The 70,522-nt window shown below is 45.2% G+C and overlaps 3 protein-coding genes and 2 long non-coding RNA genes across 12 annotated transcripts; 2 read left to right on the top strand and 3 right to left on the bottom strand.

Moving 5' to 3' along the window:
• Window positions 1–10,908: 10,908 nt before the first annotated feature.
• Window positions 10,909–14,533, bottom strand: LOC103698950 (pentatricopeptide repeat-containing protein At5g55740, chloroplastic). Its single transcript, XM_017840999.3, has one exon. It carries the CDS (start codon window positions 14,531–14,533, stop codon window positions 11,948–11,950), a length of 2,586 nt encoding a protein of 861 aa, XP_017696488.2. The 3' UTR covers window positions 10,909–11,947.
• Window positions 14,534–25,077: 10,544 nt separating this feature from the next.
• On the top strand, window positions 25,078–48,293 carry LOC120103958. Its single transcript, XR_005509380.1, has 4 exons — window positions 25,078–25,418; window positions 25,534–25,685; window positions 40,639–47,380; window positions 47,569–48,293. It is a non-coding gene; the product is annotated as an uncharacterized LOC120103958 (long non-coding RNA).
• Window positions 40,590–51,239, bottom strand: LOC103696113 (pleiotropic drug resistance protein TUR2-like). Of its 2 annotated transcripts, XM_008777645.4 has the most exons (24): window positions 50,408–51,238; window positions 50,196–50,316; window positions 49,983–50,071; window positions 49,796–49,880; window positions 49,540–49,699; window positions 49,361–49,437; window positions 48,482–48,532; window positions 47,942–48,032; window positions 47,534–47,835; window positions 47,153–47,434; window positions 46,759–47,075; window positions 46,491–46,651; window positions 46,250–46,353; window positions 46,009–46,171; window positions 45,787–45,906; window positions 45,572–45,711; window positions 45,119–45,451; window positions 42,515–42,805; window positions 42,272–42,355; window positions 42,043–42,176; window positions 41,740–41,967; window positions 41,452–41,623; window positions 41,024–41,278; window positions 40,590–40,955 (listed from the first exon to the last, which is right to left on the bottom strand). In XM_008777645.4, exons 1-24 carry the CDS (start codon window positions 50,728–50,730, stop codon window positions 40,695–40,697), a joined length of 4,344 nt encoding a protein of 1,447 aa, XP_008775867.2. In that variant the 5' UTR covers window positions 50,731–51,238; the 3' UTR covers window positions 40,590–40,694. The 2 variants fall into 2 exon arrangements, with proteins under 2 accessions (XP_008775867.2, XP_008775866.2); XM_008777644.4 differs by having other exon boundaries at window positions 45,572–45,906; window positions 50,408–51,239.
• LOC113461168 lies at window positions 49,586–50,296 on the top strand. The gene is made up of 4 exons (XR_005509381.1): window positions 49,586–49,678; window positions 49,761–49,937; window positions 50,029–50,096; window positions 50,210–50,296. It is a non-coding gene; the product is annotated as an uncharacterized LOC113461168 (long non-coding RNA).
• An 8,550-nt stretch (window positions 51,240–59,789) lies between the features above and the next one.
• LOC103696114 (ABC transporter G family member 36-like) lies at window positions 59,790–69,831 on the bottom strand. 7 transcript variants are annotated; one of them, XM_039121104.1, is made up of 24 exons: window positions 69,471–69,831; window positions 69,268–69,388; window positions 69,083–69,171; window positions 68,911–68,995; window positions 68,623–68,782; window positions 68,432–68,508; window positions 68,284–68,337; window positions 68,117–68,207; window positions 67,706–68,007; window positions 67,311–67,592; window positions 66,909–67,225; window positions 66,619–66,779; window positions 66,381–66,484; window positions 66,139–66,295; window positions 65,926–66,028; window positions 65,699–65,822; window positions 65,262–65,594; window positions 64,883–65,173; window positions 64,702–64,785; window positions 64,485–64,618; window positions 64,178–64,405; window positions 63,908–64,079; window positions 63,537–63,791; window positions 59,790–60,066 (listed from the first exon to the last, which is right to left on the bottom strand). In XM_039121104.1, the coding sequence occupies exons 1-24, from the start codon at window positions 69,794–69,796 to the stop codon at window positions 59,809–59,811; spliced, it is 4,308 nt and encodes a 1,435-aa protein (XP_038977032.1). In that variant the 5' UTR covers window positions 69,797–69,831; the 3' UTR covers window positions 59,790–59,808. The 7 variants fall into 7 exon arrangements, with proteins under 7 accessions (XP_038977032.1, XP_026656577.2, XP_038977031.1 ...); XM_026800776.2 differs by lacking the exon at window positions 59,790–60,066 and adding an exon at window positions 63,075–63,454 and having other exon boundaries at window positions 65,699–65,850; window positions 65,930–66,028; XM_039121103.1 differs by lacking the exon at window positions 59,790–60,066 and adding an exon at window positions 63,075–63,454 and having other exon boundaries at window positions 65,699–65,810.
• Between the last annotated feature and the right edge of the window lie 691 nt (window positions 69,832–70,522).

Below are 70,522 nucleotides of genomic sequence, written 5' to 3' on the forward strand. Positions count from 1 at the left end.
GGTGGGCGCTGAGGCACACAACTTGTCAAGGGCGATATACCTGAAGACCCTAGATGCCCCGAGCATCGGCGAGGCTGAAGCGGTAATGGCAATTGATCCGGAACCATCTTGGATGGACCCGCTTGTAGCTTACCTCGCCGAAGGGATCCTCCCCGAAGATGAAGATCAAGCTCGGCGACTTGTTATGAAGTCCGCCCACTACGTACTCTACGAAGGGAGGCTGTATCGGACCTCGTTCACCGCCCCCCTCTTAAGGTGCCTCCGCCCTTCGGAAGCGGCTTACGCCCTCAGCGAAGTCCACGAAGGCATCTGCGGATCGCACCTGGGGGCTAGGTCCCTGGCACATAAGATCATGAGGCAAGGCTACTATTGGCCGACCTTATTGGAAGACTCAAAGGATCACGTACGGAAATGCGACGCCTGCCAGCGCCACGCCAACATCCAGAGAGTCCCCTCTGTTCCCTTGGCGCCAATCACCGCCCCCTGGCCCTTTGCACAGTGGGGAATGGATATCCTCGGACCATTCCCCATCGCTTCGGCCCAGCGGAAATTTTTGATTGTCGCCATCGACTACTTCACCAAGTGGGTGGAGGCAGAGCCACTGGCCACCATCACGGAGGCGCAAGTCCGGAAGTTCGTAAAGAAGAACATCATCGTCCGATTTGGGGTACCTCGGGTCCTCATCTCGGATAACGGTCGACAGTTTGATAACAAGCATTTCCGAGACTTCTGCGAGGAGTTCGGGATCGAACATCGGTTCACGTCCGTGTCGCATCCCCAAACCAACGGCGAGGCCGAGGTCACAAATCGGACAATCCTCCAAGGTATCAAAGCGCGGATCGGACGGACGGGGCAAGCTTGGGTCGAGGAACTCGAGAATGTCCTTTGGGCGTATCGGACCACGCATCGGACTCCTACCGGGGAGACGCCTTTCAGCCTAACCTATGGCACGGAAGCCGTTGTCCCCGTAGAGCTCGGACTTCCCTCACCTCGGGTAGCCGCACACCGACCCGAGGCCAACTCGGAGCAACTCCGAGGGAACCTGGATCTCTTGGAAGAAGCAAGGGAAATGGCGCAGGTTCGGATGGCAATGTATCAGCGGAGGGTGGCCCGATATTACAACTCCAAAGTCCGACCGAAGCTTTTCAGAATTGGAGATCTGGTGCTGAGGCGAGCTAAGGCATCTCAACCTACGGAAGGAGGGAAGCTAGCGCCGAATTGGGAAGGCCCGTATAAAGTTCGTTGGGTAAACCGACCTGGCTCCTACCAGTTGGAAGCCCTAGACGGCCGAGAAATCCCAAGGGGCTGGAATTCCGCTAACCTGCGGATGTATTACCAGTAGAACAACAAGGCCAGAAAGACAATTTGAAAAGGTGCAACACTTTTCATTTCAATAATTTCTGGTTACAATGGCGTGCTCGTGTGATTACAAGGAATTCCCAGAGGGGAATTAGGGAGTAAAGAAAGCAAAGAAGAGGTGGAGAATCTGTGGAGCTGAGGACCGAGGATCCCAAACCCTCAACCCAAAGCAGCTGCAATCCCACCGGAAGTGGGTGCTTCTAACCGGAGGCGCCATCCAGCACCTCACCAAAAAGACGAGGAGCCGCCGCAGAAGAAGCTCCCGCTGCCCCCAGGGGAACGCCGCCTCCAAAGGATATTCCCATCCTCCCCAGTGGTAGGAAAGAGAAGGAATACGAGGGGGAAGAGCATATGGAGGCGCGGTCCCGGACTGAGCGTCTGGTGCAGAGCTCAATCGGGAGGCTGAACTTCAAGGAGGGGAGATGTGATCCCGGATGAAACGCCTAGAGCGGAGCTCCGCCGGGAAGACCCTCCTTGTTGATCCCAGATGAAACGGCTAGTTGGCTGAAGTCGCAAGGGGAGCGTCTCCCCTTTCCTTCAACGGGAGTCTCTCAGTCATATGCCAAGGAGGAGGTCCGCGATCCATGGCAACCTGAACAGCTCCGGCTTGGCAAACTCCATCGTACCTGCACCTGTATTTATAGCCAAACTGCGGCCCCCTGGTCGTTCCGATGCGGGTGGCTCCAATAAATGCAGGCGCATTGAAACCGGAGCCGTTTCGACTCCCGAGGCGTATCTCCCCGCGATTTCCTAAGCGTCATTCTCCTTAAACCGCATTCTTTGTGCAGGACAATCCGGGTGTCATGTACCCCTAGGTCCACATATCTCCGCTCGCGCCCAGGCCGTATCCTCCTCGAAGAACCCGCGTATCGCGGCCGCTCAACTAACACTCCTCGCAAGCAGCAGCTGGTGATCCGATTTCCCAGGTAACGCATTAATTAGCGTTTAATGCCCTTCTCGTGTTCCCCCAGGCAACGCTTAGAGAAAAGGAGAAACATGATCGCGGCTGGCCACGGAGAAACCCCGTCGGGCAGCGAGCGACAAGCGCACGACCAGCGAGCGGAATTTCCCGAGGCACGGCCCTCGGATGCCTGGCTAGCCCGATGATCATCCCGGGAGCAGACTAGCCTGAAGCCCCGACCGGTCGCCTCGGCTTGCGCCAGCCTTGGCCGACCAACGAGCGGAATTTCCTGAGGCTTGACAACCCTCGGATGCCAGGCTAACCCGACGATCATCCCGGGAGCAGACTAGCCTGAAGCCCCGACCGGTCGCCTCGGCTTGCGCCAGCCTTGGCCGACCAACGAGCGGAATTTCCTGAGGATTGACAACCCTCGGATGCCAGGCTAACCCGATGGTCATCCCGGGAGCAGACTAGCCTGAAGCCCCGACCGGTCGCCTCGGCTTGCGCCAGCCTTGGCCGACCAACGAGCGGAATGCCCCGAGGCACGGCCCTCGGATGCCTGGCTAGCCCGATGATCATCCCGGGAGCAGACTAGCCGGAAGCCCCGACCGGTCGCCTCGGCTTGCGCCAGCCTTGGCCGACCAACGAGTGGAATTTCCTGAGGATTGACAACCCTCGGATGCCAGGCTAACCCGATGGTCATCCCGGGAGCAGACTAGCCTGAAGCCCCGACCGGTCGCCTCGGCTTGCACCAGCCTTGGCCGACCAACGAGCGGAATGCCCCGAGGCTCGGCCCTCGGATGCCAGGCTAACCCGATGATCATCCCGGGAGCAGACTAGCCTGAAGCCCCGACCGGTCGCCTCGGCTTGCGCCAGCCTTGGCCGACCAACGAGCGGAATTTTCTGAGGCTTGACGGCCCTCGGATGCCTGGCTAGCCCGATGATCATCCCGGGAGCAGACTAGCCGGAAGCCCCAACCGGTCGCCTCGGCTTGCGCCAGCCTTGGCCGACCAACGAGTGGAAGGTCCCGAGGCTCGGCCCTCGGATGCCAGGCTAACCCGATGACCATCCCGGGAGCAGACTAGCCTGAAGCCCCGACCAGTTGCCTCGGCATGCGCCAGCCTTGGTCGACCAACGAGTGGAATTTCCTGAGGCCTAACCCTCGGATGCCTGGCTTAGCGCCGGAAGAATTTCCTGAGGCCTAACCCTCGGATGCCTGGCTTAGCGCCGGAAGAATTTCCTGAGGCCTAACCCTCGGATGCCTGGCTTAGCGCCGGAAGAATTTCCTGAGGCCTAACCCTCGGATGCCTGGCTTAGCGCCGGGAGAGTTTCCTGAGGCCTAACCCTCGGATGCCTGGCTTAGCGCCGGAAGAATTTCCCGAGGCCTAACCCTCGGATGTCTGGCTTAGTGCCGGAAGAATTTCCCGAGGCCTAACCCTCGGATGCCTGGCTTAGCGCCGGAAGAGTTTCCTGAGGCCTAACCCTCGGATGCCTGGCTTAGCGCCGGAAGAATTTCCCGAGGCCTAACCCTCGGATGCCTGGCTTAGCGCCGGAAGAGTTTCCTGAGGCCTAACCCTCGGATGCCTGGCTTAGCGCCGGAAGAATTTCCCGAGGCCTAACCCTCGGATGCCTGGCTTAGCGCCGGAAGAATTTCCTGAGGCCCAACCCTCGGATGCCTGGCTTAGCGCCGGAAGAGTTTCCTGAGGCCTAACCCTCGGATGCCTGGCCTAGCGCCGGAAGAATTTCGGGAGCCAGGAGTCAGCAAGACGCTACCGAGAGTTAAAAGAAAAAGAAGGACGAAGGCGAGATGAAGAAACATTCAACTTGCATTAATTTTCATTGTTTCAAGGCCGAGGCCCATACAATTTGGCAAAACCCCGGTATACAAAAAAAGAGAAGACAATGAAAGGTACAAGAGGTCAGCTTGGAGGGACTCCCGGGTCGGGAACGTCGGGCTCGTCCGCAGGAGGTAGGGAAGCAGCAGGAGAACCAGCAGGCAATGGCGCCGGAGAGGAGTCGAGAAGGGAAATCTCACTCAGGTCAACTTCGGGGTACTTAGCCGACACCCTTGCCAGGCCCTCCTCGAAGCCTAAGATAAAGGCTTCGGCCCCCGCGTCCGACGCGTCACGGACAAACTCGTCGGACTGACGATAGGTCTGTACTGCCTCCGACATATCATGAGCGAACTCGGCGGACTGGCGATAAGCCTCTACCGCCTGACGCCCGATTTCCGCACTCCTCTCGGCCAGTGCCGCCTCTGCCCGCTCCATAATCTGGGCTTTCGCCTCCAAGACCTTCGCCACAATCCAGCCTTCCGCCTCGGTGGAGACCCTCAGCAGCTCAGCCCGAGCCTCCTTGTGCTTCGCTTCGGCAGCAATGCGAGCAGCCTCAGCCTCCGTCAGGCGCGAATGAAGCTCCTGATCGCTCGCACGGGACTCCTCCAAGGCCGACTCCAATTCGCCCAGCTTAGCTTCAAGAGACCGAATTCGGTCGCGGGCGTTGTCGGCTGACCGCTGGGCCTTCTCCCACCTCTCCCGGTAGTCGGCAGCCTTCCGGGACTGCTTCTCGGCCCGCTCATCCGCCTTCTTGACCTCGCCCTCGAGACCCGAGGCAAGCTCCTGAGCCTCCAACAGCTGCCTCTCGAGGGCAGCAAAGCCGAGTGCCCGCTCTTCGGCCTCCCGGAGCCTCGCCTCGAAGTCCCCGGTTGTCCTGCCTGCCACAGCCTGGCCTCCCTTTTCCACTGCTTTCAGCCGGTCCTCGGCCTTCGCCAGAAGCCCCGCCTGTTCCTTGTAGCACTCCTCCAGACGGATCATGTACTGGGCGAGCTAAGAAATAGGAAAAATAAGGGAGTCAGGCGGAGAACAACAGAGCCAATAAATGGTAAAAAGCAGCCAGAAGAACACTCACCGACATAAGACAGACACAGCTGGCAGCCCCAACGTCAGAGACCTCCAACTCCCGGACCCGCCGACGGTCCTTCTCCAGCAGCACTGTTTCGATGAGATTTCGGGCGCCATCGGTAGTGAAGGCAGACCCCGATTTCTCCCCAGAGCCGGACGGTGGTTCTGCAGCCTTACCCCTATCCATCGCCTGGGGAAGAGTCCGGCCGATCGCGCTCGGGGCGGGGGTCACCCCAGGAATTGATAGGGTCTCGCTCGGTCGGGGCCTCGGCGCGTCCCTCCTCGAGTCGTCAGGAGCCGACCGAGTCGGAGGCCGGGTCGGGGACCGATCACGTCCGACCCGTCCGTCTCGGGCAGGCTCGGATGATACCTCCGGAGTAGCGGCAATCTTACCGCCGGAGGGCTGATACAGCGTCAGCTGCCGGTCCGTGCCCACGACGTCTCCCTGATCGGTGGGCCCGGACTCGTCGGTCGGCGTCGGAGGCACCTCCTTACGGGACCTCTTCGCCGGTGGGGCCCCGCTCGGAAGAGCTCGTTTCCTCCTCTGGGCTGCTTCCAGCAGGGACGCCCTACCAACAGCCTTTGTCTTCACCGACCGCATGACGTCGTCGATCTCTGCAAAAAGGACGGGATAGTCGGAGACGGGGAAATCAAAGGAAAGAACGGGACGAAAGAAGGGAAAAAGTCAAGAAAGAATCGGTGGCGGACTCACGGTCGGTGGGAACCGAGCTCAGACCGACATTCACCAAAGTATCCTCGGAAATAAGGCGGGCCACCGGGGGGAGCTGGCCCTCGGCAACCAACCCCTTCAAGGCGGCCAAGCCATCGGACTCCTCCCTTGACAGTCTCGATAGGCCGATCGGAGACTTCATCGGGGTCTCCCAGGTCGCCCTGATTTCCCAAGAGGGATCTGCATCAACAAAAAAGAAGCGCTTCTTCCATTTGTGAATGGAGGTAGGAGCCTCCTTGACAAGGCCGCATCCTCGCCGCGCTGCGAAGCACCACCACCCTTTGTCCTGGGGGTGGCCGCTCAGGCTGTAGAACTCCCAAAAAACATTCAGGGTGGCGGGGATCTCGTGCATACGGCAGAGAACCTGGAAGACCGTCAGGGCCCGCCACGAGTTCGGCACCAGTTGCGTCGGTGCCACTCTTAAACCCCGTAGCACCTGCATGACCAAGTCCGAAGGGGGAAAGCGGAACCCGGCCTGGAGAATGCCCTCATTGATGGCGATCTTCCCTGGAGGAGGATGGGACATCCTCTCCTCAGGCCCCGGGAGCGTGGCGTTGCAGGCCTCGGGAAGGTGGTACCGAGCCACGAGTCTGTCTAAGTCTGTGGCGACCAGCTCCGACTTAATTTGGTCTGCCCTCACTTCGCCCATTCCTAATGGCCAATAAACCTACGGTCAGGACGGGGACAGGAAGGGGGGAAAGACCGGAGCGACTGGAGTACACTAGTATAAGAGGGGAAAGTATGGAGAGCCCTAAGCTGAAGAATGGGGAAAACTCACCGGAAAAGAGGTAAGAGCGGCTCCGAGAGCGCCAAAGGAGAAACGAGCGAACAGTCCGACGGCAGCAACAGCAGCGCAAAGGGGAAACTTGAAAATATCTGTAAAGAAGAAGACGGACGGGGAAAGGCCCCCGATTAAATAGGCGGAAAGGCAAGTGACGCCTCAATGACGCCAGAGGACGCCTGGCTGCCGAAGGGTCGCTCGCGCCCCAAAGGCGAATCGACACCATTAAGGAAGGATGTCCGCCGAAATCCTCAGACTGCCGGGTCAGCAATAACCGCCATACGCCATAAAAAGAGCGGGGAGCTCGAAGCGCGCGCGCCTCTCCGAGGAACGGCGGCAATCCCGAAACATCACTCCCTTCACCTGTTCCCCTTCTGGTTCCAGGCTCGGAAGTGGGGGGCTACTGTTACGGGGGAAATAAGCCGCCATGCCCCACGTGACCGGCACGCGCGCCCAGGAAGACTACGGCTGCCCTTTGATCCAGCGCTCCGACCCCAAGTCGGATATCCTCGGCTCCGCAGCCCGACCCCGAGTCGGCTGCCCTTTGATCCAGCAATCCGACCCCGAGTCGGATATCCTCGGCTCCGCAGCCTGACCCCGAGTCGGCTGCCCTTTGATCCAGCAATCCGACCCCGAGTCGGATACCCTCGGCTCCGCAGCCCGACCCCGAGCCAGCTGCCCCTTGATCCAGCGCTCCGACCCCGAGTCGGAGATCTCTTGATAACGACAGGCTATTCCCCAGAGGCACGCCGCGGCCTCCTGCTCCACTACTCCCTGCAACGGCCGTATCCGATGCTGCTCCACGATCTCCTGCATCAGCCGTACAAAGCGGAGCCCCACTATGCCCTGGCGTGGCCGTACCCGGTGCTGCTCCACGACGCCCTGTAACGGCCATGTCAGTGGCCACACCATCGTGCCCCACGATAACGAACCCCCCTGAGAGACCCCCCAGCCAGGTATATATGCGGCTGGGGGGAGAAAGGGGGGAGGTGAGCAATATCTCCCAGAGCACTCTCTTACTTGCGATTATCACCTCTCCTCCTCCTCCAATCTCCTCTGACTTGACCGTCGGAGGGCCATCACCACCCTGGTGGTGGTGCAAGGCTTGTTTGCAGGTTTCTTGGCGGAAGGTGGAGCGCAGCCAACGCCAACCAAGACAACTCAGACGGAACCCCGTTCACACCGCAGTGCCAATCGTTCACGGTTTGGACCACCAGCAACACTTTCTATTTGGATGAGCAAATGTATTGTGCAATTTCAAGCAGCTGCCGAAGGAAGACATTTACCTCATAGAATTGTGGTCTATACTGTTGGGAATTTTGCATCTTTATCATACCTCCGGGTCGAGGAAAATTTGGATTGAAACTAACTCCAAAATTTTGAAAGACTGGATCTCTAAGCTGGTTGATCCCCTGTGGCGTGTCATGATTATTATTTCTAATAACATCTGGATATTGGATAGGCTGTGTTGGTTGTACAGGATTTGGAACGAGCCCAAAAATAAATATTAAGCTTATAATTTGAATTGTAAATTAAATACAGGTTTATACTTTCTGCCACCAAACATTGTTTGTTGCCAATGCATTCCAATATACTCTGCGACCAAACTATTGGTAGGGGAAGATAGACATTCAGGGACCATTTTTTTGGTAGCGAAAGACAAACCTTCCACGACCAACTATTTGGTCGGCATTGAAATTAGCGACAACAGATTTGGTCGCTGATAATTTTCTTCGGCAACCAAACGTTGGTCATTATTGGTGTACCTTAGGTGACCACACAATATTGGTTGCCAAAACCTTTCAGTGACTAGGGTTCGGCGACGAAGGGTATGCTAGTCGCAAAAAGATTTCGGCGACCAAATATGGTTATTCGGCGACGAGAATCTTAGTCGCTGAATATGTATTTTCTTGTAGTGCATGCACCATTAATTAGCAACAGCAATCATGGTTGATGGCTTGAGCTAGGATGGCAATTTAACTCCCTCCTTCCAGTGACATGCGCTCATGGTGTGATTGCACCTAAAAAAACATGCTAAACTTGTTCCTAGGGACTAGTTTCTGTACAAAGGGGTGCAGATCATCTAAGGCCTCAATAGCATACTTCATACAGTGGAAATTACATGCTAGCTAGAAATGTTGACTGGTTAACTAAACTTGATCAACCATCAATCCGTAGCCCTCAATTTCAATCTCAGGTGAGCAAGTATGCTATTAAGATCCAATAATTTATGCTTCTTTTTTTTTTGATTTTTTTTGCACGAATATCCTCCTAAATATTAGAGTTTGCATGAATATCCTCCTAAAATTGATATTTGCATGTATACCCTCCTAAAATACTTGTTTTGCTATTCCATCCTTTTTTATTCTTGTTTTTGCATGAATATCCCCCTGCTATCTAACGTCATTAAAAAATTAACAGTTTTAAATTAAAATGACTAAAATATCTTTGATAGGTAGACATACAAATAGAAATATTTATAAGGGTATACAAGCAAATAGCAACTTTACAAAGATATTTATACAATTTTACACATTTAGAAGGATATATATGCAAAAAAAATCATGAAAAGAATTTAGATTCATTAATTAATGTGATAGGATCCTTATCCCAGGGGAAGAGAAAGGAAGGAGACCACAGGGGAAGAGAAAGGAAGAGGAGAAAGAAAGGTACAAAAGCCGGAGACCTTATCCCAGCAATCACATAAACCACAAAAACAACCATTTAATGCTGCTTTGTGTTTATTGTTTTGATTGCCGAAGGACCTGAGACACAAATGGTATTTAATTATTCTTGCCTCAGCCGTTCCAGAATAATAAGGCAGATAAATTTGTGGCATGATTGCAAATATTTAAGCTGCATATAAGCCGGATAAGGGCATGTTTTACAAACCAAGACTGTGTTTCAAATCCTCACACAGTATATAGGCTTTAGCAGAGCATATTTTGGTCTCCAGATGAACTGAATCAATTTGAGTTAAATTGAGTAGATAGTGTTTAACAATAACAGTAAAGCTTTCTTTTGTTTTTTTTCCCTCAACAAGCCTCACCTTACGTGAAACTCAATCTTCTGACGCGATCGCCCGCAGGATCTAGAATTGATGTGTGACAATTGAAATGTATCCGACAAGAGAAAATGAACAAATAGAAGCAACTAGTTTGTACTTCTTTTCATTAAATAGACCTGCGTTCAAGTATGGTAGGGAGATTGGTGGTCCTCTTGCCGCTTAATACCACCGGCCGAGGACGGCTCGTCGCTTGCCGTCGTCCGCTCCATGACTGCTTTCAGTGCTTCTTAGATGGAGGCGATGGACTGCTGCTGCTGCTTCTGATGGTCGGCATCATCTTCACCGGTGATGACGAGGACGTTCTCGACACGGCCGCCTAGGGTGGTGATCTCGGCCTTAAGTGTGAGAAGCCCGAGAGCCTTCAGCGCCTTGATGAGGTCTGGAAGGAGGACCGAGCGGTCATCGCAGCACAGCGAGGCCTTCACTATGAACCTTCACGCTTCCATATGGGAGTGGGATTTGTGGGTGGGTGGACAAAGAAGCTACGGCCGAGTGCTTCTCTTTTTATCTGGCAGGAGTGCGCGTGTTTGTCTTTCTTCGTATCACTCCTCTCCAGCAAAAGCTCTTTCAAAGCAAGCTTTTTGCTGGACTAGTCCTCCCCTGCATCCTTTTCTCAAGTCAATAGGGCGGCTCCTCTCCAATCTTTGTCCCTCTTCGCGAAGGCGGGGGATCGCGATTGTGATCCCAATAGCAGAGGAGAAAACGAAAATAATGACGAAATTTAAAAATTTTATTTTATTTTTAATTAATATAAACATATTTTTTTTAACGGTGTTAAGACAATCATTATATTAAAGATATTTGTACAATAACAGTGTTTTACGAGAATATAGATATATATAGAAATTTTAAGAGAATATTCATGCAAATTTGAATAATTCGAAAGATATTTATGCTTTTTTTTCCATCAGTATAGTAGTTTGTTAGGTTTATGTTGCATTGCTGCAGCATGCTGGTCTAAGCTTTGGTCTGCCAAGCTTTCTGTGCATCTCGAAGTTGATAGTTGACTTTACAAGATCATTGATTTAATTTGCAATGGAATTTATACAAGCTTGATTGAAAAAGTGAAGTCAGATTAGGGACTCTGATTAGGGCATCATACATTTGTTAGCGAACGTGGTAGGGAAGGTTATGAATGCAATCCAAGCAGCTGGAACCACCTGCCCTGAGTACATAAAGGAGGTGAGTTTATTATTTTTTAAGTGACCTCTATACAAATCACAATTGTATGATTTTGAGTTCCAGAAGTTGTATGGCTATAAAACTATATCGTAGAAGTATAACATGACCTGGATGCTAAGGTAGAACTTATCTATGTTTCCGTGCACTGACAGAGGAAACAAAATGGGCATAAACACCTTTGCTTAAAAATATAAAAAAAAAGAATCTGTATGTCATTGCAGGCTTAAATTTTGATAAACTTCAACACAATTGCATGTGTATAAGAGGTATTATCAGCCTCCTGAACTTCAACTGTAGAGGAAAACTTGATATACATACATATATGAGCATATGATGTGGACCTTGTTATGGTGTAATGAAGCTTAAAAACACCACTACCTGCCATGTTTAGTGCACTCAGGATATCAAACTGACATGCTGGTTCTTGAGTGAGTTCTAATGTCTATCTTGCAAACTAGCAACCACAACCAAATCTGCTTGATTCTTAGTCACATCATTCCTGTTTATAATCAATGGAGAGCCCCTAGTGTGGAAGCAATTAGCTGCAAAAGACACTGTCACTGGATTTATTCTTCAAACCCATGACAAGGATTATGCTTTTGTGGTAGATAGGGTTCTCTAGCTTCACCAAGAACTTCAACATCACTGTGTTTTCCTTGAGATGCTAACTTTTTCAGTGTAATTTCGTGCCAGCCAATGGATTCAAAGTCTTCATCATCTTCATCATCATCCTCCTCCTCCTCTTATTCTTCTTTTGGAAAAAGGATTCAGTGTCTTTTCATAACCATCAAAATTAATTCTTTTGTCCCTGTTAGGATCCACATTAAGAATCTGCGTTTCTTTAAGAGCTACTTTCAAACCCTCAAACACTGTTTATCCTTTATACCAACTAGTCCAGAAGATCCAGATTCATTTAGGTATAAGTTCTCAAAATTCTCTCCAGATAATTCTAGTCCAAAATTTTCAACTTTGATTTTACTCTAGGGTCCATCACTATCATGAACTTATTCAGCAACTAGTTTCTGTTCTAAGAGCACAGGGTCCTTGCTGCATCGAACTGCCTGTCGTGAGCAATCGTTGGTGCACAAGTACAACCAATATTTTTCATTTCCCTGTGCAAGCACAGCAAGGTGTCAAATATATTGTCCATCTGAGGGTGTGATCTATCTCCTGCTAGAAATGAATGCATTTTACTTCCAATTTGAATCCAGCTGCATCCAGGATTTCTTTTCAGCCCAGTATCTCTCATTATTGTCCTAACTTTTGATGCCTCCTGCCACCTTGCAGAAGCTCCATAAATGTTGGAAAGTGTTAGATAGTTTACCAAGTTTTCTGGTTCCAACTTGAATAGGCACCTAGAGAGATATTCACCAAGCTCTATCTCATGATGCTCCTTGCACACGGCAAGTAAAGATCCTAATACATGGGCATCAGGTATAACAGGCATCGCAGCTACAACCCTTAGTGCTTCTTTGAAACTACCAAATCTCGAGAAGAGAGTAACCAAACAGCCATAGTGCTCATTTTGGGGAGTTATATGGTATACAGAAACCATCTCAGTGAAGACCTTCAAACCTTCATCAAGAAGTCCTGCATGGCTACATGCTGACAAAAGCCCAGTAAAGGTAATCTCATCTGGCTCTATTCCCACCTGATGCATCTTCTTATAGAGTGTGAGAGCTTCTTTGGCTTGACCATGCAACGCATACCCAGATATCATTGCATTGTAAGGTGGCAGCTCCTTAGTTGAAACCATTTGGAATACATTCTTTGCAAGATTCAAGCTTCCACATTTAGCATACATGTCTATGAGAGATGTTGCAACATGAACAGATGATAAGAGTCCTCGTCTCATGACATGTCCATGCATAACCCTTGCATAATATAATGACACCAGGTTAGTACAGGCCAAGAGTGCTCCTACAGCACTCATAGGACTGGGTCTGAGGCCTATTGCTTGCATTTGCTCATATAGTTTAATTGCTTCATAACCATATCCATTTTGAGCTAACCCATGAACTAGCATAGTCCATGTGATTAGGTTTGGATGCACCCCACTGAATTGCATCTGCGAGAACATACCTTTGGCCTCACCGACCTGTCCATTCCTTAGAAAACCCAAAATAACTGAATTCCATGAGACCACGTTTGGAGGCACACTCTCCAGCTGCATCTGATAGAAAATTTTCAAGGCCTCCCCACTCAGGCCGTACTGTGCATATGCAGAAATCAATGCGTTCCATAATATCAAATCTCGTGACTTCGTAGCATTAAATACTCGCTGTGCATATTCTATCCTCCCACAACTTGAATACAAATCTATAAGGGCACTTGCAATCACTACATCTGATTCAAAATTATTTCTAATGCAATAACCATGCCCAACCTTGCCGAGTTCTAGCTTCCAGGAATGAGCACACGCTGATAAGATAGATGCCAGAGTCACAGAATCAAATTTAAATTTCTTCTTCCTCATCAGACAACAAATGCAAAGAGCTTTTTCAATCTGTCCGTCTTGCACATAACCTGATATCAGCAAGTTCCACGTCACGACATCCATATCAGCCATGCGGCCAAAGATGACCTCTGCCTCCTCTAGCAGTCCTAGCTTGCAGTAAAAGTTCATGATAGAGCTTCCCAGAATGTTATCAAGCTCTAATCCACACAAGACTGCGATTGCATGACCTTGTCTGCCTTCATCAAGAGCTTGTAAATTTGCTGATGCAGAGAGGAAGCTTGCAATGCTGACCCGAGTTGGCTGAATTCCTTGATTTCTCATATCATAAAATAGTTCCACGGCCTCCTCATCTAGGCCATTATAAACGTAACCTACAAGCATCGAGTTCCAAGTAATCACATTTCTCTCGGGCATATACTCAAAAACCTTCCTTGCGTCCTCCGGAACCCCGCATTTCCCGTAAAAATCTACGAGACTGCTCAGAATATAGACACAACCAGCAAAACCCATCTTCAAGACATAGCCATGAATCCCCTTTCCAAACCCAACCCATCGAAGGGCGGAGCATGCTTTCAGAGAATTCGGGATAACAAAATTGTCCGGAAAAGCGCCGGCTTCCAGCATCTCACTGAATCCCATTAGAGCTTTCTCATTGAAACCAAGTCTACAGCGCAGCCCAATCATGGCCGCCCAAGAGAAAACATTGGGCAACGACTGCCGGAGAAACAACTCCTCGGCTATCACCGAGCAACCGCATTGCGCATAAAAAATCAACAGCTTGGTCTCTATATACTCGTTTTTATAGAATAAAGAGCCGTTTTTGAGGATCCGAGCATGGATTTGCTGACCTTGGGAAAGGTCCCGCTTGTCGACGCATCCCTGAAGCAATTCCCCATAGATTTCGGGTCCGATGGGGAGGTCATCGGACTCCAATCGTACGAGGAGGATGAAGGCATCGCGAAGCAACCCTTGTTTACATAGGGAGGAGATTTTCTGGAGATACGATTTGGTCGAGAATCGAGAGCTTTTGAGCTTCTTTGGGTATTTGGAGAGATGAGGAGACTCAGAAAATGGGAAATTTTGGAGGGTTTTGATGGGTCTTTTCGGGGAGGAGGGAGGGTTCGGGATGGTGGGGAGAGGAGGAAGAGAAGCCATGGAAACAGGAGGGAAAGGATAGGGTCGTTTTGTTAGGTACCGAAGCAAGGAAGGGTATTTTGGTCTTTTAGTAAGTTCAGTGTTCCTTTTAATACAACTGCCGCTCATGCTACTCTAATGCTAGTACAACCAACAGAATTAAGAGAAGGACAACGATAAAGTGGCGGAGGAGCAACTCCTTGATGTGTTCAAAAGATCTCTCCGCAGTGTTGGGCAGCAAAAGAGGCGATCCAGTTAACGATTCTATTTGACTTTATGTACACATGTACAGTCTGAAAGGCGCTGCAATTCCACACCATCCAGATGTCATTGCCAGAAAAGAATAGGATTAGCTAGAAGAGGATAAGTTTAGTGGTTTTAGCGTTAGAATTAGCCTAAAGAGGATAGGATGACCCATGCCAATCATTATTTTAATGTCAAAAATACCCCTACTCTTTTTTAAAAAGATATTTCCCTGACCTCCTTTACAGTCTTTGGTAATAGATGCTGCATTGCGCTAATTCAAAATTACGCGAACTCAAAGGAAATATCATTTGCCTGTTTTGATAGAACAGCAGAAGAAGATTAATAAGTCAACTGAAAAAATAAAAATCTGTGGCACCCGTTTTATATCTTGTTCTTGTACATGTTAATCTACAGGGGCAAATTGGAATAGCAGCTTGGAAGTAGGAGTTTCTGCATCGTTGTCATGACGTTTCTCATGCTTCTTTGGAAGTTGAACACTTTAATGGAGAAGGCAAAGACTAGGTGCAAAAAGCACAGAAAATCCAGCTACCGCAATAGCAACCACTCCCAAGAAATCATGCCTAAACTTCCAAAATATATAGTTCTTTATAAAGTATTGCATGGTATCACCATTGTCGAGTAGTCGCCTAAATGTGAGGTCCATACAACATCCATGCAACTGGATATGCTCAAGAATATCATCTCCAGACTCCACCACACACGATTAGCATCTCAATTTGATGAAACTGCTTAACCCGATACATTTGTCCAAGCAAAACTGAGTGGTCGAGTAATGAGGTGGCCTGCAAAGATGTTCCATATTGCATAGAATGCAATAGAGACTATGGTAGCAATGTCACTGTTGGGTGTCATACCACAGCCATCATTCCCTAGAATGTGAAGTCATAAATGTGAAGAACATGAAAAACAAGTATCAAAAGAATTTCTCTGCTGCACATTCAAAAGACTTAAAATGCAGACAATTAGCCCATACGTAACAGGCTGTAGGAGAATGTGTGGGATCTCAATCAGAACCTGCATGTAGAGAGACCAAGTGAGATGGAAGAGCAACTCTCCGCATGAGGACCAAGCTTTTGATAGAAACATCTTTGAAGCATAATTTAGTTGGACAGAGCACATTGTGCTTACCTGAGCAATTGCATATGGTAGAACAGAGTACATTCCAGCAGACTTCTCTGTATAAAAGACTGTTGTTTCAGCATCTACAATTGGCTGCAAGCTATGGTCATTCTGTATTCGAATCAAGAGAGCTGCATCATCCATGGAACCTAAGGACTTGGACGGATCCTGTTATGTGCTCCTAAAATTGCTGCAACCAAGATGCATTCTGTCATTTGGTGCAGCCAGTAACACTAATGGACACCAACAGCCATGCTTACATGGAAGAGGTCTTGATAGAAATAGCGGTGACTCCGACACCAAGTAAATTTTCATGTAAGCCATGGTTACATGTAAATTTCAGAATCCATGTTCCGCTGTTCAGTTGACAGACCACTGACACCCGGCAATGCACCAAGTGCACCTCTCAGTGAGCTCAGCTCTTCAAGTTGCATCACTTTCTCAATGAACATCTGCAATGATGATCTTTAACAAGTTAGCTGAAAACCAAACACAGAGAATCTGCTCAAAAAAAAAAAGAAGAAGAAGGGTCGAATTTACCAACCTTTCTTGTGTCAGCAGGATATAGCCTCCGGTCTTCCTTCCTGCCAAAACTTCCATTAGAGCTGTCTTACCAGCTCCACTGAGACCCACCAATGCTAATAAGAACTCCTGGTCTGAAAGCTCCACTGACATCCTTCAGCAGCACTAACCGATCCTCTTTCTTACATTTCCTGGAGGCAAAGGTTTTATAAGCCATTTCTTAATTTTGTGATTAGATATTTATGGAGCACCGAGAACCAAGCATGAGGACTCCGAATGCACCGTGGCATGTTCATGGAATATTTGTTGTTATCAAATGGAATTGAAAGGGGAGCAAATGGAAGCACTACCCATTCTTTCTCTCTGTGGCAGAATTTTGTGCAGATCTCCTACCTTCATCAGCCCTCCCTGCCTAAATATTCAAAATCTATTAGATGTCACGAATTAATCTTGTATAAAGAAGAGAGCAGAAAGCAATTATTCGAGACGGGATTTCAGGTTCAGGCTGAGCAGAATCAGTCCCTGCAGCTAGTAATTGAGCACTCTCTCCTCTTCTCTTAGCATGTATCTCCCTCAAGGCCTCCTCGGATACAACTGTCTGACTTCAGCCAAGTGCTGCAGTTAGTACCGCAGTATCTAATTCAAATTGCTTATAGCCACAGGAGAAGCTAATGCACATCAGTATGTTTTGACACTAACACTATAAAGCCAATCAAGAAACAGAATGGAAAGGATGTGAGACAGGAAGAGATCCAACCAGTGCTCCCACACCAATCAAATACCAGTTTGCATCAACAAAGATCCCACAAGCTTTCAGGATTTGAACTCCCATGGTGTCATTGCTCAACTTTGGATCAACAACTTGTACCAGATGGAACATGTGATGTAAGACAGCTCAAGAAGGAAACTATTGCCTCTTTGCCAACTAGGCCCAAAAATTCATTCTTTGTACATCAAGGGAGAGGATCAGTAAACCCAGATCAACCATTCTTGATATTCTCTGTGGAGAAAGAAAATGATCACAAGTAGGTTTACGACAGGAGATTGTCATTGAGCTGATGGATATGATTGGCCTGGACACCAACAAATACTTCTTGTTACATGAAAGAATGACTGATCTTCTTTCGTGACAACAATCATTGGATCGTATCTCGTACAGATCTCAAAATACTTCTAACAGCAGTTGATGTCAAGGTGAGTCATTCTTTTGCGCGAAAGGTACAACCCGCACCCATCTGCAAGGCCGACCCAAGCCTTAGGCGACCTAGGCAGTCGCCCAAGGCCCAGGCTCAAAGAAAGACCCCACCCGATAGTGACTCCTATCTCCTAGCTGCAGTGGTCCGTAAAGGTTGAGGCGCAGAGCCAATGGCTACCTCGACAAGACGATTGAGCCACTGAGGGTGAGTCGCCGCGATGCCGTCCCAATCCTATCGCAGCATTGCTCATCGTCCCTTTCTTTAAAATTCTCATCGTCCTCCACTCCTCAATCCTCATCGTTCTCTTGACTCCTGACCTCCTCTTCTGCAGATCTGCTTCAGTCTTCACCGACCGCTCGCCGGCGCGGTCGTCTCCTCCACCTCCCCGGCATCCCCCGGCCGCAGCACCTCCCGTGCCCACCTTGATCTCCTGCAACCTCCTCGCCTCCCTCCCGTCCCCTGAGTCCCTGACTCTCGTCTTCTTCACGTCAGCCCGCTGCACTTGTAAGTCTCTCTCAGTCTCTCTAGATGGACAAGAAAGATGTTTGAGGAAATGCCTATGAAAAAATGGAAAGCAAAATACCAAAATAATTCCTTTTATCTTCCATTCTCAAATCCACTCAATAGTCTCAGACTCTCAGATGGGCTTGCAAACTTGAGATCTTCCATGGGGGGACTCAGGGGAGTAGCTAGGATCACAAAATTTCTCCCTGATTTTATGTTTAAACTTTAAAGGTGTTGGATTTGAGTGCTTATAAATCTTGGGAAGAGGACCAAAAGGTTTGCCTCTTCCATCTGTATACTACCACTGTATCTCAGTATCTGTAGTTGTAAGTCTCTCTCTGATAAGGATCAAATTCAAAATCCTCTAGATTTGGATTCAATTAAGGTATTCTCGGTCAAGGCACGATCTCCTCCATGAGGATCAAATTCAAAATTCAAAATCTTCCAGATTTGGATTTAGATTTGGTTTCAGTTAAGGCATCCTCGATCAAGGCATGATCTCCTCCATGAGGATCCAATTCAAAATTCAAAATTCAAAATCCTCCAGATTTGGATTCAGTTAAAGCATCCTCAGTCAAGGCACAATCTCCTCCCTATTACCCATGATTGTAGGATGTCAAACCAAATCATATTTTTCCATGATTATAGAAATTCTGGTATACATTCCTTGTAAACAATAGTTTTTCCATTTTCAAATGTAATCAACAGATGTACATTCAGACTATATAAAGCCGAGTCTCTCTACTAAGTTGGTATGAGAATTTTGCAATATCTTCTTTCTCTTTTATGGTATTAGAGCTTTTCGTGACCACTGTCAAATTTTTTTTTTCAATAGCCTCCGAAACAACTGTAGCCTTCACCACTCCAACCTCCACTATCCGTGTTAATATCCAAAGCTTGGTGACAGACAAACTCACCAAGGACAATTATCTCTTGTGGAAAGCACAAGTCATCCCCTATTTGCGAGGCCAACGCCTTTATGGCTATGTTGATGGCACCATCTCTTGTCCTCCTATGTATGTGCCCAACCCCATTGCAGCATCGTCTTCCACTGCACCAACCGAGGTTCTTAATCCAAACTATTGCACTTGGTTTGAACAAGATCAGGTTGTTCTGAGTACTTTAGTATCATCATTGTCCGAAAGCATCCTCGCTCACATGGTGGGCATAACCACCGCACGCGATGTCTGGACAGCCTTGGAACGAATGTTCTCCTCTCATTCCAAGGCTCGCGTGCTACAGATTCGGGCCCAATTTTCCACCATCAAAAAGGGAAGTCTCTCCATATCTGATTATTTTCAAAAGGTAAAATCTCTCTCCAATACCTTGGTTGCTATTGGACAACCTTTGCAAGACCATGAAATCACCTCTTATCTCCTTGGAGGTCTGGATTCTACCTATGATGCTCTTGTAACCTCTATCACCACACGCACTGATGCAATGCCCTTAGAAGACCTGTTTGGCCATTTACTTCACTTCAAACTGAGGCTTGAACAACACAACTCTATCTTTGACACTATTGTTGGCTCAGTTAATGTGGCCACATGCCATGATAATTCCTATTCTCGTGGAGGTAGACAGGTTTCACAACCGCGCTCATTTTCAAACAACCGTCCTCAACACAACAACAATCGTGGTAGAGGTCGCGGTGGTGGTGGCCGCGGCGGAGGAGGCTCTTCCTTATCCATCTCTTGTCCTGTTTGTTAAGTGTGTGGAAAGGTTGGACACACGGCAATCAAGTGCTACTATTGTTTTGACCATGCCTATCAAGGTGTTGCACCCAACATGTCTGCCTACTTCATGGCCCAACAACTATCTACTGACGCAAATTGGTATCCTGACACCGAATCTACCAATCACCTTACCAATGATCTCCAAAATTTAAGCACTCATTCCGAGCCTTATGCAGGGGCGGATCAAATTCAAGTGGGAGATGGGACAGGTTTGACTATTGCAAAAATTGGTTCTTCTACACTCAGCTCTCCTTCACACTCTTTTCAACTGTCAAATTTATTATATGTTCCTTAGATTCAAAAGAACCTGATTTCTATAAGCCAATTTACACATGAGAATAATGTCTTCATAGAGTTTCACTCTTCTTATTTTTTGGTAAAGGACGAAGCCATAGGGAACATACTGCTGCGCGGTAAGACTAAGGATGGCTTGTACTCGTTTCCCTCCTATGTGTCTCCTTCCAGTTCTTCTCACACCTTTCTCTGTCAACGTGTTCCCCTTGAAACATGGCACTACCGCATGGGACACCCATCCTATCAAATTGTGCAGCATGTCATCTCCAAGTTTTCTCTTGCCGTTTCCTCAAATAAAATTTCTGGTGTTTGCTCAGCATGCCAACAAGGAAAAAATCATCGTCTTCCCTTCTGCGAGTCTCGGTCAGAGTCTTCTTCTCCTCTTGAGTTAATTTTCTCAGATGTTTGGGGTCCATCCCCTATTATGTCTTCTCATAGAAATAAATATTATGTGTCATTTGTGGATCATTTAGCAAGTTTGTTTGGCTCTATCCTATTCCCAGATAATCTAATGTCTTGACTATCTTTCGTTTTTTTCAAAAAATGGTTGAACGATTGTTTGATTGCAAAATAAAATCAGTTCAAATAGATTGGGGTGGTGAATATCGCTCTCTCCACAAATTCTTCATAGATATTGGTATTAACCATCGCATCACCTGTCCCCATACTTCTCAACAGAATGGCTCTATTGAACGAAAACATCGACATGTTGTCGAAACGGGGTGTCTCTCTTATCTCATGGTCTTGTTCCTCATGCTTATTGGGATGACGCTTTCCTTATGGCCACATATCTCATCAACCGACTTCCTACATCTCCTCTTGGCATTTCTCCTTTTGAAAAATTGTTTAACAAAACTCCAGATTTTTCTCTTCTTCGTATTTTCGGTTGTGCATGCCACCCATTCCTTCGCCCATTTAACAAACACAAACTTGACTTTCGGTCAAAGCAGTGTGTGTTTATTGGATTTAGCAACAACCATCGTGGATATAAATGCTTAGATCTCACCTCGGGCAAGATATATGTTTCTAGGCATGTTATTTTTGATGAGAATCTATTTCTCTTTTCTCATCTAAATTCGACACCCACTCAACCATCTGCTGCCACACCAATGACACACCTTTCTTTTCTCATACGCCTACACAACACTCAAACACCCTCCACCTCTATGTTGTCCTCTCTTCCAAACGAGTCCACATCATTGAATGAGGCGACGTCGTCTCCTGCTCCTTCGATACGTGTCTCTCCTTCTTGTGACCAGTCTCCCTCCTTTTCCTCTGCGTCTCCCACAACATCTGAGTCCTTGCCGACAAATCTACATCTTCTGCCTCCTGAATCTGCTATCATTGCTGATGTTCCCATGCCTCGTTCTCATCCTATGCGGACTCGCTCTCAGAATGATATTGTGAAACCAAAGATATTTACTGATGGCATAGTTCGTTATCCTTTACCCAAAGCTCTTCTTGCTATGAGCACGGTCCCTGAAGATCCTTCTTGTTACACTGAGGCTAGTAAGCATGCTGAATGGCGCTCTGCCATGGATGAGGAATTTTCAGCTCTCATGAAAAATGGCACTTGGTCCCTTGTGCCGGCTACCCCAGGTATGAACATTGTGGGTTCTATGTGGGTTTACAAAACAAAGAAAAAGTCTGATGGCTCTATGGAGCATAGGAAGGCTCGGCTGGTTGCCAAAGGGTATCACCAACAGCAAGGTATCAACTTTGATGAAACTTTCAGTCCTATGGTTAAACCAACTACCATCCGTTTGGTTCTCAGTATTGCAGTTTTACATCATTGGAAAATTCGTCAAATAGATGTACAGAATGCCTTTCTCCATGGTTTTCTTTCACAAGATGTTTATATGCGCCAACCAACTGGGTATATGCATTCTAATTTTTCCAACCACGTCTGCAAATTACACAAAGCTCTCTATGGCTTGAAGCAGGCCCCACGTGCCTGGTACTCTCGTTTGAGTGAGCAGCTCTTGTCTCTTGGATTTGTAAATTTCAGTTCTGATACTTCTCTATTTATCTTCAAACATAGTTCGGTTACTTTATTTGTTCTTGTGTATGTGGATGACATTATTATTACCGGATCTGATGATGCTACAATTAATAAACTCATTTTTGATTTAAGTTGTGAGTTTGCTGTCAAGGATTTAGGGGATCTCCATTATTTCTTGGGCGTTGAAGTGTTGCGTGTATCTACTGGTCTTCTTCTCTCTCAAACAAGATATATTTTCAACTTTCTTCAGCGCATTAATATGCTCGACGCCAAGCCGGTCTCCTCACCGATGTCATCCTCTCAACCACTATCCTTGTTTGTCGAAAATTCATTTTCAAATCCTTCTCTTTTTCGTAGCGTCGTGGGTGCACTCCAATATCTCTCTCTCACACGTCCAGATATTTCATTTGCTGTTAACAAGATTTGTCAATTTATGCACAAACCAACGGATGTTCATTGGACGGCAGTAAAGCGCATTCTCCGCTACTTGAAATTTTCCATTGATTTCGGACTTCTCATTCGACCCACCTCCTCTTCTCAAATTTCTATTTACTCAGATGCAGATTGGGCTGGATGTCCCGACGATAGAAAATCCACATCAGGTTTTTGCACCTTTTTTGGACACAATCTCATTTCTTGGAGCTCCAAGAAACAACCCACCGTTGCTCGTTCAAGCACGGAGGCTGAATATCGTGCCGTGGCTCATGCTACTGCAGAATCTATTTGGCTCCAATCCTTGCTTTGCGAACTTGGAATTTTTCTCCCCACTCGGCCTATTTTATGGTGCGACAACATAGGGGCAACATACCTCACCGCAAATCCGGTTTTCCATGCTCACATTAAGCATGTGGAAATCGATTATCACTTTGTTAGAGAGAAAGTTCCACAGAAATCTTTGGAAGTTCGTTTTATCTCCAGCAAAGACTAACTAGCCGATGGTCTCACCAAACCGTTGGTCTCGACTCGTTTTGCTCATCTCCGCATCAAGCTCAACGTGATCTCCTCCCTGTTGATCTTGCAGGGGCGTGATAAGGATCAAATTCAAAATCCTCCAGATTTGGATTCAATTAAGGCATCCTCGGTCAAGGCACGATCTTCTCTATGAGGATCAAATTCAAAATTCAAAATCCTCCAGATTTGGATTTAGATTTGGTTTCAATCAAGGCATCCTCGATCAAGGCATGATCTCCTCCATGAGGATCAAATTCAAAATTCAAAATTCAAAATCCTCCAAATTTGGATTCGGTTAAAGCATCCTCAGTCAAGGCACAATCTCCTCCCTATTACCCATGATTGTAGGATGTCAAACCAAATCATATTTTTCCATAATTATAGAAATTCTGGTATACATTCCTTGTAAACAATAGTTTTTCCATTTTCAAATGTAATCAATAGATGTACATTTAGACTATATAAAGCCGAGTCTCTTTACTAAGTTGGTATGAGAGTTTTGCAATATCCTCAGGGAGGAGATCGTGCCTTGACCGAGGATGCCTTAATTGAATCCAAATCTGGAGGATTTTGAATTTGATCCTTATCACTCTCTCAGTGTCTCTTACAGTCTCTCTAGATGGACAAGAAAGATGTTTGAGGAAATGCCTATGAACAAATAGAAAGCAAAATACCAAAATAATTCCTTTTATCTTCCATTTTCAAATCCACTCAATAATCTCAGACTCTCAGATGGGCTTGCAAACTTGAGATCTTCCATGAGGGGACTCAGGGGAGTGGTTAGGATCACAAAATTTCTTCCTGATTTTATGTCTAAGGGTGTTGGATTTGAGTGCTTGTAATCCTGGGAAGAGGACCAAGATCGCATTTAAAGTTGGGCTCAACTTCTTTTTATAAGATCTTACATCTAAATCTGATTTGTAATGGAGATTGTTTGTAGATTCTGTCACAGTTTGCAGCCTCTCTCCATCCATGTTTGGAACAACTCTTTAGGAATAACACGCCTTCTTTTGTCCTTTAGTGATGCTAGTGGTCTGGGCCAACTGGGCCAATAATTATAGCACATAGATTAGGCTAACGATATAAAAAGACAGCAGCATAGTGGACTGGGCCAGGGCTGCTAACGAGTGCTTTGTCTGTCAAATAAGCTCTCATGGCGTATTCTATCATCTAACCTCCCATTGTTCTCTTCTAATTTTGATTGTTGGTTTCATCTTACTGTTTTTGGATAGTTTGCATCCTGAGCGTTCTCGAATCTCGACGGTTGCATCTTCGGCCTCTTCTCCAACTTCATCCATCAGTCTCCGGCACTGCTTCTCACCGTCAAGTTTGGCCCTGCTTTGTTGGAACTTGAGTTCGTTTTTCTTGACATTATCAAGTTTTATCGTTTTCAACTCTTTTATATTTTGATTTGTTTGTAGCGATTGTCTTAATTACTTTGTTTGATAGATGAATTATTTTTAAATAAATTTTTAAAAGTATTTTACCCTTATTAAATTTTTTTATCATTTTTTTAAAAAAAGCTTCTCTTAGCGAGTTCGCCTTAAGCCCCCAAATGCATTGGGCCGCCCCTGCCCATCTGTGACAATCATCTCCTTCCAACTTTAGTCCAGAGGCCATCTGGCTGATCAATGTTGCATGTGAACCAACAGTAAAATCTTTGCACGCACATAATTGACGGTTGAGTGTTTTCCACCTCGAACATTGCTTTCAATCAGAGCCATCCAGTCCATGGACCTCAATTTATAAAGGGAAACAAAAAGAGGGACCCCAACCGACTCTAACCTTCTCATGCCCAAGGCTTTCAAGTTTCAACAGCGGTGCTTCAGCCAATCCCTGATAACTCACCTCAACCACCTGGTTTGAACTTAAATTCGAAGGACGTCAAACAGACTATGATCGAACGGTTGGCATGTCATCCCTGGCACACACCGGATTTCCCTATATCACCTTCGGTCGCCTCACTCACCCACGGTCCCACCTGTCGCTTCACGTCCCAGGCAGTGGTCCAATGAGAAAGAAAGACAGGAGGGCAGGATTCGTCGTGGTCGGGCGAATTAATTCTGAAGAATTCGAGAAAGCATAAAAAAAATCCCATCCACGCCCGGTCAGCCACGGAGACCGTCCAGATCTCATCGGACGCTGCCGCCTCCGATCACATCGGATCGATCGACTCCACGGGAAAGCAACGGTCACACAACTGGCGTGTGGGGGGTTTGTTCTGTTTTTTTCCTTCACAGCTTAGGAGAAGGACGGAACCCTAAGGATTTGTGTTTTCTTTCCTCTCCTCTCTATCTTGGAGACTTTTGAACTCTTTGGTGAGCTTCGACTCTCTTCTTGATCGGCCGCCTTAATTGCTCTCCTCTCTTTTTCTTGCGATTGTTGCTTTTGATTTATTTGAAAGATATTGAGATCTCGTTCCTTGTTTTGAAGATTTCAGATGGCCGTCTCTGGACCGATGTAATCGATGTATCTGAATTCTATTTACTCGAATTCTTGGAGGCACCTGCTTTATTTCAATCTCCATTGCTGTTTCTTGGTGAGATCAAGATATTTTAAACCAGATATCTCGACGGGATCTACTGGTAGGTCATCCTCTCTTCCTTCATCCATCTTCTTTAATTTCTTGTTTTTCTTGACTGTTTCATGTTACGCTTCCAAATGCGCTGCAAAAGTTCGTCCTGTTCGCCCTCTTGATTAATGGGTCATCATTTCGTTCTCTTAGAGGCACTTTTCTTGATAGATTTTGATTCATGTCCATTATCATAGTTTTATCGACCCTGTCTTGCCGAATAACTCCAAGAGTTCAATGTGTTGAAGCGACTTTAGCATTGAGTTGGCATAATGAGTTGTGAAACAAGATGCCATCTTCTTCCCTCAAGTCCCCAGTTGCACCTGGAAAGATTTTGCTTTCTTGGTGGAATGATTTCAGATTTTTGATTTACGTGAGTCCCTGCACTTTGGTTGCCAGGAAACTCTCTAAGCGTATAGTTTCTGGCATGTCAGACACCTGAAAACTCTAAGGGCTCGTTTGGTTCGCGGAAAACATTTTTCCTCCAAGGAATATAATTCTTAGGAAGCAGATTTCTAGAAAGAGCATGCCTGAAAAAGTACTTTTGGCATGCTTGGTTGATCATGAGAAAGTGACAGATTTTCAGAGTGTTTATGTTTGGTTGACCATCCACTTTTATGAAAAAGTTATGTATAATTTCTATTATATTCTTAATAAAAATTAGGTCTTTAATGTCTTTTTAATAATGAAGGGCCTTTTTGGAAAAAAATAAGAATGGAGTGATTTTCGACTCATAGAAAAGTAACTTTTCCATGTTTTTCATGGAAAAGACTTTTTAATGAAATGTGGGAATCATATTTCCATGCAAATACAACTTTTTTGTCTCTCTTCTTTAAAAATTCTAACTAAACAAGAGGCATCTCATTACTTTCCTGTTGACCACACTTTCCTCCGAACCAAACGAGCCCTAAGCTCCTCAAGAGTCATGGACACTCCTTGACAAGACAACATAACGGTTGTTGGGGGAAAATAAACAGCCCCAAGGCCCGTAAACCGGCTGCCGGCGCCCGACCTGAGAACGTCCGACCTCTAAGTGTCTGACCTGAGGGCGGCCGAACTGAAGGCGCCCAACCTGACACGCAACTTCGGTCTAAGCACCCTACCTCGGACGCCCGGCCTGACGCCTGACCAGGCGCACGACCTCGGAGTTCGCCGACCTCGGAAGCCCGACCTCGCCGCCCACCCACCACAGTCACATCCTTCTGAAGCTTAACCAGAGGCCATACCCTGTCACCGCCGTTAACAATTAACGCGCATGATCTCTGCAGACCTCTGGCTTACTCAACCATTTATGAGCATGGTCCGTGCAGACCCTCGGCTCACTCAACAATTAATGCACATGGTCTCTGCAAACCCTCAGCTCACTCAACAATTAATGCACGCGACTCCTGTTATCTACGGACCTCGAGCTCTTCACGGCAACTCAGCTCGGCTACGTCCGATCCGTCATGACTGCTCCCTGACTCCGACCTGATCTCACACGGCAAGCCATTAATACATACGATCGTGCATTAATTCCGACGACATGCTCAACCATACGGTAATTTCGCCCCATCATATCACAGGTAATCCTATATCTCCCTATAAAAAGGGGGATTGGACTCCGAAGTCTAGGTGATATTTTTTCTCCCCTCCCACTTTTGAATACACTTGCCCCCTCTGACTTAGCCATCGGAGGGCTGGCGCCGGAAACCCCGGCCACCGGCTTTTTGCAGGCCACTTGCGGAGGACGCCGCTCGTTGATGGATCGCCGCCCGCCAGTTCTTGCCGGAGCTCCTCCTTCCTAGCGGACCGGTCGCCCCCGGGTCCAGTTTTCAGCAACAGTTGGCGCTAGAGGAAGGGCCCGAGTCGCGGCCATGAAGTTGAGAAGTAAAGGAGCCTCCAATGTTTTCCGGCGTCTTCCACCAAGCCCTGGACATTCCGTCCAGAACTCGCCGCCTCCGGCTGATCCGGTTCCCCAAGTCCAGCCATAACAGTTCAGCATCCTGGCGCAGCAGGTCCAGGCTTTGGCCGCCGTCGTCCAAGGCCTGCGGCGTGAGGAAGCCTCACCCATGCTACCTCCACAGGCCCTGGCCCAACCGGTGCTTCCTCCAAATAGACCGATCCTCCAGGGCCAAAGTTTTCATGTCTCCTCCAGGGCTAATAATGAAGAACGAGCGTCTCTCCGGAGAGAACTGCCGGAAAGAAGCCTAGGCAGAAGGCCGCAGCCTTCGGAGGCTGAGTCGGCTCCGGACCGCCACGAACCGGAGCAGGTTACCGTGACAATCCCCCAGGTTGGGGAGCTCGACAGGAAGGTCGAGAACCTGGAGCGCCAGATTGAAGCGCTTCATAACAGGAAGGCAAGGCGCGAGGGTGATTTTGAGTTCACCACCAAGTTCCCCTTTTTCCGCCAAATCGAGGGTGAGCCGGTCCCACCGAGATTCAAAATGCCCCAAGTGGAGCCCTACAACGGAACTGCCGACCCCCTTGACCACTTGGAGAGCTACCGAGCCCTCATGGCATTGCAAGGGTCCTCGGAGGCTGTGCTTTGCAAGGCCTTCCCAGCTATCCTTCGGGGAACCGCTCGGCTTTGGTTCTCTGGACTGAAGCCGAGCTCGGTATCTTCTTTCGAGCAGCTCGGCCGGCAGTTCGCCACCAACTTCGCTGCCAGCCGACGTTAGCGGCGGACATTGGATTCCGTCCTGGACGTCAAACAAAAGGAGGGGGAATCCTTCAGAGAATATCTTGACCGCTTCACCGCTGCGACCTGGGAGGTCCGTGAGCTCGACCAATCGATAGCCATGTCGGCACTGAAGACCGGCGCTCGCTCCTACAGATTTCTCTTCTCCATCGAGAAGAGCTTTTCCGCCGACTTCACCGAAATGCTGGTCCGAGCTCGAAAATATGTGAAGGCCGAGGAGGCTATTGCCTCTAGGCGGGGCGCGATCGAGCCGGCCTCAAAGAAGTAAAGGAAGCGCCGTGAGGAGCATGGCCACCCGAGAAGCCGTTCTCCCCGCCGGGATAGGAACCTGCCTCGGCTGAAGAACCCGCCTCGGCAGCAGGGACGGCTTCGACCAAGGTCCCCGCCTCGACTAAGATCCCCGCCACGGCCTCGAATGCACCCGGGGAGGTACGAGAATTACACTCCCATCAACGCGCCCCGGGCCGAGATCCTAATGGAGATCGAGGGTCGGGACTTCTTCCGACCCCCGCCTCCGATGCGCGATGTAGGAATCCCACGCAACCCTAGGAAGTACTGCCGCTTCCACCGGGACCACGGCCACGATACGGAGGATTGTTTTCAGCTCCGAGACGAGATCGAGGCGCTTATCCGCCGCGGGGTGCTCAATCGGTTTGTGAGGAACCGACGTGAGGAAAGGAGGCCAGTGGAAAACGCCGTGCCGTCCGAAAATCCAAATGACAACAGGCCCATCGCCGGCACCATCAATGTCATTGGAGGAGGGAGCTCGGCTGAAGAGCCAGCCGAAGAAGGGGTTCCATCGAAGCGTCTGCGCACTTCTGAAGTCATCTCGTTCTCGGACGAGGACTTGGAAGGGGTTAAGACCCCTCACGATGACGCTGTGGTCATCTCTATGATTGTAAATAAATTCGATGTAAAGCGCGTCTTGGTTGATAATGGGAGTTCGGCAAATGTTTTGTACTACAATGTCTATCAAAAAATGGGGCTGACAGAAAATCAGCTTCGGAGGATGAACGCCCCACTAGTTGGATTTACCGGGGACTCAGTCCCGGTTGAGGGCGAGGTCAGTTTTCTTGTCATAGCTGGGCTCGCCCCTCGAGAAAGCACCGTGAGAACGGATTTTCTTGTAGTCCACCTGCCTTCAGCCTACAATGCCATTTTGGGAAGACCGGGACTGAACGCCCTCCGGGCTGTGGTCTCAACTTATCACTTGCTCGTGCGGTTCTCCACCAATTACGGGATAGGCGAAGCCCATAGAGACCAGGCGGTGGCCAAGCAGTGCTACATGGCGACCTGCAAAGCAAAACCACCGGTCGAGGCGTCAAACCAACAGGAGCTACCAGCCGAGGCACCAACTCAAGCAATGGATCGCATGTTGCCCATTGAAACCTTAGACGTACGGAACGACCTCTGGAAGAAGCGGGTAGAGCCTGGTGAGCTTCTTGCCCGAATCCCTTTATAGGAAAATTATCCTGAGCTAACCGTGCAGGTTGGCTCCGGCTTGAGCTCCTGCGAAAGGGAGCGCCTGATCAAATTCCTCCAGGCCAACATGGATGTCTTCGCCTGGTCGCCCGCCGACATGCCGGGAATCGACCCCGAGGTCATGGTTCACCGACTCCAGGTGAAACCAACCTGCAGATCCGTGAGGCAAAAGAAGCGAGGCTCAGCCCCGGAACGACAGCAAGCGGCGGCCGAGGAAGTAGACAGACTCCTCGAGGCCGGCTTCATCCGGGAGGTCTCCTATCTGGACTGGCTCACCAACGTGGTCCTCGTGAAGAAAGCCAATAGAAAATGGCGTATGTGCGTAGACTACACCGACCTGAACAAGGCCTGCCCAAAGGATAGTTTTTTCCTTCCCAGCATCAACTAGCTTGTCGACTCGACCTCGGGATATCAGCTGCTGACCTTCATGGACGCCTTTTCGGGATACAATCAGATCCGAATGGCACTTGAGGATGAGGAGAAGACGGCTTTCATCACCGACAAGGGTACTTATTGTTACAAGGTGATGCCGTTCGGACTGAAGAATGCAGGAGCTACATATTAAAGACTGGTCAGCCGAATCTTCAAAGATCAGATAGGCCGAAATATGGAGGTCTACATGGATGACATGCTGGTGAAAAGCCGAACCACAGAGCACCACGTGGCCGACCTCAATGAAACATTCTCCCAGCTCAGGAAGTACCAAATGAAGCTCAATCCTGCAAAATGTGCGTTCGGAGTCACCTCGGATAAATTCCTGGGCTTCGTAGTGACCCAGCGTGGAGTCGAAGCTAATCCCGAGAAGATCCGAGCACTGCAAGAGATGGTACCTCCAAAGACGGTCAAGGAAGTGCAGAGGCTTATCGGGCGGGTCGCGGCTTTGGGGAGATTTGTCTCCAGGTCGGCCGAGCGCTGCCTCCCATTCTTCAAGATCCTTAAACGACCAAAGAACTTCCTATGGACGGAGGAGTGCCAGCAAGCCTTTGAAGAGCTTAGGTGCCTTCTTGCCTCCCCTCCGCTACTCACCAAGCCTCAGCAAGGCGAAGTCCTTTATTTGTACTTGGCCGTCTCCCCGATCGCAGTAAGCTCAGTCCTGGTCCGGGAAGAGGACAAGCTCCAGAGGCCTGTCTACTATACCAGCCGGGTTCTCAGAGGCCCTGAGACCCGATATTCCAAATTGGAGAAAACAATCTTCGCTTTGATCACTTCAGCTCGGAGACTTCGGCCCTACTTTTAGGCCCACATTGTGGCCGTACTGACTGACCAGCCTATAAAGCAAATCTTGCCGAGGTCGGACCGTGCCAGAAGGATTGCCAAATGGGCAGTCGAGCTCGGGGAGTTCGACCTCGAATACCGTCCAAGGCCGGTAATCAAAGCCCAGGCGCTCGCCGATTTCATCGTGGAGTGCACTTTGCCGGACGACCCCGAGCACCCACTCATGCCAACAAAGGAGACCCCGGGGCTACCATGGATGCTATATGTGGACGGCTCCTCAACCTCGGAGGGTAGCGGAGCCGGTCTTATCCTTACAAGCCCAGATGGGGTGGTGGCAGAGCAGGCCCTACGCCTTGAGTTTCCGGCTTCTAACAATGAGGCGGAATATGAGGCGCTCATTGTCGGGCTCAAGTTGGCGAAGGAGTTGAAGGCAGAAGACCTGAAGGTCTTCAGTGACTCCCAACTGGTCGTGAGCCAGGTTCTGAGAGATTTTGAAGCGAAGAAGCCATCGATGCAGAAATATCTCCGAAAAGTGCGAGACCTCACATCCATCCTAGGCTCCTTCAACATCCAGCATATTTCCAGGTCAGAGAACCTGAGAGCAGACGAACTGTCGAAGTTGGCGACCTTCCGTATGAGCGAGCTCCCAAAGGCGACGGCGCTTGAATATCTCCAAACACCCAGCACGGAAGAGCCTGAACCGACTATGCACATCGACGCCGAGCCAAGTTGGATGGACGAGCTTGTCAATTATCTTCAAAGTGAAGTCCTCCCCAATGATGAGCTCGAGGCTCGCCGAGTTAGACGTCTAGCCTCCCGATTTATATTATATGAAGGCAAGCTCTACCGAAAATCCTTCACCTCTCCTCTCCTCAGATGCCTCCGTCCGTCAGAGGCGGACTATGCTATGCGAGAGGTCCATGAAGGGATATGTGGGAACCATCTGAAAGGCCGAGCACTGGCTCATAAAATTTTGCGCCAAGGGTACTTTTGGCCCACACTCCAAAAGGACGCAACGGACTTCGTTCGAAAATGCGACCGATGCCAGCGAAACGCCAATATCCAACGCCGACCCTCGGCCTCGCTGACCTCGATCGGTGTCCCCTGGCCATTCGCCCAGTGGGGAATCGACATCCTGGGGCCGTTTTTTCTGGCAACCGGACAGAAAAAATTTCTGGTTGTCTCCATCGACTACTTCACCAAGTGGATCGAAGCTGAACCGGTGGCCCGGATCACCGAGCAAAAGATGCGGGACTTTGTGTGGAAGTCGATCATATGTAAATTTGGACTTTCCCGCATCCTTATATCTGATAATGGTCGCCAGTTTGACAACATGCGCTTCAGAGAATTCTGCTTCGAGCTCGGCATCGACTACCGCTTCACCTCGGTCGCCCATCCCCAAACAAATGGAGAAATCGAGGTAACAAATCGCACCATTTTGCAGAGGCTCAAGGTCGGCTCGATCGGTCCAAAGGACAGTGGGTCGAGGACTTGTACAACGTTCTCTGGGCCTACCGGACTACGTTCCGACTACCCACAGGCGAAACCCCTTTCAACCTGGCATACGGGACGGAAGCCGTTATTCCTCTGGAAGTCGGTCTCCCGTCCCTGAGAGTGGAGCATTACGATGCCGACTCCAACTCTTCTCGGCTCAGGAACAACTTGGACCTCGTCGAAGAGACAAGGAAAGTCGTCCGAGTCCGCATGGCGAGATACCAGCAGAAAACGGCCTAGTACTACAACTCCAAAGTCAAGCTCAAGCTTTTCAAAGTGGGGGATCTTATCCTCAGAAGAGCTGAAGCCTCTCAGTCGACTGAACAAGGGAAGCTAGCCCCAAATTAGGAAGGACCTTACCGGGTCGCGCGAGTCCAGCGGCCCGGAGCGTACAAATTGGAATCTCTTGAGGGAACTTTCATCCCTCAAAGCTGGAACTCCAAGAATCTTCGGATGTACTACCAATAGACCCTTCGGGGGTCATCGACAAATGGGAATACAACTCTCACCCTCCACTTATGATAATTCGCTTACGGTTCTCCATTAATTATTTCATACTCTTCCTGACAACGTGATGTCCGTGAATCTCAGGATGCCCGACCAAGTTCGGATGCCCGACTAAGCTCGAATGCCCGACCAAGCTCGAATGCCCCAGCAGAGCCTGGAACGCCCCGCCGCGTCGATATCGAGCTCGGTCCCGGTCTCCCTCAAAAACCTCGACTGAGGTCGAGATGCCCCGTGTGTCGACCGTAGAGTCCCAAACTCCCTCGACCTCGGAAAGCGTCGCAGGTCGACAGTGCGTTCCCAGACCCCTCGACCTGCGCACGATCCCTCGACTAAGGTCGAGATGCCCCGTGTGTTGACCGTAGAGTTCCAAACTTCCTCGATCTCGGAAAGCGTCGCAGGTCGACAGTACGTTCCCAGACCCCTCGACCTTGCGCACGATCCCTCGACTAAGGTCGAGATACCCCGTGTGTCGACCGTAGAGTTCCAAACTTCCTCGACCTCGGAAAGCGTCGCAGGTCGACAGTGCGTTCCCAGACCCCTCGACCTTGCGCATGATCCCTCGATTAAGGTCGAGATGCTCCGTGTGTCAACCGTAGAGTTCCAAACTCCCTCGACCTCGGGAAGCGTCGCAGGTCGACAGTGCGTTCTCGGACCCCTCGACCTTGCGCACAATTCCTCGACTAAGGTCGGGATGCCCCGTGTGTCGACCGTAGAGTCCCAAACTCCCTCGACCCCGGGAAGCATTATTAGGTCGACAGCGAGCCCGAGCTCTCTCGACCTCGGGAAGATGGGGTAGTACCTTCGCGGTTCTCCGTGATATCTAACGACGACGGCGGAATGACATCTACGCAAAGTCCCGACGGTAGCGACATCTCCCAGCATGCCGGCGTTCCCTAAGCGGACCCCAGGCCAAAAAATGCCTCTGAAAGCTGGCTGAGGAGCCAAGCGGCTTGCTTCAACATTGGGCGCTCGACTTCGAAGGCACAAGCGGTACATCCCACTTAGCGCCTGCTCCATTATATCCATTTGCTTATGAATCGTTGGCGAGATCTCGATCAACCTCGGGACTTTCCCCGACCAAGGTCGGGATGCCCTTTTGGATCGACCCAAGGCCGAGGTCCCGTCAACCCCGCGCATGCTCTCCTTATTTATGATCTCCATCTCAGCCCGCACAAACCACTCTGAATGAGGGCCCAGCCAAACCCAAACACGAAAAGCCAACGTTCGTTTGTAGCGATGACCTCGACCTTTGATGCTCTGGTCGAGCTCGGGAGTGCCAAGGCACCCACCATATATTTTCATTCCACTTGTCGGTACCTCGACTGGGCTCGGGGCCAATTACCGCGGAGGCCCCAGCAGCAACTTAACTTTGATTCACGGTCTCCTCGGAGACCGATCCCAAAACTTTCCGCGAACCTACGGCCGAACACTCCGGAAGATGAATCTGAAAGCCCGACAAAACCCCTCTTGGGGTCCGAGGCTCGAGCTCGGTGCCTTAGAAATTTGGGAGCCAGGCTCGAGGGCCTGGCAAACTCCGAATTCGAGCTCGAAGACTTAGTGAATCTTCCTAAGATTTGAGCCCGACGCCTAGAAATTCTTCATCGGACCTAAGCTTGATGGTTTGGCACACATAACCCGAACCTGAGTCCATGAGTTTAGCCGAGCTCCAGTACTTAGAGGAATCCGCCAGGAGGGAATCAACTCGAATGGTTAAAATAAAGGCTTATCCGTTAAGCAGAGAAGAGAAAAGTAGACATGAATTCATAAAGAAAGTTCTTTCATTAATAAAAACCCGAAGGCTGAAATACAAAATCAGAGACCGGCCATACAACAAGTTTGAAGGCCGATCTCACTCACAAAGGGAAAAAACAAAAAGAAAAGCTAAGTCTAGGGAGCGGCGGCTGCACCAGTGTCACCCTCAGGGTCATCTATGGTAATAACCTGAGAGCCTTCGGCAGGCGCTGCCTTGGAACCCTCCGCAGCGGCCTCAGCTGGTACCTCGCTAGAAGCCTCGGGAGCGCCCTCGGCAACCTCCCCGGGAGGAGCCTCCGACATCGCCTGATCGGCCATATCAGCTTCGGCCTCGGCGAGCTCCTCCTCGGCTGCGAGAATTGCAGGGACGTCGTCCTCGGACTCAGCGCCTATCCCCATCCTCAGACGGATCCCCGAAAGATCGAGCTGGGGGCAGTACCGAGCCATCTGCCTTCGAAAATTCTCGAAGCCCCGGAGGAACCCGTCCACGGTCTCCTCCTCCAACATGTCGTGGAACTTTTCCGACTCCTTGAAGAGCTCCACAGCCTTTTCAGCTCGCTCGAGCGCCCTTTTCTCTCGAGCTTCGAGCTGCTCGATCTTTAGACGGAGAACTCCGCCCTCATACTTTTGGCCCGCGGCTTCGGCACGGGCCTCGGCAAGACGCGCCTCAGAGGCGCGCAACTCGGACCGCGCCAGTGTGTGCGCAGCCTTTTCTTCAGTCAGTTGGTTGAGCGCCGATTGTCGCTCGGCCTCGGCGGCCTTCATCCGCGAGACAGCCTCCGCCCGCGCTGCCTCAGAATCGGCCAGTCCCTTCTCGGACATCTCCATCTGCCTCTGGAATCGCCGAGATTCATTCTGGCACTCCAAGGCTATGAATACCAGGTTGTCAATCTCGTGGAGGTGCTGCAGAAAAGGAAAGAAGCGGTAAGTTAAGGCCAAGGAAGTGACACACAACCAAAACTAGAGAAAGAAGTAACTTACCCGGTTAGCATTACAGTAGGTCTGGTCGACCAACTCGGTGAGGCCGACGGACCTGAACTCGGCCCGATCGGCCGGAAGAAGCGCGCGACGAAACACCGCGCGCGTGACCTCGCTGTCGTGGAGGGCCGAGCTGCCCTCGCGAATGGGGGACTCCGAGTCATCGGACTCCCCCTCGACGCGACCTCCAGCCCTCGACGAGCTCGGAACCCCGTCGCCCCCGCTTGGCTGGGGGCCTGAACGCCGCAGGCGGACGATTGGCCGATTTGGCCACTGGGAAATAGGCACAGGGCACGCTGGGGACGCCGGGCCCGCCCCCCTTTTTGAGCCCGAGTTCGCCTGCTCGGTAACCGGGGCTTCAACCCGGACGGATCTGGAAAGGCCGGCCCCGGAGCCCCTCGCCTCGGCAGGGGCGGAAGTCGAGGCCGCCCTGGCCTTCTTCCTGGGCTCTGGAAGAGCCCCGCCAGCTTCGGCCGCCCTTCTCTTAAGGCGGGAGAAGAGCGCGGTATTGCTCGTCACCATGTTGGAAACGTCTGAAAAGGAAATAATCTTTCTAAGTATTAAGATCAATGATTAAGGAAAGAAAAAGAGCGAAAAGACTAGCAAAACAAGGGAAGCAATGCAACCGCTCTTACCCTCGGGGCGCGCCGAGCTTAGGCCGGCGTTCACCAAAGCCTCCTCACTCAGGAGGTCGGTAACAGTGATGTCGCCCTCGAGGCCGCGTAGGGCATCAAATGCCCTCTGCTCGTCTGCCGAAAGATCGGTGAGCCGGTTGAGAGCCTTCAGTCGGGGAGTCCCCCATCTCGGGTCAAACCCCCACGAGAGCACGGAAGCAAGAAAGAAAAACCTCTCCTTCCAGTCATGGATAGAGGAGGGGGCACCTCGGAAGAGGGACATACCGCCTCGAAAGGCGAAGTATAGCCACTCTCCGTCCGCCGGGTTTGACTTTAACAAAAAGCACCGGCGGAAAACACCTACCAGGGTCGGTATCCCGTGCGCAAGGCAAAGGGATATGAACCCAATAATGGTCCTCCACGAGTTCGGGGCGAGCTGAGCTGGGATGAGCTGGTACTCCACCAGTAGCTCGTTCACGAACTCGTGAAGGGGGAACCGAAGGCCGGCCCAGAGTGTCTCGACGTATACTTCGATCCGGCTCGGAGGGGGCCTTGTTACCCGGTCCTCCGACCCTGCGGGCTCAAGATGAAACCCAGGCCGAAAAAAGAACCGGGAACGGACCAAGTCCAGTTCCTCTTCGGTCAGGTTAGACCCGACCTCACCAGGACCACGACCCATCCCAGAAAAGAAGAGGGACGACCGAAAAGACAAAAAACCGAAGGAAAGCAAAGAAGAAAACGAGAAATAAGGGGGAGAAGAAGGAGAAGAAGGGAACCCCCGAGCCTACGTGGGAAAAAGACCTACGAGGCGGCCGCCGGAAATCGCCTTAGCACACCGCCGGGGAGACTCGGTCGGACAAAGGAAGAAGAGAGAAAACGAGTGAGAAAGAAAAAGCAATAGCGGCCAAGCGAGACCTTAGGGCTAAGGCAAGGAGTTTATATAGACCTCCCCAACGGTCCAGATCAGCGAAACTAAATCCCGCCCTCTGGCCAGATCTTGCCACGTGTCGGCCTCGGAAGCCGAGACGGCACACTTAACCCGGATAGACGCTTCGAATGCAGAATCATGCAGCGTCCCATCGGATCCCGAAGCTCCATTACGAGCCCGCCACACGAGGCAGCCTCGAAGGACGACAGGACGTCGCCCCGTCTCCTCTCATTAAAGAAACCCCGAAGCGCGCGGAATGCCGAAATAATTTAAGACCCCCTGGCCCCCAGCGCAATTAAGGCAGCTACTTCCCGCGCCCGAGCTCGCAAACGGCTCGATCTCGGAAGTCGGGGGTAGTGTTGGAGGAAAATAAACAGCCCCAAGGCCCGTAAACCGGCTGCCGGCGCCCGACCTGAGAACGTCCGACCTCTAAGTGTCTGACCTGAGGGCGGCCGAACTGAAGGCGCCCAACCTGACACGCAACTTCGGTCTAAGCACCCTACCTCGGACGCCCGGCCTGACGCTCGACCAGGCGCACAACCTCGGAGTTCGCCGACCTCGGAAGCCCGACCTCGCCGCCCACCCACCACGGTCACATCCTTCTGTAGCTTAACCAGAGGCCATACCCTGTCACCGCCGCTAACAATTAACACGCATGACCTCTGCAGACCTCTGGCTTACTCAACCATTAATGAGCATGGTCCCTGCAGACCCTCGGCTCACTCAACAATTAATGCACATGGTCTCTGCAAACCCTCAGCTCACTCAACAATTAATGCACGCGACTCCTGTTATCTACGGACCTCAAGCTCTTCACGGCAACTCAGCTCGGCTACGTCCGATCCGTCATGACAACTCCCTGGCTCCGACCTGATCTCACACGGCAAGCCATTAATACATACGATCGTGCATTAATTCCGACGACATGCTCAACCATACGGTAATTTCGCCCCGTCGTATCACAGGTAATCCTATATCTCCCTCTAAAAAGGGGATTGGACTCCGAAGTCCGGATGATATTTTTTCTTCCCTCCCACTTTTGAATACACTTGCCCCCTCTGACTTAGCCATCGGAGGGCCGGCGCCGGAAACCCCGGCCACCGGCTTTTTGCAGGCCACTTGCGGAGGATGCCGCCCGTTGACGGATCGCCGCCCGCCAGTTCTTGCCGGAGCTCCTCCTTCCCAGTGGACCGGTCGCCCCCGGGTCCAGTTTCCAGCAACAACGGTCATCACCAAAACATTATGATAATCTCTCATGTTAGTGTTTTACACTATTGCCGAAAGTTGGCAAGTGTAACATTGCTTGGACCATCAAATTTGCTTGATTTTTGCTGTCTCACGATTATCGTGCATTATTTTATTGGCCTTCTCGAAGTTACATTTCTGTATCTTTCGGATTTCAACACTTGAAAGTTCAAACACTTTCAATTATTTGTGTTACAGTGCTTCAAGACGAGATGTTAGATGTGGGAGTGGGAAGATGGTAGATTATATGAGCAGTGCATTAACCAATGGAGGATGAGGCATCAACAAGGTTTTCATGTGTGCCTATTGGGGCGATCTGATTGAGCCTACAGTTGTCGATCGTTACTGATAGGTGAGATGGGTGACGGGTCGTAATTTTGATAGCAAAATATGGACTGTGGTAGTCAAATAGTGGTAGGCAATGACCTTACTTAGTTGAAATAGACAAGAGGAGGTTGCTAGAATGGGAAGCCGGATGAGGATGTGGCAGTGTTAAGGGTAGACAGAAAGTGGATGAAATTGGTGATAAGGTCTCTATCAGTGGTAGGATTGATTATGTTTACTCAAATTAATCAAAAGGTCCGTGAATATTGGTAGGAGAGAACATAAGTGGCTGAAGTCCTTCATTTAGGAAATAAAATTGCATCATGTGGCAAAATATATCAATTAGAGGGGGAGTAATTGTAAGAGTTTCTGGGCCTTGGTCTCAAGACATCGTTGTGAAATGTCTTAGCTTTAGAGTGTGTCATAGGTGATGATGAAAGGAGTGTTGAAGGAGAGAAATTATCATGATAATATTAACAAACAATTACATGGTCATGGCATCCTTTTTGTTATGAAAATCCAATGGGACTAGTGATAAGGTAATTATCTAGTTAAATAGAGTATATATGAAACTTGGTGATTGATATGAGGATATGTGGTGATTAGTGGTTTCATCAGCTGATCCCTAAGTACAAAAGTGCTAGGTACCATGTGAGGACCCGCTCGAGCGCGTATTTACTCCCATATGCACTGGATAAATCTTGGGCGCTTATATAAGGTCAAGAAATCCAAATAATACTTTCCGACTCAAGATTCGTCATCTTGGTGCCGGTGCCACACTAGCACATTATCGATATGGTATGGTATAGAATTTTTATAGCGTACCGATTGTCGGTACGCCATCCATATCGAATATCGATATCGAACTGGTATGGTATAGTACGGTACGGTACGTACCATCCGATTCAGGTTGGTATAACATACTATGTTCCGACTAGTTTTTTTTGATAAGGTCTTGGATTGTTGTAAATGGTATTAGAGTGGGTCCAGCTCATAGCTCATATGGATTAGAAGATACCGTAGCATAGGTTTATTTGGATTGCACATGAGTTGTATGTGGTGTTTGTGAATGGATTTGTGGCATTTATGATTGGATTTGAATAGATTTGGATATTTAGCCTGGCAAGGAAGCTGGAGCTTAAAAAAAGAAGTATGTGAGAACCCATGCAGGTATGTATGTAGTTCCACATCGGCTATACACTGGGTAGATCTTGGATATTTATACAGGGCCAAGAAATCCAAATGACACCTACCAGCTAGTTTTTTGGAGGAGGTCATAGGTTGTGTTAGAGCACATCAATGAAATCTTCTTGCTCGTACCTGTTGCCGTGGAGTTGTCCAAACACAAAGGCAAATTGAAACAAAACAACATGATTTATCCTAAAATAACATGCAATCTTAGCTCTCTACTTATTAGCTCTGATTCCTAACTTGTAATCTTTCTTCCTGTATTTTCTCTATGCTTTGAATAAATTGTTGCGGAGGGAGGCAACTCGCTCCTTCTTCGCCTTTCAAAAAAAGATTTATCCTTAATTAATAAGTACAAAAAAATTGGACGTGACACATAAAAAGAAACTTCATCCTTGGTGTCTGTCATATTGGAGAAAATCAACCTTTGAGAATGCATAAGGTCACACCAAACGAGTGATTGTATTAACAAGCAATTATTTTATTATTTTACATCATTATGGCTCCCGTGATCTTTCAGAAATCATAAATACCAAAACTTACACTTCTTCATTAACAGAAAAACTGCTTTACCAGCATCTAACAAAATATAAGCTCTGCTGTTCACTAGAGATCTCATCTCCGTTGGAAATTCAACACCTTGACTCCAAATGAAAAGACAGTCGCAAAGAGCACAGGAAATGCAATAACTGCAGCAGCAACTGCTCCCAAGAAGTCATGTTCGTATCCAAAGTACCTCCTTACGAAGTGCTTCACGGTTTCACCTGTGTCCATGGTGGTATCACCCATGTCTCCGAACTGTGAGGCAAGCAGGCCATAAAGAGTCCAAGAAATTGGGCATGCCCAGTAGTACCATCTCCACCATACAGGTATCCTCTGTAGTCAATAAATGAAATTTAGTGCTTGAATCCTTGAATAAAAAATATATGATAAATTAAACTTACCGGACGAGGAATCACGAAGCCTGCAAAGAGATTCCATATTGCATAAAATGCAGTGGATACTATTGCAGCAATGTTTGAATTGGGTGTCAGTGCCACTGCCATCATCCCATAGTATGTGAAGTAAAGAAATGTGAAGAACATGAAGAATATGTACCACATGAACTTGGCAGCTGTCCAATCAAAATTTATCATGCTGTACACAAGTAACCCATATACCACTGTCTGAAGGAAGGTATATGGTATTTCAATTGCAACCTGAATGCAATAGAATAAGGTGAGGAGTGATTCATGAAAGAAAAGAAAGAAATGCATAAATATGGTAATATTGGTCCCCAATTGTTAATGAGGATCCAGTACAGAATAACCTGAAAAATCATTTGATTGTTTGAAACATGACAGTCCTGAAGCATGAAATCTTATACATTTACCTGTGCAAATGCATATGGTAAAGCAGAATACATTCCTGCAGCCTTCTCTCTATAGAATACTGTCCGTTCAACATCCACAATAGGCTGGACAGTTTGAGAATTCTGTATTCCAATAAACATGACTGCACAATACATTGATCCCGTGGCATTGAACAGATCCTGCTGTGTGGTTCTGCAAATTTTACGACCACGTAGAGGTGCTTTTGTCATTACCAAATTAAAAAAATCATAAATTTGACATGAAGACAAGAGTTACATCAAATTGAAGTAAAGATCCAGAATTAATACGTTTTAGAGCCAAGTCTCCAGAATATTGTCCCAAACATTAGGGCTATAACTGTTGTAAAGAATAACCGTATGGCATTGTATGATGGATTGCGCCAATATGACTTGTACTGTTTCCAGAAGCAAGCGATGCACTGGATGAGGGATGGTTGTGCATATTGTGCGGGGAAGTAGAGATCTTTTGAACCAGGAGGAGGTGTACTGAGTTCTTGAATCAGAGCTTTGTTTCTCCTGCAAGAATCACCACAAAAATTTTCTTAATACAAGAGGTCAGAGATGCAGTGAAAGTGCTAGTAGTCAACATACCTGAATAAATCTGAGTTCTTGTATACTTCAACAAAATTAACTCCTAGAATTTCTTCTTGTGCCATTGAAGTGACTTCCAACATCCATGTTGCTGGGTTATAACCATCTTTTATCTTAGCGACTCCACTTATTCCCTTAAAAATAAACAATTGCTATCAGCACCTATAACATGGGATCTCATCAAGGGAAAGGAAAAATTCATGCAGATCTATACTATTTTTCTCATCACCTCAAAATACTTGATTAGTTCGCATGAGTTGTGCCCCAGTGGGCCTACATAGATCTCTTCACCGCCTCGTTTCATAAGAAAGAGCTGCAATTTTGGTAAAATTAGACATCAAAACAATAGTACCAATAAGCCAAAAGAACCCCTCTGGCTGGTCTGGCACAGAAAGGTCATGGAATTGTGGTGCATTAGCATATCCATCTCTAAGGAGGAACAGCAAATTTTGCTTTTCCAGTTATCTCTTACCTCATCGAAGGCTTCAAAAATGTCAATACTAGGTTGGTGAATTGTGCACACAACTGTTCTTCCTGTATCTACCGTGTTCCTGACAGTTCTCATGACAATTGCTGCTGCTCGTGCATCTAGTCCAGATGTAGGCTCATCCATGAAAATTATGGAAGGATTTGCAACAAGCTCAACCGCAATTGTCAATCTTTTGCGCTGCTCGGTTGACAGCCCATTTACACCTGGCAAGCCAACCATTGCTTTCCTCAGCGGTGTGAGCTCGACTAGTTCCATAACCTCCTCGATAAACATCTGCATTTATTGTGTCCACTGTCGATTATTGGCTAAACAGACTAGAAGTAAACCAATTCATTTAGGCATTAGTTGATATAGACAAGCATAGACCAATGTAGGAAATACTGTTAAGGATATATGAACTCTTCTAATCTTTAAAAAATCAATACATTGCATATGTGCCATATCAATTTATTCTTCTCCTGCTTAAGATGCTAGAAAAGATTTTAATAACTTGGGCCTTTTTTCTTAGCCATCAATATTGGAATACTATAGAGGTACATTTGCTAATCTTCTTTATTCACTAACATTAGATTTGAGTTTGCTATATAGTTAAATTTGATTAAATGTAATTGTAGTTTGTTATATTAAAAATCAATCTTCTGAGCTAGCTGTATGGACCGACCTTCACTCTTTTTTTTTCTATCACTAAAATTTTCATTCATCACCACTATCATCCAAATAGCATCTTACCATTTGCATACAATTTATAGGATACCAGAGATAATTTCTTTTAAGATATATGGAATATTTGAGATACGCTACTCGATTAGAAATGCATGATGGATGTATTACATGGTTTCTGGATGTACAACAAATCATAGAAACATCAAGGAGAGGGAGTTGGACTGGTTCAATTACAATAGAGAGGACTTATTTTATTTTATTTTTGAAGATTTGTCATCCTAGAAATGTGTTTTTTATAAATTTATTTATTTGATTTATTTCTGTAAATAGGTAATAGATCTAAAAATGAATATCTTACATAAATTGCATTGAATATGGCTTTACTAGAACCACAATGTTGTTAGTTACTGGTGTAAGAGACCATAGGCATCAAGAGTTGATGGATCAGAGAAAAGCAAAGTCAAGAGTGAGTATGATGTTTAATATCAAAGTTCAGTATATTATGTCATATGCTATGTAGCATGTGTAAGTATAGCAGACACAGCATGAAACACATAAAAAACTATATGACCAAATTATTAGCCCCAAAAGAAATTACAAAACACGCCCTCTCTATATGTTTTGCTTTTTGTAAGTAGTCACATGCATGTGAACATCAGCAAAATATGAGCATTGAGTTTAAAGATATCCTCACAAATAGTTTTTGGACAATCCATGTCAGGTGATCCATGCAATCCTGCTTCTACAATCACTAGTATGCCAGTATGCTAGCCCTTGCCTCTATTGTTTGTGTAGATAGATAAATGAAACAAGGCACGCAAAATGTTCATAAGAAGAGGAAAGAAAGAAAATTTTCTTTTCCTTCCTTAAATCTTATGTATGCAATTGTATTGTTTTTTCAGGGCATATATGTGTTTTGTATGCATTATGTGATTAATTAGAATTTTTAGATAAGTATTGTTTATTTAATAGTCTCGTGTTTCATGCCATGCTCTTTCAGCACTTTATGATATAAAGTGCAATAAGGATTGGGAGGAAGATGCTGCATGTGGCTGGTCGGTGACAAATTCCTCAAACAATAACTGAACAACTGGTTATACCAAGTTGGGAGCCTGCCTGCAACTTGATTACATAATATAAAATGCTTGGAATCCACTAAGAGAAATTCCTTGTGTTCTCTACATCACAAAACATGAGAATTTACACCTCAGGTGCTATTAAGACATAAATAAGATAGAAGCTTATGATGAGTGTTTTGTATAGATCATATAGAAACTGTTAACATGTGTGACTTAGACACAAATAACATAAAGTATAATAAGTGGAAAGAATGGAATTGCGAAATATAAGGTTAGGTCAATAGTTGTAATCTGAAAGTGATACCGATGAGCTTATGGAGAAGATAAGCTGACGTTGAAAAGAAGTATATACTTCTTTTCATGCATATATCGAATATACAATGAACTGATGAGGCAATCAACCCACTGGATCTGAATAACCAACTTTATAAACTTAGTCTCAAATGTGATATATAATAAAACTTGTTGAACTGATGGTGTAATCAACCTACTGGATCTGTATAATCAACTTGTTATGAGCTTGTGAACAGGTTTTGGTATTCTAGGAGGTAATTGCAGATTACCAACTCATGATTATGTGGTCTAGTCTAACTTTTGCCTGTTCATTTGCATAATAATATCATGATGCTCCAATATAAACTACATATCATCTGAGGAAATTATGTAGAAAACATTCTTTCTAAAGTGTTGTATTACATGCTGGCACCGACCCTTTATTTTTCCTGAAAAAGAAAGACCCAACATATATGTTTAAATGTCCAGGAAATGATGAATGATGCATATTGTACATACTACATGATGCTACCATTTGAGCTGTAGGGTGTAAAGTTATTGCAGTGCCTACCTTTCTTCTGCTAGAATCAACTTCAGGGGGTAACCTTAGCCATGCAGAGTAGACAAGAGACTCATATATTGTCACATGGGGTGAGTGGATGTCATTTTGCTCACAGTATCCTGATATCCGTGCAAAAGTTTCCTGCTTCTTTGGATAACCAGATATTTTGATGCTTCCCTCAATATATCCGCCCGTTTTTCTCCCAGCCAACACGTCCATCAATGTTGTCTTACCTGCTCCACTGACACCCATCAGTGCTGTGAGAACTCCTGGCCTGAATGCTCCACTTACACCCTTGAGCAGTTCCAATCGATCTTCTGTCACTCCTTGAGCTTTCATTTCCTGTGAGTGTAAATTAACAATCAGTCCGCAGTTCTTTGATTATAAATTTATAATAATGTGAATGACGTAACCTAGCCTTTACTTTGTAAAATTGCATAATATGTTTGAACTCGAGCATACCTGTGGCATGTCCACGGAGTATTTGACATCATCAAATGTGAGTGAGAGTGGAACAAATGGAAGTACCATACCCTTCCTCCTGTTCTGATTAGCCTCAGTGCTGATCTCCATCCCCGTGGTCCTACTTCCACTGCCTCTTGCTGCAGTCATGTGGATTTGTAGGTAAGCATCAGTGTTCCTGTAAATCAGATTGCGAACTTTTTTATTAAACTGACCTTCAGATGGATGGCTGGAGTTCCTTTCTCTAGTTGGCAGCTCGACACTTTCACCTGTTCGGTTAGCTTGCTTCTCTTTCAACGCTTCTTCAGATATAACTGTTTGGCCTTTTCCAATTGCTGCATCAATGTAATTTGTCAATTAGATCATTGATTTATCCTGCTGAGAAGTGCGACCAGTATTACTGAGAAACATTTAATTTTGGAGGGGAGGGAGCTCACGGTCAAGGTAAGAAAGCGCAACAGTGAAGAAGAAATTGAAAACCACAATATATCCAAGCAATGCACCGACACCAATCCAATACCATTTTGCTTGGGGAAAAAGACCTCGAGACTCCAAAACTTGGACTCCCAAAGTTTCTGTGCTAGCAGTCGCATTAACAACCTGTTTTGAGGAGTCAATGCTAACTTAGATCAATTCCAATGAATCAAACTTTTGCATATTCAGTAGGGAATTTCTTACATATCTCCATTTTTTCCCAAGAAATTCGTTCACAGCTATTGCATTCTGTGCATACATCAAGGGTGAAGACCAGTAACCCCAGATCCACCATTTCCTGATATCCTCTGAAGAAAGCAAAGAAGATTTAGTCATGCATTTGTCATTAGTCTTACTAATAAAATTAAAGTTGAGATAATGGCTTTTAATTTGTTGCAAGAATCTTGGCCTTGTACAGAAGCACATTATCTTAAAGACATCTTACTTCTTGATATGACAAAGCCTCCAAGGACTATGAGCACCAGCTGTGCAAAGGAACCGAATGTGTTTGCAACAACCATTTCTCTACCACATGCAGCCAGGAGCCGGAAGAGTCCAGACGCCATTTGGCTAACCAGTGCAAATATCAAAAATTGTCTAAACATCCTGTGCAAAGAAAATTGTCTGGTTATTTCAAGACGCTGAAAGATATATATTACAAATTTGCAATCTGGATTTACTGATGGTGATCAGATTTTTCTATCCAATTTCACCTTTGGACATTTGGATCAAAACCAATGACGTAATAAGTCATGGCGACATAGAGACCACATTCCAAGAATGAGATCGGAATCTTCAGTATCCACGCAGGTAGTGCATATGCCCAGCCAGGATAAAATAGGAGATCTCTTTGCTTGTAAAAGACGGGAAGCTTTGCAATGCTCATTGCAAGTTCAGCAAACCCGTTGAACAGATGCGTGATAATACCGATAAAAAGTGCACCCATATAAACTAAACCATCCTCCGTGTCACTATGGCCCATCTTGGTGCGCAGGAAGACCGTCATTGCAATAGTTGCAATCAAACAGAGCTGAAATTGTTAAAGGCCAGAGCATGTAAGATGCAGAATGATATGAATTTAGGAATTGTGCAAGGTCTGTCACTGACCTGGAAGAGTTTGAATATATAGACAAATGAGTTTCTCTTCATCAGCAAAAACTCTCTCGCCATGCAAGCTTTCAGCAATTCTCTCTTGCTAATTCCATATCTTGATGTAGTTAAAGCAGCTGGATGGTTTCTGCTCTTGTCGAAAGGGGTGGACAGTTCAATTTCCAACCTACGACCAACATGGAATGACAGAAATGCATCTGCAAATTCCTTAACAGGAATGAAACGGTATGGTTCATCTCTTCTTGCCCAATACTGTTGCTGGTCTTTTCTTGATGTTACCTGTTAATGCAATCAGATTTATTGTTGAAATTACAATACAATTCTTGGAACATAGACAATATAAACAAAATATCATATCAAACTATTTTAGCTACTTACTTCCTGCAAGAAGTCGGCAACACCTTTCCTCTCAGGACATCTGAAACCCATGGATTCAAAAAATTCAAGTACATGCTCACGTGGGCCCTGATACACAATCTGCCCTTCGGAGAGGAGAATAATGTCATCAAAAAGGTCGTAAGTCTCTGGAGCTGGCTGAAGCAGAGCTATCAGTGCTGTGCCTCCAAGGATGTGAACGGACTGCCTGAGGGAATTGACAATCTGGAAAGTTGTGGAGCTGTCCAGGCCAGTAGAGATCTCATCCATGAACAGTGCCCTTGCTGGACCGACAAGCATTTCACCTATTGACAAGAAGAGACTTGTTCAAGTTTGGCAGTCTTACAACAAAAGGAGTGTTTTTGAGTGCGAGAGTACAATCCCAAAGGTTCTCATTAACAGTAATTCGACCTGTCGTGACTCGCTTCTTTTGCCCTCCAGAGATACCCCTTAACATTGCATCACCGACCATAGTATCGGCGCAGATATCCAGTCCTAAAATCTGCAGTTTTAGAGGAAGCAGGGAGAAGAAGATAGAGTCATGACTATTGTGCATTAGGGTAAGAGATCTCTGAACTTATTTGTTGCCCTAATATGTCGAGCGCTTGCCTCCAACCTTGCCACTTGTACCTTATCCTTAATTGGACTTTAATATTTTCTTCTCTATGTAATCATTTTATCAATTACCATCCTGTGGGATACCTTTTGCAGTATCTCTGCTCTCAGTAGGAATGTCTATAAAATGGTCAGTGGTTTTGATTCATGCAGTATTTTGACCATAGCACCTAGTTGACTTGCTTGGATGGAAGCACTCATAATAGTTGGGGTTACAGGAATGATTGATGGAGCACGGCATAAGGAGTACTGTTTTGAAATATGTAGGTTATCTACTTCTGAGAGCATTTTCTACACTTGCTGAAGAGTTTATATCTTTTTGATCTCAGGGCATACCTTCAGAATGTAGTCTGTGACCACACTTTCCTGACCTTCTACTGAAATAGCCTGTTAAAGTAGAGAAAGGAAGAAAGATTAAAAAAAGAAAATTCAACATCTAACTAAATCAAGCTTCTAAAATATATGTGCTAGACATATTCTAAGAACAAAAAGAGGGAAAAAAGGATAGCAATGTGAGAATATGAAAGAAAGCGAGCCTAGAGAATTGTCAAATGAATGACGAGCTTGTTATCATGCGGATATTTATACCAAATCTGAATGCCTTTAGGGATGCATCTTTTTGCCTGAGATGACATAATCAAGCTTTGGTTTGTGCCAGAGATAATAACTGGAGGTTGTTTTTTTCGAAGGCAAATTTCCAGAATTCCAATAGGTATCCATGCATCTTTTCATCTTTTATGATTAGACAAAATGGTGGGTATATAGAAAGAAGTAAGAAATCTTTGTGGCTTCATTCTTTGCTGTTTCAAGAAGAGTGGTTAATTATTTTGAAAGTTGTTTTTGGTTTTTTATTGCAGTTATGTTCCTCAAGACAGCTAGAATGCTTGATTCTTTTGACTTGCAAGTGTATATGAAGAAGTGCTTTCACTTGTCTGTAGTATAAATGTGGTCTGTGTTGTATCCTAGAACTAGGATTCTTGAGTCATGGACAAAAGTAATATGCTTGTGACGAGGCAGATTCGGTTCATGCAATATGAAATTTAAGAAATTTAATTGCTATCAACAGTTGAATATTTACTCGGGTGCTACAATAGAATGATATCTTGCAATTCAAATGATCTCCTTCTTCCTTTCTTTTTCTTCTTTGGTTGCTCCTGTTAATGGTCTATTTTGTCTGAGATGGGATAATTTCGATCCTACTGATTGAATATTTACCTTCATATAGACATCTATATCAGGATCTGGCTTAATATTTGCTGCCTTCTCTCTTCTTGATAGCTCTGTCAACATTTCTGAAGTTCATTGCAAGAAGGCCGATACAAAAGTTATTAGATTCAAACATTGGAAATATCCCTCAAATGAACTCGGGACTGACATTTTTATCTTGTGCATACCATAACGTGTTCCAACACCTTGGCATCTTGCAGAGAAAGCCAAGGTCTCTCTCACTGTCATTTCACCTAAGTGGAGATCATGTTGACTGATGTAAGCAGACGTTCTCTGGGGGACAAACTCATCCATCCCATGGCCATTGTAAGTCACTCTACCCGAAACCTAATGTTTCATACACGAATATTTAAGTAATCCTGAAATATCATGAGCATGTAAACCATAGTGAGAGGCCACAAATAGATAAGGTGATAAAATTACCTTGAGGCTGGTATCAAGCTTTCCTGCTAAAGCTCGGAGCATAGTAGTTTTCCCGGAACTTGGAGGCCCTAAGAGCAAAGTCATTCTGAAATGCAGAAACTTAGTGCACGCAAGCCAAAACGGAAAGCTGATTCACTGCCAAGTATTTTATTTCTTATTATAAATTTATCATCGATTCGTTTCTTACCTGCTAGGCTTAATGACCCCACTGATGTCATTAAGTATTGTCATAGGTCTCTTTCTGCTTGGAAGTATATAAAGGGAGTTCAGCAACCCCTGTGGAGAGACAACAGTATATCAGGTCAGCCAATCCATTATTAGTTTTTTGCTACGTCGAATTCATGAATCCATCTTATATTTATATGAGCTTGCATGATTGTCTCTATAGTTAGTAGGTTACCTCTATCTTGTTAGCAAAGAAGTTGATGACCGTAGGAACACCGCTATTTCCCACTAAAGCTTCCGCATGAACCTCTAAGTTCTCGAAGCGGACCTCAATTGTTGGATTTTCAATTCCAACACTGAAAAGAGTGAAAAAATCAGCAAGAAACTCGAAGAAACCAGCAGGTCCTACCTTAAAAGGAAACCAGCAATCCAGGTAAATAAACTTACCGGTCCAAACGGCTCTTGAGTTTCAATAGAAACTTTTCATTGTCCTCCTCTGCCACTCTCACTAGCCTCTCCATCAGATTCTTCCTCTCTTGAAATCCAAGATTCTCTACATCGATCTCCATACGCTCACCTGTGGCCCCGGTCAGTATTCCTTTTCTCATTCTGTTGTAAGTGGGCAGCTTCTCAAGCGCTGCCCATTTCAGAGCTTCCTCATCGTCCTCATCCCTTGAAGACCGAGAGAAGACATCTTTGGTGCTGCCGCTCCGCCACGCCGAGCTACTCCGGTGGAAGCTTGCAACTATGCTGCTTCCTGCGATTTCCATCTTATCTTTGGTTGCTCGAACTCCCTTGATTCTTTTTTTCAGAAACAGAATAGAAAAAGCTCTCTGCCCCTGCCGAAACTTTTTGGGAACTTCAAGAACTTCAAACAAGGAATAGCTGGGCTCTGGCTGACAGCCAAAAAGGGACTGGGAATCACCAGCTTCCTCCCTAAGAGAAGTGAGATCCCAAGATATGGAGGTAGCTGCGAGGGAAGAATATGGGGTCTCTGCTTCTCGTGGGGAGGAAGTACTGGGGCAGGTAAGGAGGATAGCGCCTTTTAAATAGAACCGGAACCTCTGGTGTTAATGATGTAAGGAAGCACTAGTGAAATGGTATTCCTCGGGGACTTCAAGGATGCACCAGTAGCTACGCAAGCTCCCTGCCTTCTTTGCGCGTGAGAACAGCACGTGACCGTTTGGACTTCAACGTTTCTAGAGGAGGGGGAGGCCTTCCATTTCAACGTAAGGATCCATCCTTTCGCCGCCCACCGCTAGAAACCATAATATATTTAATACAAGAATATATATATATATATATATATATATATATATATATATATATATATATATATATATATATATATATATATATATATTATTCTTAGCACCGGTTCATCTGGGGTCCGGTCCAGCATCCTGACCCGGTCCATGTTGGTTCTGGTCTCGAACCCGACCAGTTTGGCCCTCGCGTCCGTGTCAGACATATGGCTGTTGGACGCTGCTTTTCCGCTCGTCAAAGTCGTGTAGGTTCACACAAGCCGGTGGACCACGGACTTATCTTGGTACGTGGTACCGCATGGATCACGACTATCTCTAAATAGTCTAATGAAAGGACGGATGCTTCCCCAGCATGCACTCAGCATACCTAAATACTAGAGAGAGCAAGGCTTTATATAATACAAGAATAAACTTTTATGCACTATGAATACATACAAGCTGTTGATTTTTGATGATGAATATGTGACCGTCTATATATGTCACTACTTTGATCCTTATCCATGACCACTCAAACACTACCCTTATAGAAATGGACGCTTAGCTTGCACATAACTCTTCATTCTCCGTATGGGCGCCTTCTGTAGTAATGATGTTGATATTAATATACTAATGTATGGGCTGCTTGATACGCATCGGATATTAATGCTGCTGATATTAATATGCTCGATTATAATTAAAGTTTATTATTTAATGTGCAATTGAAACTTTTTATTTATTATAGTTTATTACATTATTATATTGTATTTCAAGAACATTTGGAAAAAAAGAAAAAATTGTATCTACTATGGGACCGATATCAACGACAAGAAGTTCTGCATGGAGGTTTAGTTTGTGCAGGCTTCCATTCACATGTGGACACAAGTAGCTAAGATGTAGATATTAATCTCGAGAGTTTCTACTCAGCGATTCAGCTTGTCTAGATTTCTCTACTTGTCATGTTTAAAAACATGAACGGAGCAATCTCATGCCATGAGGTGCTATGGTATCGTTTGCAAGTGCAAAAGATTCTAGAAATATGAAACAAGAAAAGTTCAATACCAAGGTTTTTATTAAACAATTAAATTCTTCTTATCCTCTACAATTCCATCTATTAATCTATTGGTTAAGGTAGCCAGGGTCATAGCCTCTGTGCCCACGGATATTGTGAGCCAAAATCTGGTGTAAACTCGCAGATACATGACTACCCAAGCTCATGGATTCTCTCCTCTTGGTAGGCGGTGTTGGTGATCCAGTCTACCCCTTGGTTCAGTCTATGATTTGTATATATGAATGGAAAACCCCCTCCAAGGGGAGTCTGAACCCTGGGGTCATCAAGCCTCGAAGACTGCCAAAAAAAAAAAAAGAGCTACATAGAATCTGACGGACGTGATCGAGAACTATGAAAATATTTATGAATGAGTGAATGGTCAAAGTTTTACAGAGAAAGATGTATGTTCTACAAATTATTTAATGGTGATCGGTGTCCTTGACGATTAATAGCACAAGAATTAAAATGGTGAGAACAACGTGGAGTCATTAGATGTGAGATCTATGAACTGTCGTTACCATCAGGCTTATGCACCTGTATGTAAAGCATGCATTCAGCACATGAACGGCTAAAGATTAAGCGCATGGATGCCATGCAACTTTGTCTTTTGGTAGTGATTTGATAAAAGGTTTCTATATGTTGTTCTTTCACAAATCTATGCTCCAAAGAGAGAGAGAGAGAGAGAAAGCAAATTACATGCATTTCATCAAGGAATTCAGCATTTATAAGATCTAGTGATTTATTTAATTAGAGCAGATGATCAAACTCTACCAAGGATGCAAGTTATCAACCCATCGTGTCCGATATTTCTTTACCTCCTCTCTAATAGATGTACTCTAGATTCCAACATTTGTCCTTCAAAATCTCTACTAAGTAAATAATATCAAAGCATGCATCCCTACCCTGTAATATTTTTGTGGTCAAAGAATCATGAAATCATCATGGACTGAAAATAAAAACTTAAATTCAAAAGCATGTGAAGCCCTGTCTTGCTGTAGGTTGTTGGCTGCACGTGATATCTGTGGGTTGTTGGTGGTTGTTTTCAAGGATAATGACAACTTGAGCATGTAGAAGTGTCTTTATTCTATTATATTTTATATTATAATTTTTTAAGCTGCAAATCGATGCAAAGATTTGTTAGTCTTCATCTCAACCAATAGAAACTTAGCATGTAAAGACGGCGTGCATCTTCTGCAATTTGGTTGAGGGAATTCTTTGCCATCAAAATTGAACCGAAATCGTTACCTCAAAAAATTGGCCGTCCGTTGGAAGCTTCTCGTCCTCACCTTTATTTGTCTGTTTCTCCAATGGAATAGCTCCATTTTTGACCCATCGATCAATCCGATTTGTTCAAAAGAGAGACCTACAATAAAGGCATCTTTCCATGAAATGATGTGGTTCGATATTTTTCCATGAGGTTTTAAGAAAAATGTGTTTGACTGCTAGAGCTGTATCCGTCATAGGCAGTGTCACTATTCCATTTGTCACGGTCAGGAGCTGATCAACAAAAGACGCCATCTTTGTGAAAGTGACTATATCCTTACTGAATTGTTGAATAGGGCAGTGTATCTTTCTTTCTTTCTTTTTTTATTTTATTTTTTTATTTTATAAAGATAGTTGACTTTAATCTTCCGATTATACAAGTAATATATGAGCGGGCTAAAAAGAGTTTTTTTGGTTATAAAAGCTTTTTTGGTCATTTTAGTAATAAAGATGAGACGAAACATGAGGATAACCTGGTTTCATGGTATCTAAAATATGGCTGCTCTCTTGGCTACTGAGTTATATGCAGGATCGGCGATTCCAAGCTGTTAAATGATGCCTTTGGTATTTATCGCAAGAATAAGACACTTCATCCAATTTCCAAACTAGACCTTAAGATCTAATGGAGCTTATAGCACGGAGTTGCTGTCTAAAATCTCAATTAGTTAAAAAAAATCGACTGCATTAATGCTGCACGTCAGTTTTAATCGTGAGCTGTTATACATGTCTCTTTCTATTTTAAGAGAGTTACCAGCTTGTTGGAACTGTATCTCAGGATGAAAGGCAAGTTTTCTGGGGAGCAATCGCGGGGGTTGGATTAAAAAGATAAGAAAGCCGTATGAACTGGGCCACCAAGTAAAGATAATAATTGAGATTATGGCGTAAGTACATCATAAAAATTAGTATACGCTGTACAAATATATGGTATAACTTCTTTCTTAGGGGTGCGAAACATGGTAAATTGCCGCTGTCATGATCCATACGGTAGAGGTGCAAGTTATGTCCTAGGGAGAGAATGTAGTCATAATTAGCATGTGATTGGAAGGCAAGGCAACCATCTTTGTAAAAACATCTATTCTTAGCAAATTTAGTTTATCCTTTTATTAAAATAAGTAGTCATGTCCCACGAATTCCCACTCCGTGGGAATATCACGTGGAATGGGGATATAAATGAAGCTAGAGACCGCCGGCTACCAACTAGACAATTCCTAAGATTCTAAGAACGACCTAACCATGTGGGTGACGTTGTTGTTTGTTTGTTTGTTTTTTTTTTTTTTTTTTTTTGCAAGACGAAAGGGAAGAGGAGGGTGAGAAGAATCTCACCCGTGTAGCAACCCCTATTGGGCCTCTTTCCTGTTAGAAAATGTTCGATACAGGCAGACAAGTTTTACTCATATACTCTCCATCCGTTGAGGAGGTCTACCAACGTGGCAGCTCCTTCCACGTGTGATTATGTCACACTAGCACTATCTAAGTACCGGCAGACTAGATGGCGATTTCACTAGATAAATTAGGCGGGGGGCTTACAAAAAGCATGCGTACTAATTCTCCCTTCTAGAAAACGCAAGTTTTATGGAATTTTGAGGCGGCATTGTGAATCACATTGACGAGCGGAGACCGAGAGGACATGAGTAGAATAGAGACATGTAATGCACCGTGCTTTCATCAAATGAGAATAGTGGAGTTCTTCCACCACCATAGCTTGAACTGAAAATATTTATGAATGAGTGAATGGTCAAAGTTTCACAGAGAAAGATGTATGTTCTACAAATTATTTAATGGTCATCAGTGTGGTTGCTGATTTAGCAGACGAAGCATTAATATGGTGAGAACAGCATGGAGTCATTAGATGTGAGATATATAAATTGTCGTCACCATTAGGCACATGTACCTGTATGTAAAGGATTTGTTCAGCGCATGAACCCTTCACATGGTTGTCCGGAAATAAAAAATTTGCACAGCATCCGAAGGTTGAGACGGCGAGTACGAGAATCCAAAAGACTTATTAGGTTATAAGCTGATCACGAATCCCTCTCCCATCTGCTCAAGCATCTGGTGGATTCTCGCCATCTGTTTGAGGATCGAAGGACGTGCACGTGGTATCTGTTGGTTGTTGGTTGCACGTGATATGTGTGGGCTGTCGGTGGGTGGTTTTCAAGGATAATGAAAACTTGAGCATGTAGAAGTGTCTTTACTTATTACATTTTATTATTATTATTTTTTAAGCTGCAAATTGATGCAAAGATTTGTTGGTCTTCATCCCAGCCATTACAAACTTAGCACATAAAGACGGCGTACATCTTCTGCAATTTGGCCGAGGGAATTCTTTTGCCACCAAAATTGAACCGAAATCTTTACCTCAAAAAGTTGACCGTCGGTTGGAAGCTTCTCGTCCACACCATTATTTGTCAGTTCCTCCAATGAAATCAGGGGCGGCTCAATGCATTTGGGGGCTTAAGACGAACTCGCTAATGGAGGTTTTTTTTTTCTAAATGATTGAGAAAATTTTAATAAGTGCAAAATACTTTATAGTCACAATCTGTCCAAGACAGTAATATTGATCCGTGAGAAGTACAAATTTGAAATCTTATAATTATTTCTTAAGTTCTAAATCACCTTGTAATTCAAGACCAGGCTGAAAGTTTACTTTATCATAGTCTAATGCAGGAATGATCAAATAAATAAAGCAAATATAGCACAAAACTGACTTGGTTTATACTCTCCAATCTTCCTTTATAAACTCGACCAAACCCTCCCTCCCCCAAAAGGCAATCAGCTCTGAAATTTTTGGTTGCGGTAGCCAATTCACGAAATGTGAAGGTCTGGGCGGCAATGTGTCAAAACCATTGTCCGAAGCTTTCGGGCTCGTTTGGTTCGCGGAAAAAGAAGGGGGGAAAGTGTGGTCAACGGGAAAGTAATGAGATGCCTCTTGTTTGGTTGGAGTTTTCAAAAGAGAGAGAAGGGAAAGTTGTATTCCCATGGGAATGTGATTCCCACATTTCATGGGAAAGTCTTTCCCATAAGAAACATGGGAAAGTTACTTTCCCATGAGGCGGGAATCACTCCATTTTTACTTTTTCCCAAAAAGTCCCTTCAGTATTAAAGAAGCATTAAAGAGGCATCAAAAACCTAATTTTTATTAAGGGCATAATAGGAATTATATATAACTTTCCTAGGAAAGTGGATGGCCAACCAAACATAAGCACCTTGGAAATTTGTCACTTTTCCATGGTCAACCAAACATGCCAAAAGTACTTTCCTAGGCATCCTCTTCCTAGGAATTTGTTTCCCAGGAATCATATTCCTAGGAAGGAAAATGCTTCCCGCGAACCAAACGAGCCCTTCTTCTTTCCATCTAATGAACTTTTTTTCTTCACATTGGATGCGGAATTTGGCTTTGACTTCTCTATTATCTGGTAATCAAAACCATCTCCACAACAAGCATATAATAGAAAAGGAAAAAGAAACGCAAACATTGATAGATGCCAGAGAAGTATGCGATGCTCTCCACACTCTATATGATAAGAAAGAACATTGTTTCACAAGTTCTAAAGCAGAAGGCCCCAAAGAAGGATTGGAGCAACATCATCAAATAAAAAGCTCAAGAACAACATCTCTCTATGAATAGAAATAATATAAGCTTCCACCGTCAAACTTTCAATACATTCACCTAACAACAACGCACTGTGTACTCTCCCAAAATAAACACATAACTAATGAAAAAAAAAACACAATGGAGAAACCGTATACGTATAATTAGTTTAGCTCTCATGACATTAAACTCTAATTCCCATCATTCAAGTGAGCGGTCAAACATAAAACAAAACTTATTTGTTGACATGCGCGACAATAATTTGGCCATCTGGGTATAATGTTCCTCAAAAAATTTCAAATTAATCCACAATCAAATTATTAGAAACTTATGGTGCCCCATCAGTGAAAACCCAAAAGAAAACTACGCCAAAAATCATCTATCCAATATCAATACAATAGCCTCATCAAACATGATGATTAAAAACAGAACATCATATCTCCCTTCAAAAAGGATATTTCTTTCAACAAATAATCCAAAGGTGATTGTTTTGGACTATTACAACAATTTTTTCCTCCCAAGCCCCATCAAATACCTTCTTCTAAGCCGATATAGAAATACTCGAAGAGAACCATATCGAGAGAATAGGATAGAAACACCCTTTTCAACACCAAACCAGGATCCGATAGCCAAAATTGCATTCAATAATTCAACTTTTTTTTTCAAGAAAACACGGACAAATCATCATATTGAATACCTCCATCCAAAAAAATCCAATCTTTCAGCTCGAATCGGGAACTAAGATGAAGGACCAAAGAAAACCCAACTGGAGACTGAACAAAAAAATCCCTAAACCAACGATAGTGATTCGAAGTACCTGAGGGGGGAGCAAATTGATCCTTCCTTCTGGTCTTTTTGGTGGCCTTTTCGGAGTAGGGGAACCACCCCATCTCCACCTCCCTTCTGCTTCCTCTCTTTTGGCGAGAGAAGAAGCGAGGCCTAAAAAGAGAGATTGGAGCCTGCTGCCTAGTGCCTGCGAACACATTGCCTAGTGCCTGTTGGGGCCTTTCTTTTGGCCGGGGTCTTAGGCGACCGCCTCGGTTGCCTAAGGGTTGGGCCGGGGCCTTAGGCGTCCGAGGCGGTCGCCTAAGGGTTGGGCCGGCCTTGAATGGAATAGCTCTATTTTTGACTCGTCGGTCAATCCGATTTGTTGGCAAGAGAGACCTACAATGAAGGCATCTTTCCATGAAATGATGTGGTTTGATGTTTTTCCATGAGGTTTTAAGGAAAATGTTAAGTTTGACCCTAGAGTTGTATTCGTCATAGGCAGTATCGTTATTTCATTTGTCGCAGTCAGGAGCTGATCAACAAGAGACACCATCCTTGTCAATGTGACTATATCCTTACTGGATTGTTGAATAGGTTAGCGAAACAGAAGAGAGGAGCCGTGTAATGCAGAGATAAAGTGTAATTATCCGAGATAGGTTCGGATACATTGTTCTCTCTCTCTTTTCTTTTCTTTTTCTTTTTTATAAAGATAGTTCACTTTGATCTTCATATCATGATTATACAACTAATATATAAATGGTTATTGTTGGGCTAAAAAGAGTTTTTTTGGTTATAAAAGATTTTTTTGGTCATTTTAATAATAAAGACGAGACGAATCTAAAATATTGCTGCCCTCCGGCTACTGAGTTATATCCTTCTCCATGTGCTAGGATTGTATCCTTCATGCGAAAAAATAAAAAAATAATTGTTCTACTTTTGCCACGTCAACTGTTGGATAACTCTTTGCATAGCTCTTAAACTATTCCAAATTCTCTTATTCATCTGCTGTATAGATCTCCAAGCCACTATTGTACAATCCAATGGTGAACTCGTGGGAAAGAAGGTAAATTTTTCTTTCGCGCAAAAGATACAACTCTCTTAGCTATAGTTTTCAACCCTCCTAGGAAAAGATAAAATAAAATAAGAGAAGAGAGAGAGAGAGAGAGAGAGAGAGAGAGAGAGAGAGAGAGAGAGAGAGAGAGAGAGAGGATAGTGTTTATTTCTTTCTTTCTTGGTAGCTCAAGTTTACATAGGAGGATTATTCTATCCCTAATTTAATGCCTTATGGAAAAGGATAGAGACAAGCGGAGACCGAGAGGACATGAGGGAATTTTGAGGCTATTTGGCCAAAGAACGTGTCGGCGTTGTGAATCACATTGACGAGCGGAGACCGAGAGGACATGAGGGAGCAGAGTAGAATAGAGATATGCAATGCACTGTGTTTTCATCAAATGAGAATAGTGGAGTTCTTCCACCACTATAGCTTGAACTGATTTGTACTATTTCCTATTCTTGGGCTTGGAAGAGTGTCTACATTTGTTTTTGAGTCTTACATCTGCTTCGTGGGTTGTTTGAAACGTAAACAGAGCAATCTCCTGCCATGAGGTGCTCGGATGTAGTTCGAAGGCGCAAAAGATCCTGGAAATATGAAACAAGAAAAGTTCGATACCAAGGTTTTTATTAAACAATTAAATTCTTCTCATTCTCTACAATCCCATCAATCAATCTATTGGTTAAGGTAGCCAGGGTTTTAGTCTCTGTGCCCACAGATACTGTGAGCCAAAATCTGGTCTATTATTTTATTATTTTACATCGTGATGGATCCAGTGATCTTTCAGAAATAACAAATACCAAAGCTTGCACTTCTTCATTAACAGAGGAGCTACTTTACCAGCATCTAACAAAATATAAGCTCTGCCGTTCGCTAGAGATCTCATCTCCGTTGGAAATTCAACACCTTGACTCCAAATGAAAAGACAGTTGCAAAGAGCAAAGGAAATGCAACAACTGCAGCAGCAACTGCTCCCAAGAAGTCGTGTTTGTATCCAAAGTACCTCCTTAAGAAGTGCTTCACAGTTTCACCTGTGTCCATGGCATCATCCATGTCTCCGAACCGTGAGGCAATCAGGCCATAAAGGGTCCAAGAAATTGGGCATGCCCAGTAGTACCATCTCCACCATAGAGGTATCCTCTGTAGTCAATAAATGAAATTTAGTGCTTGAATCCTTGAATAAAAAGTATATGTTAAATTAAACTTACCGGACGAGGAATCACGAAGCCTGCAAAGAGATCACATATAAAAGAAAATGCGGTGGATACTATTGCAGCGATGTCTGAATTGGGTGTCAGTGCCACTGCCATCATCGTATGTAAAGTAAACGAATGTGAAGAACATGAAGAATATGCAGGACAGCAGGCTCACCTTCCACCCGATGGTCAGACCCATCTCGCAGAGAGTGGATCATGCTTCGCTGTCTCCAAATAACCGTCATCCGGTGAAAGAACCTAGTGTTGCGATCATCCTCACATACCCACTGCACACGAGATTTCTGTCACCAGAAAATCTCATGCTGCTGTAGCAACGAGTGGGGAGTCGCTAATAGCCCCCAGAAGTCGACCATATCGTCCACCGGGAGCACACCTCCTAGGTCTTCCTTCCTTTGCAACTCAGCAATAGCAGACTCTACCCCCTCCAGTCTCCGAAAGATATTGCCCACTACCTCGCGGTTCCAATGGCGAAACCGTCTTTTGGTCAATTCTAATTTAAGCGAGACCCGCTGCATAGCATCCCCACGCACCAGAAGGCGCCACGCGTTGCGGACAATATCCCAAGATTGGGGGTACGATAGCCAGACCTTCTCAAAATGGAAGGGGCTGTGATGTCTAGGTCCAGATGAAGTGGACAGCAGCAAAGGACAGTGGTCCGATGCAATCCGAGGTAAATGACTAACATGACAGGTAGAGAATCGTAAGATCCAATCTGGGGATGCAAAAGCCCTATCTAATCGCTCCCAAACCCTAGCACTGCCATATTGGTTATTATACCAGGTAAACTGTGGTCCGGAGAAACCTAAATCTACTAGGCCATTCCGCGATACAAAATCACGAAACTCCCTCGAAGTAGAAGCTTTTTCACTACAGCATATCCTGCTGGAGCTTTTTCGCTAGGCCATTCCGTGATACAAAATCATGCTTTTTCACTACAGCATATCCTGCTGGAGCTTTTTTGCTACAGCAGGATATGCAATAGATTTTGATGCTTTTCTCCAATCAGCATTCCTTAATTGGTTCTGCTCTTGAGTAAGAGCTCTGGGGAATGTTGCTAATGATCTTGATACGAGGGATAGAAAGTCCAACTCAGGGTTGAAAACTAGGAAAGAGCGGAAGAGCGGAACAGTGAGGGGGTATTTTTGTCTCTTGGAAAATAGTTAAATAGCGAAACATTGCTGCCGGAGTCATTGTTATAAAATTGGTCAAGAGGAACTAAAAGTTAGAGTCCAGTCCAAGGATGGACCAACCATTAATTTCTCCTTAAAAAAATAGCAAAAATTAATTCTTCATCTTCTCGACGATAACGCTATAACAAAATTTTTCGTTTTTTGGGCCCTAATAACCATTTCAATATTCTAAAATTCCACAGATATACCCATGACTCCCACCAAAACGTTACAACCATATTGAGTAAATCGCGAGTGATTGCAATTAATCCCTTTCTATTAATATAATTAATCATAGCAGCATTGTCACGATCTTACACGCATACCCCAAATTTGTTATTTATGCAAATCAATATGTTTATTGAAATCGTTTCTTTATTCTTCTCAATATCCTGGGTGATCGCAAATATTGAAATTGATTCTCTTCTTCTCCATTTAGTTCTATGTCTTTATAAAATGTGAACCGAAAACAGTCCCAATTTTTTATCTATTAATATGTAAAAAGAGTCCGTAAAGAAAAATCCTCCCCACTCTATATTATCATTCTCTTCATAGCAAATATTGAAATAGCATTCTGCAGCATCTCTTCATCCCTCCCAGCTCTTTCAGTTGTCATGGCTTCAAAGAATACAAGTAGCTAGATTTTCATGGTTGTTTGTTCTTATGGTAGCAAAACTCATATTATTTCTATCTCCAAGGACACAAATTCCGATCAAATTTCCAACAAAATAGTAAAAGGATGAAGACATTCATCTGCTATAGTAGCAAAATAGGGCAAGCTTTGCATGATCTCCATAGTATTTTGGACTGAAATGATCTCCAACAAGGATGAAACATAGTTGAAGGTAAGCAGTATTTGAATTCTATTTGATAAAGAATTTCAAGTGTTTTAAGTAAGGGGGATGTGGATAAGAATAGGCTAAACACCTTCCAGCTCGGGACAGAAATTTGCAATTTATATAAATTTGTGACTTAAAAAAATTATTCCTATTTTGTTTACCGTCCTTGCATCAACATGGGAATTAGGAACTGTGAACAATAGTTTTTTACTTAGGGATCTAACATAATTTTTCCTAAACTTATCCCGTAGGAAGAATATATGATTTGGGATACACAGCCAACTTGATATTGCTTGTATTTTCTGTTTCTCTTTTCAAAGCCCAAGAAGGATGATGTACTCTGGTCTGGCACCAGAAAAACGGCAATGGTGCTAAACTGGCCCTAAATAATTAAATTATCTTATCAATTTATTCGAGAGTAAAATTTCATGTTGGAGTTTCTCGACGAACAACAATTTAGGCCCCATTTGACAAAACTTTTGATGGGCTAAAAAGCACTTTGATCTGTCCTTCATATTTCAACAATCTCCTTTACCAACTTTTGGACTTGTTTAGGTTCCTCCCATTGATATTTGCTTCTTGCATGGTCATAGTATCATCTGTCACTTTCAATAGAATTGGGGTTTCCTCATATGATTTTCTTTATTTTTGCATTCATGTTATGTGACGGAAGTGCTGTAAGGTGTCCATATTTTGAATTTATTTGGAAATTATCTTATCTTTTTCTGTAAAAACACATTGAAGTGAGCATTTTGGAATTCCACCAGACCATTTTTCAGTTCTCATTTTAGCACGTACAGACATCTGTACAAACACATTTAGAGAAAGTCTGAAAAAAACTGTGGCAGACAAATGGCAAAAAATACAAAGCTACAGGAAAAATTGAGAGTCGTTCTGTTCGAGTTTTTTACTTCTTTGCCGATCAAGTCTTACAAGTATTTATCTAAATGTTTTTCAAAACAAGCGACTCCAGTCTGCATGACATGGTAGGCTAATCTGAATGTATTTGTCCAAAACATCATGGTCGATTGTAGGATAACCTTCTTCATCTTTTCTGAAAATTAAACATTTTTATTGAGATCCCGAATAGGAAAGCAAATAGCACGGAGAATGCGACAACCACTGCTGCTACCACTCCCAAAAAGCTGTGTCTGAATCCAAAGTAGCTTTCGACAAAATCATCAACAGCCACACCGATGTCGAGCTTATCCTGTACATCTCCAAACTGAGAAGCAACCAAACCATACAAGGTCCATGAAACAGGGCATGCCCAATAATACCATCTCCACCAAACAGGAATCCTCTGTGAAATGAAGAAGCTGCTTCAGTGGATATAATTTCGCAAAAGATCTTGCAAGAATCAAGGCCCCAGAGTTGGAACTTACAGGTCGTGGAATAATAAACCCAGAGAAAAGATTCCATAGTACGTAGAAGGCAGAGGAAACTATTGCGGCAATGTTGTGGTTGGGTGTCAAGCCTACTGCCATCATTCCGTAAAATGTGAAGTAAAGTAATGTGAAGTACATGAAGAACACATACCAGAAGAACTTAGCTGCAGTCCATTCAAACCCAATCATTGCATATACTATGACAGCATATATCAAAGTCTGGATGAAGATGTATGGAATTTCGATTGCAACCTTCAAATCAGACATGGTGGTCAGCGACCAATATGAAAATATTCAACTCAGGTTTTAGAACCTCTAGATCAAGAAGCTCGAAAGGAGGATAGACAAGGTGAAGTAAGAGTACTTACTTGTCCAAATGCATATGGCAAGGCTGAATACATTCCGGCTGCTCTCTCTCTATAGAATACAGTTCGTTCAACAGCCACAACTGGCTGAACAGATGAACCATTCTGTACTCCAATGAACAGAACAGCAGCATACATGGAGCCCATTGCATTAAACAAATCCTGTTGCGTACTCCTGTAACATCAAATGTTATATGTGCACTGAAATCATTCTGGACCAAAAAAATAGAAGAGTGAAAAGCTTACGGGGAGAAAGGTTGACTGAAAATGTACCTTTTGGTGCCAAGGTTCCAGAAAATAGTCCCGAATAGTAAGGCTATAGTTGTCGTGAAGACAAGCCTTACTGCAGTGTATGAAGGATTTCTCCAATATGACGAGTGCTGTTTCCATAGGTTGGCCATACATTGTGTGAAGAAGGACTGCGAATACCGAGTTGGGAAGTAAAGATCACTTGAACCAGGAGATGGTGTACTCAGTTCCTTTATCAAATTCTTGTTCCTCCTGAAATGAAATATGCAAGTATGAATAAGGACAAGCTGGCTGCTCAATTAGGCAAAAAGCTAAAGCGAAAGTTACTGACTGATGCAGTTTGGAATTTTTGTATACTTCACGGAAATTAACCCCTAGCATCTCTTCTTGAACCAATGTAGTCATTTCCAGCATCCATGTGGCAGGATTATAGCCATCTTTTATCTTACTGACACCTTCAATTCCCTTGATAAATAAACCAAAAGATATTGTTGGTTGTTTTGTGGAGCTGAATCTTAAAAAGAAGTAAGCTTTCCTTTGTGTGTCACCTCAAAATAATTAATAAGATGACAAGAATGTTGCCCCAGTGGGCCTACATATATCTCTTCTCCTCCCTGCTTCATCAAGAATAGCTGCAAGCAAATATAAGATATATCAAAAGTTATGCCTCGTTGTACTTCAAATGCACCAACACAAATAAAAAGCTAATTAATCTTAACATTCCCCCACCTCATCAAAGGCTTCAAATATGTCGATGCTAGGTTGGTGAATGGTGCACACAACTGTCCTCCCAGTGTCCACCGTGTTCCTCACAGTCCTCATAACAATTGCTGCAGCCCGTGCATCAAGTCCGGTGGTTGGTTCGTCCATAAAAATTATAGAAGGATTAGCAACAAGCTCCACAGCAATCGTCAGCCTCTTCCGTTGCTCAGTCGATAGCCCATTAACTCCAGGTAATCCAACCAGTGCATCTCTTAATGGTGTCAGCTCTACGAGCTCCATGACCTCTTCAATGAACATCTGTGGATAATAGTTGTATTGGTCATTAATTCTATGCATGGACAGACAAAGGAATTGTAAGGATTAGGTCGACATCCATTTAACCAACCTTTTTTGTTGTAGAATAAACCTCAGCAGGCAATCGTAGCCATGCAGAGAATACAAGAGACTCGTAGACTGTCACCTGTGGAGAGTGGATATCATTTTGTTCACAGTATCCTGATTCACGAGCGAATGTTTTTTGCTTCTTCGGGTAGCCGGCTATGGTAATGTTTCCCTCTATATATCCACCTGTTTTTCTTCCAGCCAACACATCCATCAGTGTTGTCTTACCGGCTCCACTAACACCCATTAGAGCTGTGAGCACTCCTGGCCTGAAAGACCCGCTCACCCCCTTCAGGAGTTCCAATCGGTCTTCTGTCGCACCTCCTGCTTTCATTTCCTACAAGTTTGCCGAAAATTTTCAATTTTTTTTTTGTCAGGATTTAGGTATATCACCATGATAGTTACTCGAAGGTTCGGTATATGTATTGCCTATGGTATTACCTGTGGCATGTCCACGTAGTATCTTATATTTTCAAAGGTCATAGAAAGTGGTACAAATGGAAGGACCATTCCTTTCTTGTTCTGATTTGAATTAAGAACTTCATTTCTGGATCTTGATGAGGTCCTGCTCCTCCTAATCTTATCGGCAGTTTCTGCACAGCATGAAAATTACAATTGACGAAGCCTGCTGCGAGGAAATTAGCTTATGTCAAACCCATTTACTAGACTTACTTTTGGATGTGGATGATGGTTCTAATACTTCACCAGTTAAATTTGCATGCTTTTCTTTTAATGTCTCTTCAGGTATCCCTGGTTGAGCTTTCCCAAATGCTGCGGACATTAGACGATGCTCAGAATAGAGTTCTCATACTTATAACTTCAGCATGTAGCTTGTAAGATTTTTTTTTTCCACAACATGTTATCATGTGATTTATACTCACGTTTGATGTAGGTGAGAACCACAGTGCAAAGAGCATTGAATAGAAACATGTATCCAACCAAGGCACCAAAACCAATCCAGTACCATTTTGCCTCAGGAAAGATCCCACGAGACTTTAAGATGGTAACTCCTAGTGACTCTTTTGATTCAGGAAGAATCTGCAATAACATCGAACACAGATATCAGATATTCTTTCCTCAAATCATGCATTTTCCTTCTCCTATCAAGGAGAGATGTCCTTACATGGCTCCAACTTTTTCCTAAAAATTCATTCACCGATATTGCATTCTGTGCGTACATCATGGGCGAGATCCAATAACCCCATATCCACCATTTCTCCACATTCTCTATCAAAAGAATAGAGATAGCATTATAGTAAGCAAACCATTATTGCAGGCAACTGAGACCAGAACTAGATAACGAACATTCGGGACAAGGCATATGACCTAAAGAAGAAATCAAGTGATAGGAACATAATTACCTCTCGACAGGATGAACCCACCAAGAAGCATAAGAACAAGCACCGCAAAGGCTCCAAAGGTATTTGCAACGATCATATTCCTACTCAGTGCGGCAATGAACCGGAAAAGTCCCGATGCCATTTGATTGATCGCTAAGAGCAGTAAATACTGCTTAAACAGCCTGTTAAGGAGACAAGTACACAGTCATTTTGAAGGTCATGGAATGTAAGGATTGAGCTACAAGGTCCCAAGAAACTGAGAGTCATTTCTTTTAATGGAAGACAGACAGAACCAGAGTCAACCATATTACCTTCCTACATTTGGATCGAAGCCGATAACATAGTAAGTTGCGAACACCCAGATTCCAACTTCTATAAATGTAATCGGAATCTTCAAAATCCATGTTGGAAGTGTATAAGACCATGCAGGATAAAAGAGCAAATCTCTTTGCCTGAAGAAGACAGGAAGCTTCAGAATGGTCATAGCAAGCTCCGCGAACCCATTAAACATGATCGTGACTAATCCATAAAAAAGTGCGCCCAAATAGATTCCCCCATCAGCTACCGAGCCATGATGCATCTCCGTGCGCAGGAACGTTGTCATTGTGATGAGGGCCATGATTACCACCTGAAATTTCAAATTTACGAGATTTTAAAGATAGGGTTCTTATTTGTTGAGTCTGAGCCAATCGCCACGAGTCCAAGTCGCTCACCCGAGTTGCTTGGAAGACGTAGACAAATGAATTTCGCTTCATCAGTAATAGTTCTCTTGCAAGGTTGGCTTTCAAAAGCTCCATCTTGCAAGCGCCATATTGTGATGTTGTTAGGGCAGCAGGGTGGCTCTTGCTCTTGTCATAGGGGATGGAAAGCTCATTTCCTATAGCCCGACCAACATGGAAAGACTGAAAGGCCTCTGCAAATTCCCTGACAGGCACATACCGGTAATGTTCCTCAGGGCGTGCCCAATACTGCTGCTGGTCTTTCCTCGACGTCACCTTCGCACCCAAAAAAGATACTAACTATAATCCTTGTGATGGTGAAACAAGAGTGCAGAGTATGCATTGATCTCATGGTTGGATGAATTAATTCATTTTCCTGGTTAACCTACCTCCTGTAAGAAGTCTGCAACACCCTTCCTTTCCGGGCATTTGAAGCCCATGGACTCGAAGAACTCGAGCACATGTTCACGGGGACCTTGATACACAATTTGTCCATCAGAGAGAAGAATAATGTCGTCGAAAAGTTCGTATGTCTCCGGAGCAGGCTGGAGCAAGGAAATAAGAGCTGTCCCGCTAAGAGTGTGAGTGGACTGCCTGAGTGAGTTGACTATCTGGAAAGTTGTGGAGCTGTCCAGACCAGTTGATATCTCATCCATGAACAGAGCTCTTGCAGGTCCGACAAGCATCTCGGCTATACCAATCCATTTAATTTTGGAGATACAAGAAGGGCACATGTATTCTATGAAGCCTCATACAGAAAATTTTTTGAACTTAGATGTTCGTATTATCGATCGCTATACCTGTCGTGACACGCTTCCTTTGGCCACCAGAGATACCTCTCCGCATTTCATCTCCCACCATAGTGTCAGCACAGATTTCCAATCCTAAGATCTGCATAATATAAAGAAAATATTCATTTCATTCTATCAGCATTCCTTTGTATATAATTGAAATGCGGAGAATGTACCTTCAACATATAGTCTGTGACAACAGAGGTTTCTTGTCCGCCGGTGGTAGCTGCCTGCATGAGTGAAAAGCAAGGAAAATTTCAGATTGGAGCTGGCTGCGGTTGAGGATTTTAGAAGAGGAATTCTATCTAAAATTTTGTGTCTTGCCTTCATGAAAACGTCGATATCAGGATCTGGCATGATATTAGCTTCCTTCTCCCTTCTTGATAGCTCGGCTAACATTTCTGTATGGTGTCAAATGGAGATGATTTATTTGCGGTCACACACACACACACACACACAAAAGAACAAATCAGTGGACTAATTCTGTGCTTTAATTTTGATGAGGTGATTCTTACCGTAACGAGCTCCTACTCCCTGACACCTTGCAGAGAAAGCTAAGGTTTCACGAACTGTCATCTCACCTATATGAAGATCATGTTGACCGATATAAGCAGCTGTTCTTTGAGGAACAAACTCATCCATTCCATGACCATTGTAAGTTACTCTCCCTGAAACCTGTTTACTTTTGCATGGATAGTAAGCAAAATTGCAACTTTTATGCTAGTTCCAAATTATCAAAGAGGAGGATGGGGGATTTATGTTTTGAAACTAAAGAAAATGGATGGAAAATGGATGATTTTGACCTTCAGATCCGAATCCAGCTTTCCAGCTAAGGCCAACAACAATGTGGTCTTTCCTGAGCCCGGGGGACCTAAGAGCAAAGTCATCCTGAAATGTTGAAGAAAAAGACAGAGAGAACAATGCATCTCACTTTCATATGAGTCAAAAAAAAGAAAAAGAAAAAAGCTCTCTTACCTGCGAGGCTTGATGATTCCACTGGCATCATGAAGGATCGGCAATGATCTCTTCCTGCTTGGTAATATGTGGAATTTATTGGCAAGAGCCTGGTTCAGAAGGATACCAAACGCAGAAGGAAGTTATGAGCACAGTGGTATTCCGTACTGCTGTTTTGACGGGAACACTTGAGATTTGCATTGTACCTCGAGTACGTTTATGGTGGAATTCCAGATCGTCGGCAATCCTCTGTTGCCCACATGAATCTCTGCTTGGATGTTGAGGTTCTCATAACGCACCTCAATGGTAGGAAGTTCAATTCCAACTCTGGAAAAGAAGAGTAAGAAGCAGGATTAGCAGCCTTTTGGGGATCCAGCTGATGCGAAACATAAGGCTACCGAGTTCTCACCTGTCGATGCGATCCCTTAGCTTCAACAAGAACTTTTCGTTGTCCTTCTCTGCAACTCTAACGAGTCTCTCCAGCAATGTCTTCCTCTCCTGCACCCCAAGGCTCTGGATGTCGATTTCTTTGTGCTCTCCCTCGGTTAGAGTCAGTATGCCCCTCCTCAGTCGGTCGTAGGTCGGCAGTTTCTCGAGAGCAGCCCACTTCAGGGCCGCCTCATCATCTTCTTCCTGCGAAGACCGTGAAAAGATGTCGTCTCGGCTCCTCCAAATCGAATTGTTCCGCCGCAAACTCCCGGCTCTGAATGCATCACCGGCATCCAGTGAAGCCATCTCCTTCCAGCCAGCCAGAAAAGAAAAACCGAGACCTGAAGAAAGAATGAAAGAGAAGAGCTTCTAAATGGATGGGAGGGATTTCATAATTTCCAGATTGATGGGATTGATAAGTGATGAACATCAATATACAACTGGTTGTCGTGCAAAGATACCAAAATATTTGAAGAAACACGTCGAGCTTTAATTTTCTCCTGTCTCTTTTTAGTATCATGCCATATATTACTCTGAAAGCACAAATGGACCGGGCCTCTTTTAAGCAATCTGTGACCAACACTTAATTGTGCCTACATAAATTCTTTGCTTCTTTGAGTTCGGAGCAGCCATCATTCTTTCTAGATTGATGGGATAAATAAGTGAACAGCAATATACAACTGGCTGTCATACGAAAATGTAAAGATATCAACATATTTGAAGAAACACGTCGAGATTTTCTCCTGTCATTCTTATAGTATCATGCCATAATAATGAAATATTCATCGCATACTATAATAGTATATTTCATACCAGCCCGTCTTGATCTTCTAGAAAGGCCTATGACCCAGCCCACCGCATGTTTGAAGCAGAAGGTTTGGATATGTATTCCTACGAAAGCATAAATGGTATGACGCTCGTTTGTTTCGACCAACTACCATGCAGGAAGCATTGAGCTACTTTCTTTATGAACAACTGTTTCTTTTTAAACTCCGTTACTTTCTATACTCTATTTTGGGAGGAATACTAAAT

Source organism: Phoenix dactylifera, unplaced genomic scaffold (genome assembly GCF_009389715.1).
Source record: "Phoenix dactylifera cultivar Barhee BC4 unplaced genomic scaffold, palm_55x_up_171113_PBpolish2nd_filt_p 000972F, whole genome shotgun sequence".
NCBI lineage: Eukaryota > Viridiplantae > Streptophyta > Magnoliopsida > Arecales > Arecaceae > Phoenix > Phoenix dactylifera.

Excerpts from the sequence above, each read along its gene's own strand:
- LOC103698950 (XM_017840999.3), bottom strand. The coding sequence starts at position 14,533 with ATGGCTTCTCTTCCTCCTCTCCCCACCATCCCGAACCCTCCCTCCTCC.
- LOC103696113 (XM_008777644.4), bottom strand. The coding sequence starts at position 50,730 with ATGGAAATCGCAGGAAGCAGCATAGTTGCAAGCTTCCACCGGAGTAGC. Across the intron at positions 49,700-49,795 it reads AGCTTGATACCAGCCTCAAG|GTTTCGGGTAGAGTGACTTA; the intron begins GTAATTTTATCA and ends ATGAAACATTAG. Across the intron at positions 41,624-41,739 it reads TGGAGACTTGGCTCTAAAAC|AACCACACAGCAGGATCTGT; the intron begins GTATTAATTCTG and ends TAAAATTTGCAG.
- LOC103696114 (XM_039121099.1), bottom strand. The coding sequence starts at position 69,796 with ATGGCTTCACTGGATGCCGGTGATGCATTCAGAGCCGGGAGTTTGCGG. Across the intron at positions 68,783-68,910 it reads AGCTGGATTCGGATCTGAAG|GTTTCAGGGAGAGTAACTTA; the intron begins GTCAAAATCATC and ends AAAAGTAAACAG. Across the intron at positions 64,619-64,701 it reads ATCTTATTAATTATTTTGAG|GGAATTGAAGGTGTCAGTAA; the intron begins GTGACACACAAA and ends TTATTTATCAAG.